The sequence below is a fragment of the Fistularia commersonii genome, chromosome 4 (genome assembly GCF_037954325.1).
Source record: "Fistularia commersonii isolate RoL2024-O1a breed Wild chromosome 4, RoL_Fcom_v1.0, whole genome shotgun sequence".
NCBI classification, from domain to species: Eukaryota; Metazoa; Chordata; class Actinopteri; order Syngnathiformes; family Fistulariidae; genus Fistularia; species Fistularia commersonii.
The window spans coordinates 11089130-11160512 of NC_141287.1; the positions used below are offsets into that span (position 1 = coordinate 11089130).

At 43.5% G+C, this 71383-nt stretch overlaps 2 protein-coding genes across 3 annotated transcripts; both read right to left on the reverse strand.

Annotated features, from left to right (window-relative positions):
* Positions 1 to 2592: 2592 nt before the first annotated feature.
* umps (uridine monophosphate synthetase) lies at positions 2593 to 9642 on the reverse strand. The gene is made up of 10 exons (XM_086144578.1): positions 9431 to 9642; positions 8341 to 8494; positions 7759 to 7883; positions 6906 to 7093; positions 6696 to 6787; positions 6118 to 6278; positions 5901 to 6018; positions 5636 to 5811; positions 5414 to 5528; positions 2593 to 3932 (listed from the first exon to the last, which is right to left on the reverse strand). Exons 1-10 carry the CDS (start codon positions 9578 to 9580, stop codon positions 3754 to 3756), a joined length of 1458 nt encoding a protein of 485 aa, XP_086000704.1. The 5' UTR covers positions 9581 to 9642; the 3' UTR covers positions 2593 to 3753.
* Positions 9643 to 12299: 2657 nt separating this feature from the next.
* On the reverse strand, positions 12300 to 48270 carry fn1a (fibronectin 1a). 2 transcript variants are annotated; one of them, XM_086145294.1, is made up of 49 exons: positions 48030 to 48269; positions 46915 to 47040; positions 46689 to 46823; positions 46271 to 46402; positions 45373 to 45510; positions 44615 to 44773; positions 42936 to 43133; positions 42638 to 42820; positions 42369 to 42545; positions 38897 to 39052; positions 38491 to 38619; positions 38239 to 38382; positions 34320 to 34441; positions 34060 to 34228; positions 33781 to 33966; positions 33422 to 33550; positions 33242 to 33331; positions 32765 to 32959; positions 31093 to 31374; positions 29364 to 29627; positions 28532 to 28626; positions 28086 to 28254; positions 27921 to 28007; positions 27290 to 27481; positions 26559 to 26831; positions 25930 to 26044; positions 25761 to 25837; positions 25591 to 25680; positions 24254 to 24520; positions 24054 to 24170; positions 23783 to 23947; positions 23538 to 23693; positions 23333 to 23446; positions 22643 to 22912; positions 21573 to 21784; positions 20544 to 20631; positions 20277 to 20459; positions 20080 to 20169; positions 18602 to 18793; positions 18433 to 18522; positions 17569 to 17674; positions 17257 to 17476; positions 16782 to 16952; positions 16564 to 16702; positions 16321 to 16479; positions 15426 to 15551; positions 14393 to 14499; positions 13798 to 13917; positions 12300 to 13352 (listed from the first exon to the last, which is right to left on the reverse strand). In XM_086145294.1, exons 1-49 carry the CDS (start codon positions 48157 to 48159, stop codon positions 13284 to 13286), a joined length of 7503 nt encoding a protein of 2500 aa, XP_086001420.1. In that variant the 5' UTR covers positions 48160 to 48269; the 3' UTR covers positions 12300 to 13283. The 2 variants fall into 2 exon arrangements, with proteins under 2 accessions (XP_086001420.1, XP_086001419.1); XM_086145293.1 differs by having other exon boundaries at positions 16321 to 16702; positions 48030 to 48270.
* Between the last annotated feature and the right edge of the window lie 23113 nt (positions 48271 to 71383).

Genomic DNA, 71383 nt, shown 5'->3' on the forward strand with positions numbered 1-71383 from the left:
CAGTGATAAACATATATATATATATATATATATGTAGTCAGTGCATGTGCTTTCGCTTTATAAAACAATTATATTGATAAATGGTTACAGTAGTGGTTGTTAACTACATCATTGCATCCCAATGACAGATGGCCCGTATCAGATAAGCACGCATGCATGTGTGTGTGTGTGTGTGTGTTTGCGCGTGTGCGCCCGCTTTAATATTTAGTTAATGTTTAAAACAACTACATTAAGCCCATCTCTCCGCCCGGCTGCAGCTTGGCTCCCCGTGACGCAGGTGCTGTTGAATTGACCTGTGTGGAAAAACACGCTTTCACAAATTAACGGAAAAACCTAGAGATTATCATCATCCCACCATCGTCCCTCCCCCTACCCCCCCCCCCCCCCCAACCGCCCCCGGTTACGCCAGAGAGTAAAAGTCAACGTGCACGGGGGGGCGGGAGGGGGGACAACTAGAGACATTACTTAAACAGGTGTCCAACTCTCCACCCATCCCCGACTTGGACACTTTCCCCGGCAGGAGACACTAAAATTACCGTCTAGTTCAAGGAACTAGGAAAAGTGACACTTCGGATTCTTTTTCTGACCTTTTTGACCCTTTTAAGGTATTTTTTGTGACTCAACCAGATGTTTATTGCATATTATTGATATTATTGTGACTAGCAGTATTAAAAGCAAGTGGGTGGTAGTAGTCGTACTAGTTAATTGATATCCCCTTACGGTTGGGTGTGTGGGCCTGCCGGCAGCTGTATGCAAAAGAGCTCTAACTGTTGAGACACACACCTGTTTTAAGTAAAAACAGCTTCTTTCCGAAACCGCCGTCAAACCTGCATCTCATGCAAAACGGCTGAAATGGTTTTTTTTCAAGGGCATGTTTATTGGAAATAGCACAGTGCGTGTCCAGACCGATGAAAAACCAAGGGGAAGTCCGGTGCCTGTCCGTACCTGCGTAACGCGAGCCGAACGAACAAAACATCATCTTCAGGTATTGTACGTGAGGCTCAACGTGAAGCAAATACGGACGTGAAAGAAAAAAAAAATCCAAAAATATTAAAGCGAAAACTGCCGTCTCCGCTTCCGGGCGACCTTTTTTTTTTCCTGAGAGGGAAAGGACGGGGAAGGGGAGGTTGGAGAAAAAAAAAAAAAGTTAGGGTACAAGTCACAAAACAAAAACGTGCACGGAATAACAGGTGTTTAGGGAGAAAGACTGAAAGAAAGAAAGACAGAAGTGGGGAAACTCACCTGGACGAAGAGGAGGATAAGGAGGTGAATGCGCAGCCGCGGCTCGAGCCCGCTTCCTCTTTTTTACGCGCTCCGAGTACCCGTTTGGGAACAGGTAATACCTTTTATACCTCCACTTGCACCCTCCCCCCTTCTCTCTCTCTTTCTCTCACTCTACCAACACCCCCCCATCTCTCTCTCTCTCGGATGGATCCTCCACAGACACCTGTCGCACGGTGGTTGCTGCTGATCCAATATTGACATAAAGGAGGAGGATGGGCGGGAGAGGATGGGGGGGGGGGGGGTTGCAGACGCATAACCAAACGCACGCGCATGCACACGCACATGCACACGCACATGTACGTCTACAACATGAATTATTCTCACTAGTTGCTCCCTTCGCCCCTCCTCCTCCTCCTCCTCCTCCGCACCAGGCAACGTGTCTGACCTTTGTGCCTCCGTTGATCTGCCTAGAGAAGACAAAAAGAGTAAAAAGAAAGAAAGAGAGAAAGAGAGAAAAAAGGAAAGAATTGCTCACACCCCCTTCTCCTCCTCCCCAGGCAGTATTTCCATGTCATCTGCCTGGCAAATGTCTGAACTCGTTCGGCAGCTTTGCACTAAAAACTATGGGCAGAGGAAACGAACCTTTTTTTTGGGTCTCGAACCGGCGACTCTGTGATGGGATGAAAAAGGGAGAAGAAAGGACCATGAAGAAGAGCTGTGAAACATAACAGAGCGCGTCATGCTTTCAGGGGAAAGATTTGGGAGGTAGGAGGTCCTCAAGCGAGGACAAAATCGACCGATCTGGTCGGTTGTTCAGACCAGCAGTGGGGACTCCAGATGACACTCTTGCATATTTAACGTGAACTTTGGGGGTTCCTCTGAGTTCCCCAGTTTTCTCCCACAGTCCAAAAACCAGATTTATCAGGGACCCAAAACTGTTCCCTCCTGTAAATGGCTGTATCGATATGGCATGTAAATGAATGAATGAATAGTCCCTATATGGGCACCCTCCATGTAAGTAAACTTAATAATGAATGAATAAAAAAAAAAACATTAGATCATATTTCTTAAAAAACAAAATTTTTATCTCAACGGACATTCCTGGATACAACCACTAGGGGTTGCTGGTGACAAAGCTGATATATCCTTTCTTTCTGGACTAACCCAAAACAACAGACTAAAATGCAATGAGGACAACTCTAAAGTATTTGGATGCTGTATGAGCAAATCCTCTGAATCACGAGATTGAATCCGTTGAAAGTGGGAAAATTGTCTCTTTGCATCTTAATCTCACAGCAGCTGGAAAATGTTTCTTTCGTGCACAGTTGGTTCCCGACGAGGAGGAAAAAAAAACAAACACAAGTCCCGCTTTGAATATTTATTTTAATTGGCAGGTAGGGAGCAATACTGAGAACCCTTGGGTCAGCTGAGTAGCTTAACCAACTCTTTAGTTCTAGAAAAATTTGCTTTAAAAAATTCAAAATATCACAAAATCAGACAATCTTCCACGTCATATCCCAGCTACAGATTTTTGGAATGGGGGCGCACAACTCACACCCCAATGTTTCCCTGTTTCACTGCATGCACCCGTGACGGTACCAGGGGACAAATGTCCCTTTTGAGCGGCATCAGTACAGAGTAAAAAGCGCTTTTGATATGCTTTATTGCCTCGGCTGTGACAGACAGTGTCTGCCCAACGGAATAAAAACTCCCGCTATTTATTTTAGTATTTAACTGAATGCGTTACGGACGGCAGACGCACAAAGGGTAGTTATATTGATGGAAAAAAAATAAAACAAAAATCCCTTGAATTGATCAGCTGCACCAGTTATTCACACACAACTACCAGCTCAGAGAACCCAAAACATGTCCCTGCGGTTTCCCTTGAAGGGAGGAGCTGAGGCAAGCGGAAAACACCTCCCCCACTGACGGAGGGACTCATCACATTACACTTGCGCATTTACAAAAAAAAAAAAAAATTAAGAAAAGCAAAAAAAAAAACTGATGGCTCAAATGGAATTATAAAATGGGATTTGAGCTCTCACAACGCACGTGCATGCATGCCTTCAGGCAGTGGTAGGTTGGACACGCATAACAAAGGGAATAGAAGATAAAGCCTAAGACAGATGGATGGACCCGAGCAAGCTGGATTTGACCAGTTTCCAGTTTGTGTATGTGGGGGGGATACATTTTTTTTGGTAGGACAGAAACACATGAGTGATTGATCTGAGGGCAAGGGGGTATATTAAAAAAAAACAACAAAAAAACACAAAGGTAAACAAAAAGCTCAAGAAATACTGGCTTGGCATCAGCCAGCTACGTTGACCCCTGTTTATTGACGTGAGCCAAGGAAAGGATGCTTCCTGGACCAGGTAGTGCCACAAACTCTAACTCCCTGTGAATCTTGAGTGTGAATCGGTGTGTGGACAGAAGAACCTGAAAGTGTTTCCCTGTGCGTGTGTGTCTGTGCACCTCCTCTATACATAAAAACACACGCAAATCTTGCTACGTGCTACTGTCTCCAACACCCTACTGGCCAGTGGCCGCCAGCCTCGCGGCGTACGCCTCCCAGCCCGACTTCCTGTACGCTTCTGCTGCCTCCAGTCTGTTGGGGGCCTCCAAGATCCCCCGTCCCACGATGATGACGTCGGAGCCCTTGATGCGGATGGCGTCTTCCGGCGTGGTGTACTGCTGGCCTAGTGCGTCTCCTGCAGAGGAGAGGGCAGCAGTCAGTGGCTTTCCTACCCTGCACTACCACCTAGTGGCCCAGATGTGTCATTACACCCAGAGGTGGAAGCCGCTTCACATTTTTTAAATGAATAGTGATTATTGATAGAAATAAAACCGGCAGGGGATCCCAATTTCCAATCGAGCAGAATTGTCAGGCTGATCCGTATTTATTTGTTAAGTTTATAATTTTTTTTTAAATATTTCACTCACTGGTTTGAGTCGAGAGCCATACCAAATATTTATGCGCATAATTTCCCATGAGTCTATGAATCACACATATGCCATAATTATCAGAATTAATTATTGTATATATTATAATAATATCTTTAAGATCTGCAAAATTTCATTACTTCTACATGCACTGAACATCTGCCAACCCCAGTGTAAAATTTTCTATGTACACTTATCTACCTGTTCTTTACTTCTGTACTTTAATTCAAAGTGCAGATTTTTTTCATAAATTTTGTCTATTTATCTGAACTGTGTCTGTGTGTGTGCTCGCAAGCAGGAGCTGTGTGTGTCTGAATGCATGAGGGACCAGCAGACAGGACACAGCCCCTAATTTTGCTGTATTGCATTTTTCAACAATAGAACATTTCTATTATATTGAAATAAAAATTAAAGACAATGGAAATTAAATTAAAAAATGTGTTATGGGAAAAAAAACATGGGTACAGGAACATTTTTTTAATGCATTACAGAATATTTTTTTGCATCGAGACTATGTGTACAGTGTAAGCAGTCATAGCTCAGTCTTTTTCAAGTCCTAAAGTTTACAACAATGGCAAACACGTTTGAGATGGTCACAATTCTTAGTGTGACATCAACGTAAAGACTGAATCAACAACCAATACTTGAGCTCTGACAAAACCGGAAAATGTAAATCTGATGGGCAAGCAATTGCCAGAGTAGTAATGGTGGCAGAGGCGGTATTTCTTTGTAGTACCAATGAACGGTAACGGTGAAAGACATCCCGATCAATATCTGAGCGTACAGAGAGGGGAGTGCAAAGTTGAACTGGGGGCAGAACCGATCGACTGGAGAAGCAAAAGCGATAATAATAACAATACATTTTATTTAAGAAGCCTTATCGATGTTGAAATTCTTCACTTTATTTTTCTCTCATTTTTATTTTACATATCTATTTCTATTTTATGTCTATAGATGTTCATCTGCTCTAGGTTGCTTCCCCTTCTGTCCTCAAATTGCCCTTGAGTGTGCAAATAAAGTGTCCCTGATTCTGATTATTGGGCTGCAAAAATACCCATTACAAGCGTTACACTTAATGGCTAACCAATGCCAATCTGCCCCCATTGGGGTGTGTGCGTGAGCATAATCCAGAATTGATCTCTTGGAAAATCAGCAAGGGGATAAAAAAATGCTATATGAGAGTTGTGTGTTTGAACGCAACACCCACTGCAAAGGATCCGAAAAATAGATGGATAAATAAATAAATCACCTCCAGCCTGCATCCGCACGCCAGGAGTCATGTGGATGAACTCGGGCCTTTTCGTGATCCTGGAGCCGCAGATGAAGCCTATTACAAAGTCCGACTCCTCCTCAGCCATCTTTACCTGCAGGTGTCAGGACGGGAGAAGGTTAGTGAATATCCATGAGAGAATTTCCATGCATGTCCATTTAAAAATAAATAAGTAAATCAGACACCCACGCACACACTCACCGTAGCCTGGGTGTAGTCACCCGTGGCGAGCGACCCCTGGGAGCTCATCTGCGCTATGAGCAAACAGCCCCGGCCCAGCGGCTTTCCCACTGAGCTCAGGCCACGGACCACGCCGGGCCCCGGCAGGGCGTGGGCGTTCACGATGTGGGACCACGAGGAGATCTGGTAGAGTCCACCTGCGGGGGGGAGGAGGGGGGTCTCAGGGAACAGATTTTCCAAAAGACGAAAAAAAAAAACAAAAACAAAACGCTGAAAACGTTTGTACCTTCGTACTGATGCTTGACAGTGTTCCCGATGTCCGCAAACTTCCGGTCCTCAAAGATGAGGAAGTTGTGCTTCTCGGCCAGGGCCTGCAGTTTCTGGCTGAGGGCCGCTGTGAAGTCCTTGAGTGTCACAAAAGTGTCGGTTTAAAACAAACAATAATTTTTGCTGTTTTTTTTTCTTTTAACAAATCGTTTCCCGACAGCAGGCTCAGCTCCTACCTGCAGAATGTCCACGTGGGTCTTGAGCGCGCACACGTAGGGACCCATCTTGTCAGCCAGCTGCAGCAGCTCCTCGCCCCTGATGACATCCGCCGACACACAGAGGTTGGACCGCTTCTCCTCCATGATCCGCAGCAGCCTGGACGCCAGAGGGTGGATGTCTGCGGCCAAGAGAGTAAAAAACAGGAAATGTCATAAGGCGGTTCTTTGCAACGTCAGCAGTTTAGAAAAGTATGCGGGAAGTGGAAGATGAAAAAAGAAACAACTTTTTTTAGGTGGATTTTAGATTCATTAATGTATTATGTAATGTATAATGAACAAGTCTAATGGTGCTGTCTTTTAGCTTGAAACATTTAAAACAATTATGTAATACACAAGCCACAATGCTGCCAGTAACCTGTACAAATGTGATTTGTATTTTTATATTTTGACCATTGATTTACATATAGCCACTTCAAGAATAATGAAAAACACACACACACATCTATGTATACATACATACATACATATCTATGTATGCATATGTATGTAACTCATGTACCCTTTGTATATTATAATAATAGCAAAAATTATTATACTTGGTAGTTTGGCTCTGGCTGCGTAGCTCAGCTCTGTGTTGGGTTCTGCACATGGCTTCTTGGTAGCAGGAATCCCACTGCCATTCTCCCCACTGAAACAGGCAAACGTTTTAATGCAGCGTCCAAAACACACACGCAAACACACCAGAGAGCTACGCGTTCAGCCAATGGGATCTCGGCCCAGCCCGTGGTGGTGCCGTCACAGCTTACATGAATGTGTTGTTCTCCAGGATGAACTCGCGGACTGCGCGGGCCATCTCGGCATCGATGCGCTTGCCGGAAAGCAGCACATTGAGCAGCTTGAACATGGAGATGATGGGATGCAGCCGGATCCCCTGGGATGCCAGCATGGGCACGCCACCCTGCTCCCTGTCCATGAGCACGATGGCGTCGGTCACCTTGGAAGGGGTAGAAGGGAAGGCTTTGTTTAGGGGAAAAAGGTCGATATAAGACACAACATAAGAACATAAGAAACTTTATTGATCCTCATAGGGGAAGTTCCTTTGTCACAGCAGCATAACAGATATAATGTCAAGAATACATATAAATAGAGACTGTTAGAAGACAGAAGATAGCAAGACATCCACAAATAAAATAGACAGCAGGGAGAACAACAACAGCGACAACATCAGGGATAAGAATGGACAACATAATGGAACAGTAAGGGTGAAAAATAGATAACCAGAGCTAGATGACAATATAAATAGAGTGAAAACAGCAATGACAAGAATAAAATAAATAAATAAAAATGAGCAGGATGCGTGCAGGCTGGGACCAACAAGGATACAAAAGACAACAGAGTGATATGCAAAAACAAAAGTCAATATCAGAATGCAACTAAATGATGTCTATCAGGTCCGTACAGGCTCCACCCAGGGTTTGCAAGAACGAGCTCAAGGTCTGTTTTGGGCCTGAAATTTCATACGAAATCCTCGTAGGCCCCGTGCGCCAAACATTGGTGGTATCTGAGAGAAACAACAACGATGCAGCGATACAAGGTTGTTTTGCGCCGCTTCACGGGAGGATCAAGCTGCTGTGGTAAGGTGAACAGTGCTGGGATCACCTTCAGGCCCTCCTTGTAGAGAACTTCAGCAGTCTCCAAGATGCTGGCCCCGCTGGTGACAGTGTCCTCAATGATCAGACACTTGTCGCCCTGGCGACAGCAGCCCTCCACCATACGCTTGGTTCCTAATCAGAGAGGAAACTCATTGGTCCCTTTCGAAAGTGAACCAAACGCAGTACCGCAAGATTTCTCCTTTCGCTTATTGGCCTTAATGCCATTGAAGGCACCAGCGTGAAGTGGTAGCACTGCTGCTGAATCACTGCCTGTTAACATGGTGTTGGTTAGCAACTGGGCTTGAATGTGTGTGTGTGTCAGAATGCTAATGTATACATAAACATAAGCTACATCCTTCAGACTGCTGTAAACTCAAGCTCCATCATTCCATGTTAGTCTACTGCTGGTTAGTAACTTGGCTTGAATGCCTGTGTGTTTGAATGGAGTTGTAAACATGAGCTACGTTCTACTAGGACAGCTCCCGATTCCGGCACTGTTGCTACATGTTTGCAGCTTTTGTGATTTTCTACGGTGACTTTCACACAAACCACTTTAAAAGAATTAGACAGGCAGGACTGAGCCACTAACCGTAGTCCTTGGCCTCCTTTCGCCTGATCAGCATAGGCAGCTCGTGTCTGGAGCTGATGATGGTTGCCAAAGGGAGCGCGGTGTAGGGTACACCGCACACTGAGTCGAACTGCAGCCCCTCGCTCTGGATCTTCTGGTAGATCAAGCTTGACACCTGCGGATATACAGGGTGGGGCAAGCGGCTGTAGTTTTTGTTGTGGCATTGTGATCTCCCTCTCCCCCATCCACTATGTCCAGCTCTTTCGAGGAGTTTCCAGGCTGGCCCGAGAGACAAACTGCCCTCCAGCATGTCCAGGGGTCTGCCCTGGGGGCCTCCTCATGGTGGAAACACCTCAACAGCAAAGCGTCCCAAACAGACTGAGATTTAACTACAGGTTCCTAAAGAATCTACTGCTGCTGCTTGTTTGCTAGCAGTGACAGATACTGGATTAAAATACAGCCAAGGACTAGCCAAGCTGACCACTTCCTCTTTCCACTCACATGGCAGGATATGATAGTAATGTTTGCTTCATGCATTGATCAAATATTTTTTTTATGATATTTCATGAATTAAAAACGAAAAAATAAGAGCATGGACTATATCTCAAATTCAACAAAATCACCTCCTATCAAAATACTTTCCTCAGTGTCACAAACGGTAGTAATGATGTTCAATACAACCAAAACAAGGCCAGTAGGGACATTTAAATTACACTGAATGACATTTTTGTTTTACAAGCTTAGAATTTGAAACTTCTACCTTAAACAAATCAAGCTGGCACATGATACATATTGTATATATAATATTAAATTCGTTTTTTGTACTTTCGTCCTTTAAACAATTACAAAGTTTGCAGACAAGGGGAGATGGTAAAACATGGGCAATTTTAAGAAAAAAAGGTCTCACTGGAAAACACTCCCACAACACGGTAGCCAATTCAAAATAACTCTTTTTGTTACTTTGATCTTTGTTTTCCGACCGATTTGCATGCACACGGTGGGCACAGATTTGCCCCCAAATGACGATCTCGCGTTCTCACAGGGGTCAAAGGTCACGCTGGATACACAAACGCGCGCGAGAGAGCTAGAGAGAGCACGTGTTTGTCGTTACCTGGTTCATCAGCGCGGGGTAGGAAACAAGAACCCGCAGGTCGATGTAAATCGGGGTCAACATGCCACTTTTCAGCTTGTACTCCCCGAATTTCACGGCGTTGACGTCGTGAAGCTTGAGGATCAACGCGTCGATGCAGACGTTCTCCATGTCGTCGCCCGCGTCGGACTGAAAGTTGCCGCTTCCGCTGCCGCCACCGGGACCGGAATGATTCGTGCCCTCCGTCTGATTAGTTGCCTAGCGGAGGCGTGGTTGACTTCCGGTTAGGTCTCTTCACAATAAAAGCATCCAGCACGATATCTGATGCCCCCATTCTTCTACAAATACGCACATTTTTACATTTTTATGACATTTTATTACGGTATGTATTTTCGCTCCACGTCGAAGAGATTTCCTCAAAAAGTACCCGCATTGTTTTATAAGCTAGATTTAGCAAGTTAATAATTAATCGAAACATCAACTTCTCAAGCGTAGTTGATTTATTTCCCTTTCTTTAAATGTAACTAATATGATTATACGATATCGTGCTTCTTTAATACACCGAGCTGAAATAGTGCTTTAAACTCATTCGATCACTTCCAGCGGAGTTTCCGGTCCGTTCCGCTTCCATGTCAAAATAAAAGCATCGGCCCGCTGCGGTCACTGGCCTTTTTTTTTTTTTTTTTTTTTTTTGCTAAATTAAACCTAAAAATCAATTGGAAAAAAAAAAAACATTTTTTCATTATTATTTCTCTACTTAAATTACTGTCATTTTTGTTGTTTTTTCATCTTTATTGTGTCTTTTAAATCTGTATTTTGTGTATATTTATGTCACTAGGGTATCCTTGAGTGTCAAGTATGGTGCTTTAAATGCATTGTTGTCAAATCTTGAAATGAGCTCAGCCATTCATTAGTTTATTAGTTGATTAGTTTATTAGTTTATTTGTTCACAAAGGCTCCTGCAATTTTGTTGTGTTGCACCTTATAATGGCAATGCAGCTATTAAACACTATTATCTGGAAAAAAAAAACGGTTGACATGGTGGTGCCTCACAGCAAGAAGTCTGGTTCGATTCTGACTGGAGGCCTTTCTAATATCTTGTCCTTCCATTGTGTCATCCCATCTTTTTGAATTGGTGGTGCTTTAAAAGGAATAGCTTGGGGTTCATTTAAGATACTTTTTATATGGAAAAGAATAAGCAAAAATTGTGGGAAATGAACCGTAATGTCACGCGATGAGATGGTTGGGCTCACAAAACAAACAATTTCGATGACCACGAGCATCATGGGGTTATTCTCTAACAATAAACTGGACTAGGGAAGAACACTGACATTCGCTACAAGAAGGGCTAGATTCTATTTTCTGAAGCGGCTGAGGTCCTTTAACATCTAAGGTAAGACACAAGTTTAGTCCCACCACCGAAGGGGTTTTCCTCATCAGTTTGTTGAGCCTGTTGACTCCACTAGTCTTGGTACTGTCCCACCAGTACGCAATCAGCAAAGAAGAGCAGCCTGGCAAACACAGACCACGAGAAGGTCCACTACAGACACCAAACAATCCCAGACTCCTCAAGGAGAACATCCTGCTCAACCCAGTCCTGTAGAGGGTATCTGTGCTGTAGGTCTGGTCCAGTTTATTGTCAATGTGGATCCCAATCCACAATCTCCACTCTGGACAGTGACTGGGACAGGTCCCCTCTGGTTTGTCTTGTAGTCCACCACCACCACTTCTTGGTCTGGCTGATGGTGAATTGAAGTGGATTCTGGTTACTCCATGCAACAAAACTCTCAGTCAGTCCTCTGGACTCCTTTTTGTCAGCATTGTTGTGGGAAATCCAACTCTGGAAGAGTCAGAAGAATAATTTAAGAGGTGTCTTGAACCGGAGTTGTAGCAGCAGCTGGAGGTGAAGAGGGTGAATAGGAATGGTTACAGGACTGTTCATTGCGGCACTCCGGCATTACATGCCACATCCTCAGACATGCCGCCAATCACTTTGACGCACTGCAGCCATTCTGTGAGGTTGTCCAAAATCCAGGCAGTGACGTCTGGATGAAGTTGCATCTCAGGTGGGTAGGTTGGACAATGTTGAAGGCACTGGAGAAGTCAAAGAAGGTGACTCTCCTGGTGCTTCCTGCGCTCTCCAGATGAGACAGGGCCTTGTGCATGCGAGGCACATGATTGGTACAGCGATGTTGTGGGAGTGAAGATGGACCCTCTGATGATGGTGGTGTCAGATGGGAGCGTGCTTCACCAAATGAAGATCATCTTGCACTCTGTGTCCAACCCGCTCCATGATGTGGACAGAAGATACAGGAGTTCTTTCAGAATCAGACTGATCGCAGCGCGATGCACCACAGAGGGCCAAAGCCATCACACTGGACAACCCCCTCACTCTTAGTCGGACACCCACTCGTGGCACTCATTAAGTGCCATAATTTCCCTCTGTACAAAAACCTGTATCAATTACTTGTTGCACAATAACCTGAAAGACAAATATAGGGATAAATAAATATACCTGTATACATTTTGTATTTACTTTTATATATTCTATTTTTTATATTCTCTTGATATTGATATTTATATTTAATATATGTATTCTGTGTTTAGGGGCATCTCTAACAAAAGAGCAATTTCCCCCTTGGGGATCAATTTTGATTCTAATATACATCCTGTTGTTTCGTTAAAAAAGTTGTTTTTCTCAAGTGAATGCACAGGAATTCCATACTGAAGACTGAATGCTGGGATCAAAATTTTAAAATCATCATTTTCTACCTTGCATATTTTAGAATTTGAAGGCACCAGGGTTAGATCTGTGTTCAGCCATGGGTTTGAGAGCCTAAAGCTTTTTGAGTTTGTAAAAAAAAGAAAAAAACACACAGAAAAGATAGGAAACATTGAAAACTTTCATTTTAATAAAAAGGTTCAGTCCACAGTAGTTCAGTTTGGCACCAAAAAATGTAATCAAAACAAAGTGTACACCCCTAAAAGCATTGAACATAATGCCTGAATAATAAAAAAAAGGGATAAATAAAAAATAATTAAAAAGTAAAAAAAAAAAAAAAATACAAACATTTCAGTCATTAAAATACATCTCACCTTGAAATAATGGTGAATATTCTTATACTTTTTTTGTGTAAAAACAGATTAACTACCTTTTTTGGTCAGTCAACTTTGGTTTTTAAAACGTGTCGGGTGCAGCAAACCCTACAGAGGCACCCAGGAAATGGGATTCTTTTTAAATTTACACGTAAAGGACAGGCCCATACTGTACAATACCTAAGGAATGCGTTATTTCACAATTTTTTTGTTCTCCAAAAGTAGCAGTGCTTACCTTTTTAAAAAAGGATTCAAATTTTTCTTTATTTCCTGAATATTAACCACAGAGAATCAGATGAGGGGGCAGGGTGAAATCAATGCTGATAAAGACCTAATACAAAAAAAAGTGGATGAAATTCTCCTGAATTCACAGACACCAAGACCGGTGATCAATGCGAGTGGAATGCATTGGGAAATGTAATTAAAAAAATAAGAAAAAAGGAAAAAGAAATCGGGAGACCCAGTGCAACAAGTCCTGCTTCTTGGTGAGTGAGCGGCATGAGTGGAGGGCCTTGGTGTGATGACACAGCAGGGATTTTGGTAGGTTTGTGTACAAAAAAAAAAAAAAATTATCCCGGTAAGGCGTCTTCTTATGAGGATTCGGTCACAGCCGGCGTAACTGCAAAGCTTCGGTGTGGAAAAGTCCTTTCGAGGCACTGAAATGCTGTGAGGGGAACACCCTTTAGGCACAGATTGGGTAACAAAATGTCTTTATTTTCCTTAGAGGCTAGAGGAGGCGTCCTTCCTGAAGCGCCGGTAACGCTTCTTCCATCCTCACCTACTCCGCGGGGTTGTGAATGTCTGCGAGCAGCTCTGGCCGCAAGCATTCAATGGGGCACTGGATGTTCTGGAAAAAAAAAAGCACAATAGTTTTACTCCTTGTATGTTCATGACAGTAAGATGTCCTTGAGTGTCAAGAAAAGTGCGTTCAAATAAAATGCATTATCATCATTATGAAAGAGAGGGTGGAAGTTCATAAGTTGGACAGGATAAAGGAGAACCAGCTTTTTGGCAGAAATGGGAAAATATAAGCAGGAGAGTGGGGATGGGATGACAACAGTGGTTGGTTTGTGGAACTGAAACTGTGGTTTTCTGTTGAAATAAGGGCGGCAAAGGTTCTGTCTTGGCAAAAAAATCTTGTGTACATTCAACTTCTGAATTTAGTTTAGTAACTGTCATTTGCATGCTGCGATAGAAATGTGCTGCATTCAAAATTCTGAATAGAAGGACCTGAAGCATTCCTAATTTTAAGTCAAATTAAAAAAAAAAAAAAAAAAAAAAATCAGACTGACCAGCTTGCGCAGGGCGTTTTCTCTGTACCGCTCAAAGACGTCAGAGCTGACGGGCTGGAGGAGGTCAGCGTCCACGTCAGCTTTTCTGCCCGGCCTCTTGCAGTTCTCGCAACGCCATCCCTGAGGAAGAGTAGGAGGGAGTGATTAACACCCAAATATGACGTTCATCATGAGCTCCGATGATGGTTAAAGGTGTTGCGGGGACACAAAAAACGAAGAAGCCAGCAAGCTTCGACCTCACTTAGTCTGTTAGCCTGAAGTTCATCTCCCTTTCATAATAGTCATATAGCAAAGCTAAGGTAATAGCGACCTTATGTATCTAAAATCTGTCTCTAAAGAGACAGATTAAAAATATTTGTTTTGCTTTACAAGTTAATGTCTTGTGACATAAATCCTAGTTTTGTTGCTGTGTTTCATTTCCGCATCAAGCCAGCTACCCTCAACTTGATAACAACACAGTTAGTCTTGAATGAATCTGTAATAGTGACTACAACTCGGTATATCTTTGAGTGAAGGTAAATAAGTAAATAAGTGGGTTGTTTACTGTGAATTTTTGGGGCTTGGTATTCTAACCCCCGGCCCTAGTCGACCCCACCTGTTGTCCTCCGTAGCAGGTGCAGGTGCAGATGGCTCCTAGGTACTCCTTCTGCCACTGGTTCCCCACCTGGTACATTTTGCCGTCGTCGTAACACGTGGACTCATCTGTTGGGACGTAATTTGTCGTTATTCAGACATTTACCACAAAAAAAAATAAAAAATTACAGCAATATCTTGACTTTTTTTTTTCCCTGACTGAGTCAGTTTAATTTTTCCTGTTAAAATGAATCAAAATCCTATAAATGCATTCCTGACCCCCGTAATTGTTATGTTTTTAAACAGGAAACATAAACTTTATAAATAGCACATACTGTACATAAAAAAATACATAATAAAAAAGAATGCGACAAAATAAACTGGTGTTGGATGAAGATGCAGATGGCAGCAGAGGAGATTGACGGAAATGTTTTTCATATCATGCTCTATCACTTATCTTACCTTTTACACTCTTAATGCTACAATGCATTGCTAAATGTAACTTGCAAACTACGCTACATTTTATTGCTAAACTTAATTTAGGGATGGAGTGAATGGCTCTTCCAATGCCTCATCTGTTGACATTCCTGCCATCTGCTGCAGAAAATCCCCCGTAAAAGTGTTGTGGCCCCTCACAGATGATGCTCTCAGTCATAGTATCCAACCAACAACAATCTCTATCTCTTCATGGACAAGTCAACAACTCGGAGACCTCACTTCTCCATGATTTTTGCTGGGCTACCAAGTGCATTCGGTTGTTTTAAATGCCACTTCACGGGTATCGGTGGCCAGGTCACTGTCAAATACTTTGAATCACAAAGTAAATAATAATAAAACAAAAAAAACCACTGAGCAGCAGATCGAATCTTCGAAAGTTTGTAAGCTGATTCATGCTTAAGTCAAAGTCCCACTGAATACTGAATGGGATATTACACACTTCATATTTAACATCATGAGGATATATCATGTGTAATTGTGTTTTCCAGAGTATGTGTCACATGGTTTAAAAATGGATTTGAAAAATGGAGACTTTTTTTTTTCCAATTTGCACTTACGAGGTTCGCACTTGAATTCGCCCTTCCCGTTGCCCAGGCACGTGCAGCTCATCATGTGCCCGTTCTCGGCCTGGCGGTCCCACTTTTCGCTGATGCGGTAGTTGTTGCCGTTGTCATGGCACCATTCTGAATAAAACAAAACAAACCAAAAAAAAAACAAACGTCAGACATCCTGCTTCTCTCTCTTTAGTGGAATGATTTGGTCCAGGCATACAAAGTTTCCCTCAGGATACATCGATTGGAGAAAGATCTCAGGCGTCTTGATACAAGTGATCGAGATCTAGCCGGAGTTAGCTTAGCATTTTGGCTGTGCGACACACATGGGCAGACGGAACAGCTGAAAAAAGGTATTTTTGAAAAAAATGTTATCAATTTTATTATTTGATAGGATATAGAATGCAAAAATATGATTTAAGCCTTTGTTGCAGAGGCTGCCCATGTTGAGATGTTAAACCTGCAGCACGTGGAACTTTTCAATTCCACGGCCTTGTTTGACTGAAGCTCAGGAATTTATAACGTGTTAAAGTATATTGTCAGATATTCAGCACATTTCCATAATTTTGTCATTTGAACACACTACAACTTTCACCAACCTAATCTGTTTTTAATTTTTTTGGTAATTTCCTGCAGGATTTAGTTTCAGATTTATATTATTTCTTGCCTTTTATTTTTAAAGACCCCCAGATTATGCATAAAATGGCGTATATATGCATAAAATGGCGTATATATGCATAAAATGGCGTATTTTTCATGTCTCGTATATATATATATATATATATATATATATATATTGGTATAGACCGATTATAAATTCCTCTGCTGTAAGAAATACATAGAATTATTTGGCATGTAATTCTATGGCGTGCTGGTGTTTTTTGTTAGCGAAGCCACTCACTGGATGAATCACACCTAAAATGCCCGCTGCCCAGGCCCAGGCAGCGGCACCACAGCTTGAAGCCTGTCTCGGACATGCGTTCCCACTCGGATCCCACCTCGTGGTAGGTGTGCGTGAAGGTGTCATAGCACGCATCCTGGACGGGGACGTCCAATGCACCTGCAGGACGGAAGGCGGGTGAGAGTTTGAGCAAAGAGCACAGACCTCTGTAACGAATCCACCTGACCTTTATGGATGCTTTACCGTAATCGCCAGCCGTTATGACTTCCTCCAGGACCTTCTCTTTAGCTCCACCCCTCATGGCCTCCACTAAAACGTTATAGGAGGCGCCGGATGTCAATCCAATTAGCTTGGCGCTGCTTGAGGTGCCGGGGAGACGCATCTGCAAGGGATCGAGACTCAATATTCCACGTTTGACGTTGTCACATCTATAACGTGTCCGAATGGATGGGGGGGCATACCTGGAAGCCTTTTTCCTCCAGGTGTGTGATGGGGTTACAAGACACCTCGTATTCGGTGGTGTGGGGGATGGGCTGCCAGGAGATGGTTGTGACAGTCTGCACCTCTTGAGGCACCTCAGTCTCGTTGTCGTTGAAACCGAATGCAAGGCCGGAAAGAGACGTGTCACTGACCTGCGATGGGAAAAAATAGCGGACACAGCGGTTCAAAATCCGGAAAAACCAAAGCTGAATAAATTCTCAGCTTCACAGATCTGGTGATTAAATAGCTGCAGCAAAGTATTTCAAAACCATCTAAAAAATATCTACTCAGCAATATTTACTTCATGTTTCTTAAAGTATATGTATTGAGTTTTTTTCTTTTTTTTCCATTGGATCCATTCACACACTCTTCAAGAGTCAATTTTAGAAGGTGATCGGGTTTGATCTTAATAAACATAGTTTCCGTAAGAGGTGAGATAACACTCCTCTGTCGCACCTTGACCAGCGGAACACGGTTTCCGTCAGGACCCGCCACGGGGATGTACACCAGGGGCTCTTTCAGAGTGGGCCTCTGGCCCTCCTTGGGCCCGCCGTGGGGGCCTTGGAGCCGGTTGTTGGGGCCGAGGCTCTGGTACTCTGTGTAGATGTGCTGCCCCTGCTGGCCGGGCCGGGTCTGGCCGTTGGTGCCGGCCAAATGGACGTGGTTGCTGTCGAAGCTGAACGCGTGAGAGGAGAATGAGCGCTCGAAGAAAGGCCTGCTTAAAAACACGTATTTTGCATCATAACTATTTCCAAAACAATTTCTCACAGCCTGTCGTTGAACGTCTCCGGAACATCCAGGTGGTCGGTGCTGGGTCGGTGAGGGACAGGAAGCTGAGGAAGCTCAGGCACAAGCATCTGATCTGTCACCGGCTCTGATTGGATGAGAGAAAACACATGTGCGATGACATGCGGAGATCCTGCAGCTGAAATACCTCACTCTTATTTACACTAGAGTGCATGAATCCTGTGTTTGCCTGTTATGAGTGCATGCATGTATGGAGGGAATAAAGATGCTGTACTGTAAATCTCTGTATGCGCTTTTTAATCAGCCATTTCAGGATTCTTGCATGTGTTTGGGAATATTTCTTCAGTTGGATATATGTCAAAGATTTTTTGACTAGGTGTGAGTATGTGCATATATGAGTCGTTGTATGTGGGATGTACCTGGTGTGATTAATGTAGTTTTTAAATTGCAGCAGTTACACTGCAATACATCCTAGCGATAAAAAAGCACACCTTCAATCCATCTACAACAGCTGAAATGAACAATTTTATCTCAATTTTAGCCAGTGGAGGGCGTCAAAGTTCAGCTCCAAAACTGGAGGAGCCATATAGAAAATGCTTAAGGTCTAACTAATTGGAATAACAACATTGCTGTTGTAGATATTTTTTGTTGTCTTTTTTCCTTTTCAAAAAGGAGCTTGATCAGAATATACACATGAAATTACTCCAATGATCGATCCAGATTGAGGGTTTAAATCTGTGGCGAGTCGCTATGCAAATAAAGTCTGTTCCTTGTTAACCGTGTTAACTTGACTAGAAAGGTGAATGTACTGTAATCGACACAGGAATAAGGTCTAAGCTGTAAATTGTTATAAACAGATGGATGATGGATGAATGATGCACTTACGCGTTCTGGCTTTTCCAACGAGGGGCGTGCTTCTCAGAGAATTCTGCAGCGCGACGATCTTAATGACGTACTCTGTCCCTGGTTTCAGACCTGTGGAAAAGGAAAACAAAAAGCGTCATGATTTCATTTTCAATCCATGTTAATCCCTTTTATTTAAAATCCTCCTCACCGTTGACGATGGCATAGCTCTGTCCGGAATGGGGTCTCGGGGTGACCTCCCGAGGGAGGCTTCCAGCCTCTTCGTAGGTCACATAGTAGCCGGTGACCCCTGGGCTCCGGGAGGGCTCCCAGGTGAAGGAGATGCTGGTGGGGTTCAGGGAAGTGAAGTGGATATTGGTGGGTGCCATGACAACCGGTTGAACTGAAAGAGACAGATAAGGAGGTTACTTTCCACTCAACCCCCACCAGAAAAAAACAAACAAACAAACAAAAAAAAAAAACATTTTTCAACAACTGTAGGGGATTATGAAAATAGCAGTGGATGTGACAAAAATATATCCCAGTAATATCTAAATATTTGTCATTTTAAATGAGAATATAAAGTGAGTAGAGAAAGAGATGAAAATTGATATATTGCCTCTGCTAACAGTTAATTACTAACTGACAGTTTCCAATAGTTTCCAAAAGTTAATGTTCCTTAAGAAAACGTATCTTCTGTTATAATGGCTGTTGTTAAAAGTTTTGGCAATAATGTTTCACACCACAGGATGTCGCTATGTTGAGTTTATGTATCAAGCTAGCAAACTTTGACTTCACCAAGCCTGTTAGCCTATGCTAGCCTACCTCTAAGTTAATCTCTTGTAATATGGACGTAACAACGTTACGTTGTTAACTGTTCTATCTGTGCAAAGAGACAAATTAAAAATATGTTTGTCTTGTTTAACAAATTGTTGTTTTCTTAGGTACTTGTTATATGAAATAAAACCAAGTTTTGTTGCTGTGTTGAGTTTCTGTATTATGCTAGCTACCTTTGACTTGACTGCTAACAACCCAATTAACCTTGAGTGAATCTTGGCTTTATTGCCATAATAACAGTAATAATGACTGCTAATTGGTATATCTTTTGTGAAGAATCTTGAAATGTAAATGGAATAAAATGGAAGATATGGAAATGGCTTTCATGATAATGTTTTGTTTTTACAAGTTGATGCCATATAATATCATGTACCTGTCATATAAAATATCATAGGTGCTCTAGGGCAGGAGGTAAAAAGTTTTTTTTTTAACTACTTATTATATCAAAAATATGTTTGAGACTGGAATATGATTATATTATATATAAACAGTATGAATGTTTGTTGTAAGTGTAGTGATAGTGGGGGAATGGTCAACGTTCAAGTAGTTTTGTATGATACCAGAAAACAAATAAGGTGCTAGACGTTGGAGGTTAAAAAAAGTCTCTCTGCCTGAGGTTCCTAACTTGGATGTTAAATTCTGATTATTCAGCAACTGAGAACAACACTATCAGCACTATCGGTCATTATCAAACTTGTAGGTTGTGACATCAGTTCATTTAATTGAATATCAATTATATAGAAGACTCAAATGTTGGTGTCCAGCTAGATGCCTGCTGTGGGCAAACTGATCAAAACCGAGGAGAGACGATAAATATCAAGGTTAGACAGATCGATGGCGATTGGTGTTTACTTGTGGCGGCGTTGAGTGGGAAAGGTGGGCTGCGTCCACGTCCTTTCAGTGTATAAAGGTTGATCTTATAGGAGGTACCAGGCTCCAGACCTGTGGATCAGACGGTTATCACAATGAGAGAACATAATGTACATGTGTGGTTTCTTGATGTGTATTACTTCTCTATATTGTCATATATTGACATAATCATATTGTACCTGTGACGGTGTATGAACGTAATTCCGGGCCGATGGTCCTCAGGGTGGGCGTTGTGTCCGGGAAGGAGGTGGGTATGACCTCAATCAAAAAGCCTGAGATGTCGTCGGTCTTCGAGCGCCAGGTGAAAGTGATGGAGGACTCGTTGGCATTAATGATGCGTACGCGGCGAGGGGGGCTGATATCTTACGTGTCGACGAAGGAAAGAGTAAACGTTGAAGAAATACAAAGAAAAAAAAAAAAATCACTTCACACAAGTCAGTACTCACTCTCCAGTGTGGTGACCTCTCCTTGGACTGGCCTGCTGGTCAGGGAATTTTTCAAGGCATAAACCTGCACGTCATATGTGGTCTCAAACTGAGAGAGAGGGGGGAAAAAAAAAGTTCAGTCACTTAAAGGATGAGCTCTACCTTTCCACCCAGTGTGCTAGCATCCGCACCGCAGTTACAATTGCCGCCTGGTATTTGATTACTATTATTTTTCTGTCGGTAAGCGGTGATTAGTGCAGTGCACGGAGCATTACACATGTGCGTCTGTTCCCATTCCAGATCGTTTTTCCAGCGTCGCTCCAAATAAAAGTCAACTTTGGCCCGTCGGGGCTCGTCGTGTCTCCTCTAAATAATCTTCCGTCCACAGATGAGATCACGCACACCTAATCTTGATAGCACCTGTTTTTTGTTTTGTATCTTTATTGTAGTCTAGCAACAGCACGTTTACGACTACTCCATAGTGTGTGTGTGTGTTACGTAGCATTTATCCTTATTCCATGTTTCCAGTAGCTTTATCTAACATTTGTTTAACTATGACACAAAACAGACCCGCTTTTCGTGGTTTGCGGGTTGTGTTAAATGTCAAAATCAAATAATAGGCTGCTTTTAGCAGTTCAGCCGCAAAACTTCTAGTTAGTGACTGAAAACTTTGTCTTCCTTAACCTAAAAGTGGTATCAACATCATCCTTGTTTTATGTCAGTTTCTTCTCCTATTATTGCATTTTTAAAAATAGTACCCTCTGTTGATTTCAGTGTATGAGTTTTTAAATCATATTTTTAAAGTTTTTTATTTATTTATTTCTATTCTATTCATTTGTGAGTATTTACAAGTAATGTAATTTTTTTTTTGACTTACTTATTTTACTATCCTTCAAAGTTAACTTCGGTATGATAAAAAAAAAAAAAAAAACGTTTTAATATTTTAAATTGATATAAAACATCCTAACAATCTGCATCCATCTCCACAAGGAAACAGGATTCTCAGCTAGAAGTTTTTTTTTTGGTCTAATTTAAAGGATTAAAACACACCAATAGTCCGGTGATGTGTGCGTTGGTGTGGTCCGGAGCCAGGTTCAGCTCCTTGGTAGGTCCGCTCTTGTTCTTGGGGTTCACCACCACCCGGTAGCCCGTGAGACCAGGCAGGCCGGTCAAGCGGTTCTCCTGGCCCGGTGCGTTCCAGCTGATGGTGAACGCTGTGGAGGTAACGTGGGAGAACTGCAGGTTCGTGGGGGGTGAGATTGCTGTATTGGGAGAGAAAAAGAGACGATTAAAGGGCGATTAGAGGCCAGAAAAAGCGTCTTTGGAACTGAGCATTCCCGGCTCCTCCTCGTTTCTTGAACAAGACACTAAACCCCAAACTGCTCCCCGGCTGCCAACCGCTCATTGTTCATCCATGATGGGTTAAATGCGGAGAAGGAATTTCCCGAAAGGGATCAATACAGTATAAGATAAAATTGATGGACTTATTCACTGATCAATTGAGAGAGTTTCTTACAAATCTTTAACTTATTATTGGTGTATATTGGTAATGGTTTATTAAGACTCAATATGATGTTGCCAAAAAAATAACCTTAAGTCTTCATTGGTTAACTTCCACAAAAAACTGCGTGAAATCTCAGCTAAGTAACGGTTTAGCTGCCATGTAATGACGAGAGTACAGTTGGAAAAGCAAACATGGGCCTTTCTAGAATATTACCAAGTAGCAGTTAGATTACTAATTTAGTTTCATTTAGTTTAGTTTCAATCGTAATGGCCCAATCGAAATAACGCCCAAGTAATGAGATCACAACGCCAGTTCGAGCTAGGCGTAAAAAACCTATACAGTTAGATCTGTACGCAGGGTGAAAGGCAAACAACTTGAAATTGCCAGTCTTCTGAATGCAGTTTAGCGCTTAGCTCATTGTATTGTGTCGTACCAGTGAGGAGATATTTCTAAATGCTTTCCAGGTATTCAAGGGACGCGTAGCCAATAGTTATCTTTTGCATTTTAACCTCATGTGGCTCAACTTATCCTTCTGTCCAAAACCCCTAGATTGACAGATTTAAGGATCTTTGTACGATTTCTAGGGGGTATTTATTTATTCAACACAAATACGTACCGGTGGCTTGTTTGCCCACCAGCGGTGTGCTGGCCGTGCCGTCATGCAGGGCGATGACCTTCACTGTGTACTCCGTGCCCGGCTGGAGACCGTAGATGATGGCCGACTCGGCGTCTCCACGCGGGGCGGGGCGCAGCTCTCGTTCGCCTTCCTCAGAGCTGGAGTACATGACCCGGTAGGATGTGACGAATCCGTCGGGACTGTCCCAGGTGATTCGCAGCGAGGTGGAGTCGATATCGGAGAAGGTCAGGTCCTTGGGCCGATCTACATCTAAATGAATGATAGTTAGCAGAGTTTAAAATAAAAAAAGTCATGAATATTTGGGGTTCCAGTTTGCGGAGAGATGCACTCTTAATAATTTTAAGGATTTTTTTGCAAAAGATTTTTTTTTTATTTTTAATAAATAATCCTTGTAAATCCTAAGGGACTTTCTGCATAATTTCAATAATTCATGCAATTTAAATGTCATTTTTCCAAATTAACGTCCAAATGATGGCTGGTTAATTTTGAGGTTAATCCAGGAAAAAATGTTTCAAATAAATTTTTAGGTGTTTTTTCCATTTGTGCTCATTCAAAATTAAAATTTCCAAAGAAAAGACAATTTTTCACGCATTCCTATGTCTTCCAGATTGTCAGACTTCCCTGAGTACAAGGTCAACCCCCACACCCCACTTTTAGAAAAATACGTACTTGTTACGGCATTCACCACCAGTGGAGAGCTCTCCCCATCTTCTCCCAGAGCGTACACACTCAAAACGTACTCCACTGTGGGCATCAGGCCGGAGAAGGTGATCTCCGTCTGGTCTGGAGAAAAGAAAAAAAAAGATCACAAGGTTACAAATGATCCTAGCTCATCGAGGAGTAGAATATCTACATATTCTCAAGTCAGCCCTACCTGGAGCCACCACCTCGGTGAAAGACGAGCCCTGTCCATTTCTGGGGACCCCGGTGACCCTGTACCCCTTGATGGGCCCCTGGGCCGGGCTCCACTTCACGGTGACGCTGTTGTCGTTCACGTTCATCACCTCCATGTCGGACGGGGACTCGACGCCTTCGGAGGAGGGAGGAAAATGAGATGGGCACGCTGCGGGAGGAGACCCGACAGACGAACTCCAATGCTATATCCGTGTGTGTGTTTACCTGTCGTGTGTGTGACGTAGATGGGAATGCTGGATGCTGGGCTGTCCCCTCTACCAGTTACGGCGTAAACGGTGATGGTGTAGTCGGTGCCGGGCTTCAGGTCGTTGATGGTGGCGGTGGACTGGGAACCCGACACGGTGAACTCCTTGGGATTGCTGTGGCCTCCTAAAAAAAACGGACATGAAAAACAAAGAAAAAAAATCAATCTGCACCCCCTGGTGTAGATTACAAACATCGCCTTTGTCACTTTTAAAAGCGGTTAGTGACTCACCTGTCACGCCGTGAGTGATTCTGTAGTAGCGGACGGTGACCGGCGGGGCGTCCCAGCGGACGGTGATGCTGGTAGGGCTGGAGTCCACCACCTCCAGGTCCGTAGGGGCGTCAGAGACTGGAGAAGGAGGTGAAAAGGAATATAAATAACAGCGGTAAAGACACCCAAGGCTTTGATGTTAAGCTGATCTGGGCCCGTACTTGTCTTCTGTGTCCCGCTGAGCGGCAGGCTCTCCTGGGAGCCGCTCACTGTGACGATGCTGACCAGGTAGTCGGTGTCCGGGGAGAGGCCGGTCAGTGTGAAGTGGTTCCTGGAGGGGGGCAACCTCTCGTCCTTGGCTCGCCCGCCGCTGGCCATCTGGTAGCGGATGCGGTAGCCCGTGAATTTGCTCTGTGGCGGCAGCCAGTGGACGGTGAAGGAGTTGGTGAAGATCTCGGAGAAACGCAGGCCCACGGGGGAGTCCAGAGCTACGAGGAGAGGATGAGGGGAAACAGCAGTGCTGAAGTAAACAGTCGAGTAAAATTATTCGTCAATACTCGAGTTCTACCTCCAAAGATGAATTAAAATGTGTGCCTTGCGGATGGAAAGTAGGTAAAAGAATTTATTGTGCTAGATTTGTTGGCTTATTATATACGCCGAAATGTCTTTCACCTAATTGTGCGACAGAATTACTCCCTCTGATCGGTCAATACAGTGCAGAGAAAAGTGATGAGGCGAGGCAGAAAGTACTGTTCCGCGCTTGTACGTGAGCTGGCAGGTGCTCGTTGCTGTTGTCCTTCTTGAACCGATACAGGGTAAAATAAATAAGCTAAATAAAATGAAAAAGGGTGATTTTTACCACACAGTAATATAAATAATAATAATAATAATAATGATGATAACAATAATATTATTTAAGGTGCCTTACTACAGATTCAAGGACAGCGGCCAAAAATATAAAAAATACAGATTTAAAATAAATGCAAAAATATAAATGTAATATATAAGAATATATAAAAATAAAAAACAGTTAAAGCGACAAAGTGGTTAATAAATAAATAAAAAACAAGATCAATAAAAGGGACAGCAGTTGGTGTCAGATGGAACGCTTTGAACAGATGTAACTGAAAGTAACACAACTTTTTGTGGAGAAGGATACCTGGGTGGACTTTGCTTTACAAAAGCAAAACTAAAAATGATGCGAGACAAAGCAACAAAAACAAAACAAAGACTTCTTTAAGTAAATCATTTTTTCCTTGTTCTTGTTCTCAATGAGTAAACCTCTTTCAAAATTGATGAAAAGCACCGGACTTTAAGTTAAAAAAACAAACAACAAATCCGTTGTCTTTTTCAGCTATAAAAGAAATTCTCTTTTTGGGCCATATATGTTCCGTTGTATGTGTGTGTGAGATACAGAAACAATACCAGTCATCAATATGAATTCTGCCAATTATACAAGACACAGCACACTGCCACTTATTAAAATCCCATATTTACAGTCCCCTTTTTTTCCTGATAACGTCCATCTCTTTTGGTGGAAGTACGCAAAATCAAGTACCTGTTTTGTGGCTCCCGACGAGAGGCGAGCTCTCCCTCTGGTCGTAGATGCACACCACAGACACAAGGTACTCGGTGTTCGGCAGCAGGTCTGTCCACGGAAGAAAAAGAAGCTCGAGGTGAGTCCTTTGTGTTTTTGCAACGGGACTGGATCATTGTTCCGCTACTCACTCCTCAGCACCACGCTGTTTTTGTCACCGCCAACGTTGGTCTCAGTCATTTCATAGTCGTCATCAATGGGGTTATACCTGGACCATAAGACAATTTCGTCTTTTTTTTTTTTTGCGCAACCTTTTAAAAGCGTATTTAAAAACAACACTGTTTCGATCTTTTCTGCTACCTGATGAGGAAGCTGTCGATGTAGGCAGGGTTTGGGACGTTCGGCGACTCCCAGGTGACCTCCATTGTGTCTGGCCCGACATTGCCGAAGCCCAGCGAGGTGGGGGCCGGCACGGCTGTCAAACGTAAAGAGCGGTTTGATAAGTCATTTATTCAGAAGCTTGTGGCGTGCACGTACATTTTATTAAAAACAAGGAGGTCTGTAAAAGTTCGGGACCAAAGGGGAAAGGGTATACCGCCGTATTTCTTTTTACCAGAGAGCCGCGGTTAATGCGCGTATGTCCATGTAAACCCAATTGAGACCCTTGACTAAAACCACATGGTCCACGCATGTGTGCACACCGGGAGCTTTAACAAAAAAAAAACGATGCTGTCACATAAAAGGCTTCAAAAGTTTGAAATCTGTCAAAAAGCTTTATTTTCACCGTCATAAAAAGCAGCATGATTTGCGACTGCCTAACTAGTAAATGGAAAAATACCCCTGCTTGGTCAGGAGATATCTTTTCAGGAATTGACTATAATCTAATTTTTATTTCTAGTGGGTTGTTTTTGCACCTTTGCTTTAAAATAAAATAAAAAAAAAGAATTGTATTTTCTAATTGAGCGGTTTGGAAGGATCTCAGCACTTACAGGTCTGCTGGGTGACTGTCGTGGGTTCGCTCTGGCCTTGCTCCGTCACCGTGATCACGCTGATGTCGTAATCGATGCCGGGCTCCAGACCGCTGACGGTGTAGTTCCCGGTTGTTTGTGACACCGTGTACTCGAAGATGGGGACGCTCTCGCCCGCCGCCGTAACCGTGATCCGATAGCCGGTGACGGCCGTGGTGTTGAACGGCGACCAGCGGAGGCTGATGGTGGTGTCGCTCACCGAGTCGAAGCTGACGTCGGTCAGCTGTGGGATTTCTGCGCACGATGAAGGCGGGGAGGAAAGACGAGACGGCGGCGACATCGAACAAACAGGAAGTGAAGTTGGAGGGAAAGGGATTCCACACAAGGGACGGGGGACACAGGAAGAAGCAACGGTCAAAGCTGGGAAAACTGCACTTCCATTACAATGTGATATTAAAACACATCACATCGATGGAAGGGACAATTGGTTTTGTGGTTTCGATCGATATTCAGCGGCATTTCACCATTGAAAATATCCAGAAACCAAAGCGTTGTCATTGCAAAAATGCCATTTTGCAGCTGTCATGTCTTCTAGTGTTGATTAGTATGGCGATACTACAGAGCAGAACCTGTTCTTGTTAATTGTTCTGGTTAGCGCATACCGCTCTGTTGCACGGACAAAATATTTTTGATCGACTATCTTAGCTTTCGAATGACGCGGGAAACACTCCGACGTCACGACCGCAACCCACCTGGCGTGATGGTGGTGGATACGGGTGCGCTCTCCATGTCGTCCTTGACCGTGACGACGCTGACGTTGTACTCCACTCCTGGACTGAGGTTCTCGAAGGTGCAGGAGTTGCTCCCGGCCTCCACAAACTCCTCAACGCTGTTCCCTTGCTGCCCTTTGGTGGGGCTGCAGGACACCCTGTAGCCGGTGATGTCTTGGGTGGAGATTTGGAAACAGGTGAGAAACTATTTAAATATTTGGTGAAACTCCACATTGATCTGCAATCTTATACTATTCATAGAAAAAAAAAATCAATAAACCAGTGGCATTATTGGGTAAATACATACAATGCTCACATTTAATTTTTTTAATATAATTTTTAAAATAAATATGAGAAATGCTTGATAATATGGAAATGATCTATATATAGACCTTATATATAGACCTTTAAACACTTGATAGCCTTAACCTTGACAATTTATTTAATTGTATATCTAATTCTCCCTCCTTCCTACTATCATCTATTACTGTTATGTTTTTGCTTGAAACTCTGGCACAACAATTTCCTTGGGGATAAATAAAGTTGTTCTCATCTCTCATCTCATCTCATCTAAAAATTCTCATTCTAAATACATTTTTTTCAGCTTTTCTACCTGGTGTGTTTCCTCCGTTCCACTGGACGGTGATTTCTCCGGTGCCCGGGTTCGACTCCAAGTTGAGGTCGGTGGGAGGAGACAGAGCTGGCGGAAGAAGAGAGGAGAGGGAATAAAAAAAGGGGCAGAAAAGAGGTGTTTAAACATCGTCGGGTTTAGACCTACGGGTGACAACCCGGCGTGTGACCGGCGTTCCCTGTTCCTCGCCGTTGATGACGGGCTGGACACTGTAGGTGTACTCCACCCCCGGAGTCAGACCAGAAACGTAAATACTTCCTGAGTCGGAGGTCACGTCTCTCGGGGCCTCGCCACCCTGGCTAGGTCGCACTGTCAACTGTCAGTAAACACACACACACACACACACACACACACACACACACACACACACACACACAGTTTAGCGTATAGGAGGTAAAGGTTAGAGGTCAAGATTTTCCCAAAAACATGGCTGCCAGCAGAACATCCGAGCCTTCCCTGAGCTCTGCAGACGTACTTTTGGAGTTATCACCCCAAAACATCTCCTGTTTGTTTATAGTTTTTAAATTTCCCAACCAGCAATTGTAAGGAAATTGCCAAAAAGTGGATAATTCCGGGTTTTCAGGCAAATGTACCTTGTATCCGACACGTGGCATGGGGCTCCACGAGATGACGATGGAGGTGTCCGTCACATCCGTGCTGAAATTCGGAGCGTTTCCCAGCGGCGGCTCTGCAACACAAGGCTTGGTGAGGCCATTTCGTGTGTCGTGAGAATACGTCAAGTTTATATTTACAAGAACAATGTCTCTATATCCTCCCAGGGCCCATAGAGCATAATATTATTTCTGAAGGTGTGTTCTCAGGCACTTCAGCCAAAAGATAATCCTAAGACTTTACAATATTACCTGTTAAATATAAATGCAGATCTATTATTATGGTATTTGGTTGAAATTTTACTTTGTTGTGATTCATTTGGATCATTACACCAAGGAAACTCTCTAAATGCATAAAATGTAGTCAGTGGAGTAAATAAAGTGAGAGTAATGTTACAATATTTCTCTCCTGAAATAAAAACAGAAACTTGGATTTAAATAGAAATACAGGACTGTCTCAGAAAATTAGAATATTGGGATAAAGTTCTTTATCTTATGTAATGCAATTACAAAAACAAAAATATCATACATTCTGGATTCATGACAAATCAACTGAAATATTGCAAGCCTTTTATTATTTTGATATTGCAGATTATGACTTACATCTTAAGAAAACTCAAAAATCCTATCTCAAAATATTAGAATATCATGTAAAAGGAATTTTTGTTTTTTTATAAAGATAAAGAACTTCATCACAACATTCTAATTTTCTGAGACAGTCCCGTATGTTTAAAACCTAATTTTTAGTGCGTGTGTTAGATGGTACAATATGAAAAAACAACAACAAAAGCATCTGCGTCACTTTTCTACTCACTGGTTGTAAACACCGCGCTCTCCCCCGGGCTCAGGACGTTGTCTTGCTCCGAGTGGATGGTGACCGTGTACGTCGTGTCCGGCCTCAGGTTGAGGAGCGTGTACTGCGAGAGCCGGCCGGGCAGCCGCTGTTGCTTGGGGCTGGAGCCCTCCACGGTGAGGAACAGACGGTAGCCCGAGATCTTGGCGCGAGGGGCGAACCACAGCACCACCGCGCTGTCGTCCGTCACGTTGCTGAAGTAGATGTCGGTCGGAGCGTCGGGCTCTGGAGGGGGAGAGAAAAGTCAAAACGGTCAATCTATGGAAAGAACTGTACGTTCTCCTTTATGTGCACCTTTTGAAAACATGGAGGACGATTTCAAGACCGATGTTTGGCGTTTCGGTCTGAAAATAACCAACAGTCATTTAACAAATTACCGTAAGTCTCTTCTGCTTTTCTGGCAAAATAATTGGTGTTTCCTTTACCATAGATGGGACTCCTCGAGATGACATGTTTATATATTGTATAGTTATTTTATTGCCTATCTGTATATTTTATATATATTGTCTATTTTATACAGTTTTATATTTGTATTGTCCAGGACTACAGATGGAAATTAGCTATGAGCTATAATCTGGTACAAACATCTCTGCCTCTGTGCTTAATGTATTTGTACACTGTCCTAATAAACTTCTAAACAAACAAACATTAACCCCACAATGCAATTGGTGTAAGAGGCATACTTCATTTATAGTTTAGACTTACAGAATAAATTATGTAGCATGAAAGACTTTTTTTGAAAGACGTTCTTGAGACGAGTGTTTAGGATCCAAGTCCCTAAAAACCCATCACGTTAATTCTATTATTATTCTATATTACTGCACATCTCTTCTGCTTCAAAACTTGAATTTATTGGTCATTTGCCATAAATCTGTTCATACATGGGACTCCTGGAAATCACGATTCCCCCTCAAAGCATTAACCTTGAAGGCATATTTCCTGTATAGCTTTAGACTTACGTCATAAACCGTGAAGCATAATTCACATAATGTAAGACGTTTTTGAGACGATTCTTTGGGATCCAAGTCCCTAAAAAACATTAATTCTATCATATTACTGCACGTCTCTTTTGCTTTACCAGCAAAACTTTGATTCATTGGCCACTTGAGTACGAGCTAATATTTGCAATAATTTTTTTTGTTGCGTTCACCGTAGATGGGACGCCTTGGGATCACCAGCCCTCCTGAATGCAATCGACTAAAAGGCGTATTTCATTTCAAGAGTTAGACTTACGTAATAAGCCATAAAGCAGATTCATGTCACTGAAGATGTTTTTGACAGCACTTTTTGCCATCTAAGTCTCAGATAACCAAGCAACGTAATATAAGACATTACTGTACATCTCTTCTCGTTTGACGGCAAAACGTGAATTCATTGGTCACCGAGTCCAAGCTAATATTTACCATAAATCAGATAAAATACTGGTGTTACTTTCACCATAGATGGGACTCCTGGAGATCATGATTTCCCCTAAATACGATCCTCTGAAAGGCATATTTCAGTCATAGATTTAGACTTGCGTAATAAGTCATGAAGTAAAATCCTCATCATTCTTGACAGGTTTATGTGCGCTCTCACCTATAAAACACATCCCTGAACGCACGCAACAAAACTTGGCCCCGCAGGGGGTGAATTACGATGTAAAAACAGACGTTACCACGGAAACGGGAGTATCGTCTGTCGTACTCACTGGTGGTTTGCTCCCCGATGAGCGGCAAACTCTCCTCCCCGTTGCGAACGGTGTAGACGCTGAAGCGGTACAGGGTCCCGGGCTGCAGCTGCGTCACTTCCACGAAGGTGTTTTGACCGATGATGGGGAGGGAACTCTCGTCCCGGGCCGAGCCCGACTCATCCACGGGGACGACGGTAACCCGGTAACCGGAGACGTCACCGGATGGGCCGCTCCACATCAGGGTGACTTTTCTATCGGTAACTTCACGGAACTGCAGATCCGTGGGGGAAGCAACTTCCTCTGTAGATGGCGGGGAAAAGGATATTTTAGTACTTAGTTTTCCATTCTTAATGTTTGTAGAGATTTAACAAGCATTAGCTGGCGCTCTTTGAAAAAACTTTTGAAAAAAAAAAAAAAAAACAAGCTTGGGCTGTCATATTTGATTTAACCTAACTGCAAGTGGACTTAAAACAAACCAAAATATAAATAAATCTACTGCCAGACAACGCAGGTTTACTCAAACCTAGCAGATTGTTTATCATTAGGTGGAAAGACCAGAAAAACAGATTCACTCATTGAGGGAAAATAAGGAACAGACAGGACTGAAACCTTGTTTGCATTTAAGATAAAACAGAGAAATAATAAGAAAATAAAGTTATGATTTAATGACTCTGGCTGCACTTGATCCAACTTGTCAACAAAGCTTCGATGATTTAAAAATCCTGTTCCCTCCTGACCTTCCGAAGTACATCCGTGAAGTTGCTGCCATTTCTGGAAAAATATCAATATAACTAATGCAAATTGACAAAACTAAGTTTTCGTTCTCCCTTTACTGTCATCCAGGCGGATCGATTAAAATAAGGGTATTTGTTCAAAACAGAATGAATGAGGTCGGCGTGAGCAAACCCGCGGGCCAACAAAATCTATCCTAGGAAATGGCTAAGTAGTAACGGGCTAAACATGCTGGTTTGGGATGACCTATTTGATCAGCAACAGGAACAATGCACAATTTTGAATACATAGGCCACTTGAAACTCTGCCTGTGATTGGATTGCCCAGGACAGGCATCACATCCACCAGGTGGAAAATGAGCCTTGGCCTCGAAAACGCTCACGGACACCCCGGCACCGGCTTTGTCCACTCACCCCGTGTATTTGTCTGCGATGCCGCGGTTCTAGGCTAGGTTTCTGTCCAAAACTAGGTCACGCATCTTTAATCCAGAACACGGGCTCTTTATAAAACAGGCGCTGACAAAACATACACGATTCCATCGTCTACGAGGTCGGGGCCAGCAGCGCGTCGGACCTGGCGAGCCCGCAGCTTTACATAACGGAGTTTAGAGCGCAGGCCCGACAGCTGCGAACCCGATGACTTCCCTTTCCATCGGGGAACTCGGGAAATATGGACACTTGAACGCAGCACGGGACGCTTTGTAGGTCAATTCTGGAGGGTGCCATAATGTTTTGGGCGCGAATGAAGTGGAGCATAGTAAGTGCATTGTTTGCATCCACCACGGACTGAACAGGCGGCCTTCCAATTGTACGGTTAGCGGTTCGATTCCCCCCTTCTGCTGAATATCCTTGGACAAGACACTGAACCCAGACTTGCACCTGATGACCTGATTAGCACCTTGAAACCTGCAAGGTGCTAAAGCGCTACATAAGTTGAGACCGTTTGCCGTTTCCTTTACCTGGCAGTGGATCTCCAGCGGTGAGGACCTGCACGAACACAGGCTCACTCTCCATACTGTCCTCCACGGCGTAGATGCTGATGTTGTGCAGCAGCCCGGGCTTGAGGTGGCTGAGGGTCACGGATTCCGCCGTGTCAGGGAGGATCAGCTCCGTGCTCTCACCCTCCAGCGATGGAGTGTAGACCACCCGGTAGCCTGTGGATAGAGAAGAGCGTGGATTTTTTTTTTTCTAAATTTAAAGAAATAATGAATGTAAAATGTTGTTGTGTTTTTTTTCTTTCATTCCGAAAACACTCCGAAGGAATTAATTGTTACAAGCTTAAGGCTAATGTTAATTTTCTTTTTTCTTTTTTTTTTTTTTACCCTTCATACAATTTTCTACTATTATTTCTTATTGTTATATTTTTCTTGTAACTCTGGCACAACAATTTTCCTTTGGGGTAAATAAAGTTGTTATTATTGTTATTCTTAACATACCAGTGATGGGAGCCTGTGGTTTTTCCCAGCTGATGACAATGGAGGTTTCGCCCACGTCGTCAATTTCAAGTTCGGCAGGAGCATCGGGAGCTGCGGGATACGTGCGGCGAGAATATGAATTCTCATGATTTTAATTGATGTTTTTTTTTCTTTTTGAAGAACATCTTTGTTTCTACTGACCGGTGGTTTGTGAGGTTGTAAGGATGAGGTTATCCTCTCCGCCCTCAGTCACCTCGTAGACATTTACAGTGTATTTCCGACCGGGGAGAAGTTCGTTGAGGTTAACTGAGGTAGCTGTGCGTGGCAAGTCTGGAAATACAAGAGTTGAATCTCAAATATTTGACTTTTCAAACAAAGTAAAACTTGTGTGGATTGAAATTTTAATGGACTAAGTTCATAGTAAATGAAGATACCACACATCACAATCCTTGAAACCTGAGACTTGTGGGAGAATAGTAAGGGAGCACTTTAAAAAAAAAAAAATTCTTTTAGTTGCTTTTTAACACTGTTTAGTAGTACGCGCGCGCTTCTGTACCAACCCAGAATAATGGGCTGCCCGGTGCCTTGGCCCTGCTCGGTGAGCTCGTACTGTATCCTGAACCCGGAGACAGTGTCCGAGGCAGAAACCCAGGAGATGACGAAGCTGCTGGAGGTGATTTCCGTCACCGACTCCGAGGTGTCAACCACCGGCGGCAGAGGCGTGGTCTCTCCCTGCGATGTGGCCACTGAAAAAAACAGAAAAGTACGGATTCCATGCTATAATTCATTTGTCTTTTTTTTTTTTTTTTTTGAGGGGGGGGGGTAGACCTCCAACTCACATGACCCGTAATTGGTCGTGAAGTCGAAGCGCGTCACGTCTCGCTGTCCAAACCGCAGCACGCTGATCAGCTGGCCCTCGTAGGTGATACCCGGCTTCAAACCAGAGATGGTGTAGGAGTTGAGGTGGCCAGGGATCATCACCTCCCTCCACGATGAGTGGGTATTTTTCTGTCAACGGGAGAAGAGAAACAACTTGATGACTCCAAGATCAACTCAGGAGTCTCATGTTTAACTAACTCTCGTTCTTTTCTTAACTCACAGCCCGCCATTTGAGGATGTACTGGGTGATGTGGGCCGACGGCGAGGGGTTCCACTGAATGGGGTGGGAGTTGGGTTGATTGCCAGACTCGGTTATGATGACCTGGACAGGACGGTGACCACCTGACAATGACAGCAAAGCAGGAAGAAGGCAAGTCTTGAATAAGCAGGATGATTTTATGTATGTATTTATATAAAAACACACACATACACACAAATATGTATTCGATTTATAATGATCCAATATGTCCTTTGCGGACACACTGCAAACATATGCATATTCCCTGTCTTGTTCAGGGAAAAGAAACAAAAAATCTAACACATCCGTGTGAGATTCCTCCCGAGATTTATTTAGCCCTGACCCGAAAAGCTTTTCGAGCCTGTCCTCCTCACCCACTTTTAAATCCTCAGTTCTTTTACAAAACAGTATGCAAAACTAAAACATAAAAGCATCTGCTGGAAGGTAGAACGAGCATTCAATTTCCCATTTCTTTTTCAATATTAGTGGGCATTTTTAATGATTTTCTTGCAGATTTTTGTGTAATTTTTCCCAATTTATGGCTGTAAAATGATTTTCCCCCCAATTTATAAAAGTGCTGAATCAAGAATAATAATTATCATTGATTATAAATGATCAATAATGAAAATAACAATGATACATAAAAAGAAAAAAATCCCAGGGACTTCACAAAAAGTAAAATAGGTATCACATCAGAGCGCGACAGGAAAACAGTTCATGATAAACAGAGAAATTGGAAATTATTTACAATAACAAAAAATGCTGCATAGCCCAAACACAGTACAAACACTTGAATTGTAAGATTAGGCTGAAAATAATGTAGCCTAAATAAATACAGTATCACAATACAATGAGATGAAAACGATTAAGGTGTGCGTGGGGGTGTTTGGGGGGGGGAGTTTCCTGACTTACAGAGCAGACAAAAATGTGATGTGTAATAGATGATAAGCCCTATTTAGTCCCGAAACATGACTTTTTGATGCTCGACTAAACTCGCACAACGTAACAATATGCAGCTGTCGTGCATCTGTCCAAACAATCTGGCTGAACATCCTGCCGCGGTTTGCTTTGTAGCAAACCGCTGCAGAAGCTCCCAGCACGTGGACGCACGTGGACGCGCACGGCGACCCTGCCCGTGCAGGTCAATATGAAAAGGCTTAGCATGTGCAGTAACAAAAGTAGATTGACACGGTTTCTGTTTTGGAAATGCATGAAAAATGAAAATGGAGATTACGATGGATCTTTAATGTAAACAAAAATCATGTGGCCAGCAGATTTGACATGAGCCTTACCGATAGGCTACTGGTAGCATCTATAAAGAATTGAGGTTTCCCAACACATAACCCCCTTTCTAAAAAAAAAAATAAAAAAAAATTGCAGACTTGTAATCAGAGTTTCTTAGCAAGTGGCTCGGTTAACCAGGGCCCATATGCAGACCTCAGCAACAATCTGGCACCGATTACGGCCTATTACAGACCCACAGGCCACTAAGGCGGGTCAAGGGATTCAGATGTGGGGGGGATGCACTTCACATTAAAAAAAAATAAAATAAAATAACGCTCGCTTGCAGTGTGTGTATGCAGCATAAACACACACAGACACAACATCCTTGATGATATGGGCAGATGCACAGTTAAGTGATAAGAGCGGATGGGAAGAGACTCCCCGACGGTAAGAAATGCCCCAAAAAGATTGAATTTCATCGCAGGTCGGGAGATATAAACACAGACTGCGGGGAAAGAAAACATCACTTTAAGCGATCTTATCGACATAGGGGTTGTCTTTCCTTTGACTTTTTCCATTTTTTTTTTTTTTACCTTTTATGGTGCGGTAAGATATCCCGTTTGGAGTCTAGACTTGGCTTCTTTTATTAAAAAAAAAAAAAAACAGTTTGTATTTTCTATATCCACGCTTAAAAGCATGGGTGTACACACACACACACACACAGTGTAAGCTCACAGCTGGTTGCCATTACAGCCACTCATGGCAGAGCTCTGGCCTACATTTTGTATCTCCCTTCAACCTGCGCACTCAAAATAAGTTATGTTCCTCTACGTAAGGCTCCGAGACGGTCTCAGTTTCCATTTACGCACTCTCGCCAGCTCCCCTCGGAGCCCCGCTGATATATTAATGCATATTTTGGGAGACTGTGAATTTATTTCATTTATTTTTTTTTTTACCTCATAATAGCAAAATGAGAGAAGCAATTTGGGGGGATTGGACCTTGGAAGCCATTGACTGGGTGGATTCCTCGCAGAAATTATGCTGGCTGAATTTCAAGTAACCAAAAGGCTCTATAATTTTTATCTGAAATGTTACATCACACCGTGATTATTATATTAATAGATGTTTAATGTGTTTTAACCTTAGCTTGAGTAATTCATTTGAATCCCTTTCGTCTACAACAAGTGGGATAGCAGGAAGATGCCCGCCATCGGTGATCTATAAAAAAAAGGGTGTTTTACAGGCTTTTAAAAAGGTGTGTGTGCGAGTGTGTGTGTGTGTGTGTGTAGGGGGTGTCTATACACACACGTGCACTGTTGTGTTCTGGACAGCTGTGGTAACAGAACTGGGGAAGTGCCACATGCTAGCAAGAACAAAGACCCAGAGCGGAGGGTGTGTGTGTGTGTGTGTGTGTGTGTGTTTGTGTGTGGGGAGGGGGTGTATTTGCAAAAGAGGAAATCACACCCCCAACGTGTCTGCCTCACATCAAAGTTGAAAGGCCCCTCTTTTTAGAAAGGTAACTTAAATAAACATTTTTTAAGTTTATTGTTTGAGCGCAGAGTGTGAAGAAAGCGAATTCTACCCGCACACACATGTAGATGTGCAGCTCAGGAGTCCAATAAGAAACTGTTTTCTGGCAAATCAAATACAAATAAATAGTTGCTTAATCACAAATCAACTAAAAATAAAGTTTACTGTTTTTGATCTGTACTCCATTTTCACTTCTTTAAAAAAAAACAAAAACAAACAACAACCCACAAGCATCTGGCTTCCCAACACAGTGGAAATTAATTTAAATCGCCGTTCTCTCCGGGTTCAGATAACTCGTGGGTATTTTGCGGCAGAATGGGAAACGCGATACCCTGGTGGAAATGCTAATATCCGTCCCGTTTCCTTCTTAAATGGAAACTCGTCTGACTCTTTGCATCTGTAGAGACTGCCGCGCTCAAGGAAGAAAAATCGCCACCGCCACATGAATTTTCAATTTTCCAATTTAAAATTCCCATCCAAAAATTTTTGGGTTAACAGTGATAGGTCATTTGTCGCCTTGACGCTATCGGAATCATGGACCTCTTAATTAATTAAGATTTTAATTAATATAATATTTTAATTTGTTTACCATCAATGTATTAAATTAAACCAATAGTCTCTATTTCACAACTTTTCTTACGGCTGCACTGCTTTCGTGCTTCTTCACTAATCATATTTCAGCCATTGTGTGAGACCCCTGCCTCGAGGCCTTCAGAATCAACAGCGCAGGCCCCTTTAGCCTAAAATAAGCCGCAATGAAGGTGTCGCTTCGACCGATCGCATATCAAGTTGGCGACTCAGCATATGCTAAGGCCTCTTCTGATTGGCTGGCCAAAGAGCTGACAAAATGCATCTGAATCTACCTATACCAGCTAAAATGTTTTTGTATAGATTTAGTAGCATTTTTTAACAAATAATGGCAGAAGGAGGAAAAGGACTCGATATGGTCAAAGCTTTACAAACAAAGGGATTTTCAAGATGGAGGGTTATTTGATTTAAATATATATCCATAAAATAATCATAAATTGACCATTTATTGTGGTTAAATGGAAACATACTGTGCGGGTAAAAGGACATTTGGTAATTCTAATCTGTTATGTATGATAATTGTCCCCAACACTAATACGCTGTATGTCAAACACCTTACCATGATAGGACTGCTGGGGTTCGCAGGTGAGCTCGCCGATGCCATTGCCAGAGCAATAGCATTTGTACATGATCCCGTGGATGACCTTATCCCAGGACTCTCCAATCTGATAGAAGGCTCTCGTCTCGGGCTCCTGGCACTGGTCTGAGAGCAGAATCACACAAAAAATGTGACTCCCCGACGGCTTGATAGCATGTGCGAAACGGTCGTTCAGTAATTAAAATGGCGTCGATTCGTAGATTCCAAACCAACCAATGGCATCACACTTCCAGCGCCCACGTCCCTGTCCAAAGCAGGTGCAGTTCATCATGTAGCCCTCCTCGTGCTGCTTAGTGAAGGTTTGGTTCACCTCATAGGTCAGACCATCCACAATACACTGGTCTGAAAACCACAAGAAAAGACTTGGGTGTTCAAAAATCCCAGATGTTTTGTGTGTGTGTGCGTGCCACAGGTGTAAAACAAGCACTGTAAAAACACAGGTGCAGGCACAGCTTTAACCAGTTGAAAGGTGAGCGATTATGCCTCGTGACCTTTCGACTCGTAGCTCAGAGAATTTGAATGCAGCCCTCTAATCATGCCACGCACACAAACATCAACGCAATTCATCACATTCCTTCTTGAAAGCCGATCTAAGTCACACGTAAACGCATGAACACACCCTTAAGCTGCGAGTAGGCGATGCAGCTCCATTCTCCGCGTCCGTTGCCGATGCAGGTACAGCGCATCATGTGACCCAGAACCTCGTGGCGTTTGTCCCACTGGTCGCCAACGCGGTACATCACCCCTTCGTTGCTCGTGCACACTTCTTCGTGGTCTGGAATGGATAAGCAAAGAGTCGTGTCAGTATTTTTATTTTAAGTTTTGGCAATCTTTGGCCAAATTTTGAATTTAATTATTGTTCAAATTTCAACAAGAATTCATCATGACTGAGAACCTCCACAGATTTTCCAAATCTACAGTTTAAAAATGTAACCGATTAATTTTAAACACGCCTTTGGTGCAATTGATCCCTAGCTGGCTGGGATGCATTGTCTTTTTAAGACCTTGATTTTTTTCAAGTTGACCTTTTCGATGTCGTTGAGTAACTGAAATACAACGTCTTCCGATTGCCGCGCTGTTTTTTTTTTTATTTTTATTTTTATTTTCGCATTTTGACATCAGTCTGATTCCAATTTCCTGATAACGCGTCCAACTGCTTTTTGTGATGTTAACCTTCGACATCTGTCGCAGACGACCCGACGACAGCATTCTGACGCTGCTCAAGCAACAGCCGCTTTATTGTCGCTGACTCGGGATGGTCAGTTTTGACATCACTCTGGCGGCCAGCAGAGAACACCTGCGTCCATAGAAAAGAGTCCCCATTGATTTGAAGACAGAGCCGTCTGTGTCATGGTCTTGGGAGTATTCAGCAGGTGTTATCCATAAATTAAAAAGAAGGGGAGCCAAATTATACAGTTGACTGTACGTGATGAAAAAAAAGGCCTCAGTAGTATCTAGATGCTATAGCACCACCCTTAAAGGTACTGCCAACTGTTAAATCAGAAAACAATGAGTCTGTTTCAACAAGAAGTGCCAGGCAAAGGAGATCCATAACGGGATTGCTTTCTTGAAGCCGGGCCTTTGGCAGAATCTGAACGGGGGCCAAAACATCTGGTTTCCTGAGACAACTAGGCTGTGCAGCATAGCTGCGGTAAAACAAAAAAGGGATGGGACGGTGTAAGATAATCAAGTACCTCTGCTGCGGCCTCAAACATGACTTGGTTGTTTATCTTGACATAACCTCTATTGTTTTCCATTGCATTGGAAACGGGACCCGCTTTCTCTTTACATAGGCTGAAAATGAATTTACGTATATTTGCATCAAATGTCGATGTGGTTGAAAATGAATTTGTGTCTTCCTGGAATTTCTTGTCTATCTTTGGACAACTGATCGCTTGTCGCACGCAAATGGTCTCCAGCAAATGTTTCTGATTGACAGGCGCAGAGAAAACAATAGCAAATGTAAATTTTGTTGCCATTAAAACAAACGACCAAAAAACAAAAAACATGGGAATCTCATTCCCGGAATCGGCCGAGACCATGTGACAGACGCCCCTAAGAAGCCGCTTCATGCCACGGGTGAGGGAGGAGGGCTAAAGACGTGTTGGAACGCCACCATTAACATCTCAACTGCCTTGTTTGTTTTGACGACCCCCGAGAACTCATTAAAGTCCCTATCACAGACCCCCTGTTGTACACAAACAGACACACAGACACACACACACACACAACCTTCTCTGACAAAGACATGAAGGCGATTTTAACCCCTGCCTAAATGTTGACAAGGTGTTTTTTTTAACAACGGGGCGTCGGCCCAAAGGTCCCAGGACTTGAGAAGGCGTTTGAGAACCTTGAAGGCATGTCAAACTCCATACAGTCCACTTTTAGTGAAACACTGGTGAAAGGACAGGTAAATAAATCTCCTCAGCTAGCCTTTTGCTAACCTTTATACACAACTGGTCCAACAAGGCACCACTGAAAAGTACTTTAAGGTTTTAAATGATAATAGAGGATGAGCTAAAATTGCTACTTGATTTTGTCAAATTCAACAAATCATCATGGTCTTGGAGAAACAGTTTACTAATTTTTTTTATTTTGGGAGCAGTTAAGGGTTCAGTGTCTCGCTCAACAACACTTCGACGCACGAGGAGGAGCTGGGAATCAAACCAGGAATGCTCGGTTCCAAAGACGATTGTTCTACGTCCTGTGCCACGCCGCCCCATTTTATGGTAGCTTCTGTAAAATTCATGCCGTTTTCAAACCATTTCTGGTCATGATTTATGAATAGAGATGACAGAGTTGGATTTACCAATCGAAAATTTGATTTGCATCTCTGCAAAAAAAAAAAAAAAATCTGACCTGATAACCTTCACATTTTCGCATGCAAAAAAAACAAAAATCAATTTTGTTACTGCAAAACAGCATACTATCGAATGCTATGATAGCATAAACATGTTATCACAGATTGGAATTAATATGTACTGAGCTATCACGCTAGCAACTCCATCAAGAGTAACATTTTATAGTTTTGCATGTTCGATGGCTAAACTCAGATTCGGGGCATTTTGGGACGGAGTCGCTCAGCTTTGTTACGTGACAACAGCTGATAATTGCAAAATCTCTCGCGAGATCAACGGACGCGCGCCGTCCGATAAGCCGCGCAGCTGTTTCCACTGTGTACCGTCCGCATTTTACAGGCCGATGCCAGACCATTTCGTCTCCCTTGTGTCTTACTTTGAAGTTTCCAGTCGGAAAAAAACAAAGTCCAAGAATCCTTTTGATGTAGCTTGCTGGGATTGAGGGCAGACACCAAAGAGGATTTGCTTTGTTTGTTTGTAAAGAGTTACAGTTCTTGTTATTTGGAAATGTATTCAAATATCGCCAAGTTAAATTGCCACCCTCCGGCAACTGGTAGACGCAATGCCCGAGTTCGTGTTCAGCGTTTTTCCTCATGCGCTTGGCATCTTTTCCACATTTAATTCAGTGATTAACGTTGACTAGCTGACACAGTTGATAATGATTTAATTACCAGCGGTTGTACAAAGACATCAAAACACATTAAATCTTTTAGGGCCCTCCCCTTGTTTGCCCAATTCATTTTACAGCCTGTTGGTGTCACAATTACCATTTCATTACTCCTTCAGAAATGTTAGTGTGATGTCAGTACCCCCCCTCCCCTGCTGTTTCACTGGCTTCAGCGCCTTTTGTGACCTAACTGACGCCACTTCAACCCCGACACATCGGTCTACGAGGCCGGCGGCAATAAACAAAGGTGCGGGACCTTTAAACAAGATGTTGTCTCTGCCGTCCTGTCTTGATAAGAAGCTTTCACGCAGATTGAGTCAAATATTTCAGACTGGGAGGAGATGCATTTTAATTGAGATCGGGAGGGTCAAATAGTTGTGCTAATGACGTAAGTTACCCCTTTGGCTAGTAAGCAGCTGGGGGGGGGGGGTGGACATTTAGTTTGCTTTCCCTTGTTTCTTTTAGACATGTACTGTAAAACAGTGCAGCTTGCCACATGAAAATCAGCGCTTCGAGACATATTTGGATTCCCTTATTTCTTTACATCTCAAATTACGTGCACTCACCGGCCATTGGACAGAAACCAAAGCGCTGTTCCGAATCATAATTTGTAGTGGTGCCGCACCATTTCATGCCATCTGAACGTCCACTTGAGGTGCATTCGGTGTAGTTTCTGCCGTTAAAAGTGAAGGGGAACTGGCACAGAGCTCCGTTGGAGTTCCCGCCTCGAGTTGCTACGATTGCTGTTCAGAGAAAGAAAAGCGGTCATTCAACTCCTGGCCGCTATTTAAAATCGGAAAAGAAAAAAATCTGAACAATTCTTGAAGCAGCTCACCATTATTTTCTGTACAGAAGGAAAATTTCTGGTCCGTGTCGAAGTCGGAGGAAGTAGAGCACCAGAGTTGTCCATCGCTGCGCCCATCAGAGGTACAAGAGTGGTAGGTCTTTCCCTGGGAGACGAAGGGGAACACGCAAGGCTCGCCTCCAGAGTTGCCACCATACACTGGGGCTGGTCCACCTGGATCAAGAAACTCTTAGTTCATACATGCTTATTTGTCAAATACGTCCATTGCTGAACACGCAATTGCAATTTAACTGTCTTGTACACTGCAAATGTGAGGACCGTGGTTTACCCCAGTGCTCACAGCTGACTCCATTGCCCAAACAGGTGCAGATCATCTGCTTGGCGCCCTGGTTCTTAATCCAGCGCTGGCCGACAAAGTACGACAGTCCCGTTTCAGTCCGACAGGGTCCTTCCTTGGGGAGCAGGGCAACGGAGGAGGGCTGGTAGACCGCTGGCTGGATGTTGGTGACCACTCGGGAGCCAGTGCCTGGAAAGTGATATGGTATTCAGATCAGCTTTTATAGGGATTATAATTACACAGAACACTTGAAAATTGTAGCAATCCAGGCAGTGAGCTCGGAGATTAACAGGAAATAACCAAATAGCCGTTCGAAACCGAGAGCTATTTTTTTCATAAAGTATTATATACGTAAATTATAAAAGTCCCAGACTCCAATAGCCTGCTCTCCTGAAAATCATAGTTGTTTTCTGTGCGTCATTCTCAGGATACATTTTACTTTATTTGGTTCCTTTTATGAGTTCTAACTTTGAGTGAAATGTTTATGCTCCATCTGCACCCACGATGGGTGGGCACAGGCGTAGAGCCTTGCAACACACATCTGTCTGATAACTTCCAATTGACTGTGGAGTGTCTGAGAGGTTCTTGTGCAATAGGATGAGATACAAAAAAAGGGCATTTACAGTGAAACAAGGGGTTCGGACTTGTGGAAAAACTTGTTGAATACTGACTGTCCTGCCAACCTGTGCAGCCAGAATTTAGCAGAGAAAAATAAATGAAAAAAAACAATAGCAGAAAAAACAATGGTCAAATTTTTGTTTTTGGCCATTTGTGTATGTTTGTTTTTTTCACACTAAAACGTCGAGTGATCAGTTGAAAGCAGTATGCTAACAAATAGCTAATACCCAACTTGAGACGTCTCAGATTATCCTAGCATGCTATCACTTTGCGAACCTCAACGGAAGTCAGGTGTGTAAGTCCAAGCAACATAGCTAACTCAAGAGAAGATTCACAAGCAAGCAATCAGGAATTTGCAGAAGGTGCACGCGATCACACAGCTAGCATAGACTGAGACCAGTTGTCTATGCTGTGAACAGTAGCATACCAACATAATCTGTAGCAAGCTGTTTGGGCCATAAACGACAGCCCCTAAAAAAACAATTTGCTAAAAATGGTGGGGTTTAGCGACAAACCTCCACCGGCGTTGCTGTGAGAATGTGAGTAATCGGCAATGCTGTAAAGTGAATTGTGTACCATTAAGATGTAGTTAAGGGCTTTAAAAATGTGCCATTTATTTTGGAAACTGCTGTAACTGTTATGAGCTGAAATTTGGAAATCTGATGTTATCCACTCTCGGCCGTTGTACCACGCAGCGAATCGGTCCTTGGTTACAAATTGCAGGGCAGAGTGTTTTCCGACTCATGGGCGTGGGTTTTTAAGACTTTGACATGAGGCCCGCTGTCTTTTTGAGCTGGCCTTGTCTCACGCCCAATAACAACTCGAAACCACTCCAAGCACATTTTTCCTGAAAAATTGTCCCGCGTCTTGATCCTCCCTGTATGCTTCACCATCTTTCTCATGAGGTCATGGCGAAGAGTTACAAAAGACAGGTCCTTCTCACTTCAACACTTGCCCCCTCTCCTGCAACATCTGTCTTCAGCCAACGCTGGGGGGCAGGGGACAAAAAAACAAAAAACAAAAGAGGAGACCAGGGTTCTGTCAGTTCTCACCCAGGCCGGTTGAGTGAAGAGAGGCATGTCGCTCACACTTCCACTCCCCGCGTCCGTTCCCGGTGCACAGACACTGGAGCAGGTTGCCTCGGGAATCCGTCTTGGTCCACGTGTCGCCGATCCGATAGGAGTTCATCGTGTCCTGGTCATTGCAGCGATCTGCAAAACAAAGGATGTAGTTTAAAAGAGATGCGCATTTGCTGTACGCTTATGCGCATAATCTGGTCGCCAGCTGTTATCGGCATCCCCGTATGTCGCCCAAAAGCCTAGCACATGACACCAAGGCCACGGGTGCCGGGGCGACGAGATTTATTATAATCGTCTGCGTCAGCCATCACCATAAATGCTCCGAGTAATGATTATATTTGCAAAACATTTCCTGAACAGCGGGTTCGAATCCTGGAGTGTACACTTAAGGCGCAGAAGACGGCAACCAGGCAGATGTGCGCACACGCTCGTGACTGGGTCAAAAATAGAAACGTATTACCGGTAATTAATTACATTTCCTGCCTGTGTGACTCACTCTCATTGAGTTAGCTTCCTCTAAAGTTCATCGGCTAACAAGTTGCCACAGTCAAAGCAAATGTAGGGATTTGGCGACATAGAGATTGTGGGAATAGGTAGCGGTCATGAGATAGCCAACGCAAACTAATGGGTACAAATGAACATAAATTGGACGAGATGTCGAATCACAAGACTTAAAAAAGAAAAACAAGGTCTCTTGATATCGGATGAATGGACGAAGAATGGTGTCTCACTTCTGGAAGTGCACGTGATGCGGCCGCTGCCCTCGCCCAGACAGGTACAGTCCACGATCATCCATCCCTGGTACGGCTTCTCCCAAGTCTCCCCAACGACATAGGAGGTCCCCGCTGAGTTGTCATAGCAACGCTCCGCTACAGGAAAGATTGTGAACAATTATTTTGATATGCTTGAAATTAAAAAAAATGTTTCACAGCCAAATTACGACTGTCTTTTGATGGTTTTTAAGTTAGAATATCATGAACGGATGATCTGGAATATTCCTTGGCATTTGTAAAGCTTGAGCCAGTAAATATTTGGCAAATATCCTGGATTTTTAAAAAAAAAATCCCAATTGATACCAGATTCTTGGAGCTAATGCAGAAATTTGGGAGTACCAAAAAAAAAAGAAAAAAAAATTCCAACCTATAAATCAGCAGATATTTGAGAAACACTTTAATACTTAAAATAAACACCAGGAAGCATTGGGTGTCAATAAATGTTTAAAAAAAAAACACACCAGGAGATGTTACACCTCCCTTAAAAAGGGAGTCAAAAATCGACTCGGGACAAGATATCAGCGTGAAAGGACATTAAAAAGTCACCTTATTTTGAACTTTCGTGTCAGATCGTGGTTTCATAACAACACAATATCAACAATTGGCAGTTGCCAGCGCACTAAATCAAATTTCTGGCATCCAGACAATGACGTCTTGCATTACCCAATACAGAGATACGAGCTGAAATAACCAAATCATTACGGCTCGATTTTTTTTTTTTTGGGGGGATGGTTACGTAATTAACAAATGGCAAAGCGCAACGTCTTAAATAAGCCTCTTAAAACAACGAATAATCTGTTTGGCTCCTTTTTCACACGGAGTCGTCTGTTATTCATTGGCTACCTGGCCGACTCACCCACGGGCTTGCAAGTCCACTCGCCCTTGCCGTTGCCCAGACAGACGCACTGCAGCATGTACCCTCCCGTCTCATGGGGTCTACTCCAGGTGTCGCCTATCTTGTAGGACGCCCCGCCCTCGTGGCAGCGATCTGTATTTTTGGCAGGAAAATAGGTCGTTTTTTTTGTGCACGCAAAAGAAGGCGACAGGAAAGAAAGAAAGAATCCCAGACTCAGACATTTCTCTCATTATTTGACCACAGGGCTAAGTGCTAACAGCTGTGCCGCTCCAGGTGTTAATCAGCTGTGGCTGCTACAGGGGGATAAGCACACTTCACTGGCATCAGTCTGGCACACCAGGAGATAGCCGGAGACACGGGAGCGAGTATGTGTGGTCTTCCACAGAGACCCCCAACCTGCGTCGTGCCAGAAACTCACTGGCAATGGTGCAGCTGATCTTGCCCCTGCTGGATCCGATGCAGGTACAGTCCCAGATCATGCCGTCTTTGGGCCTCTCGTAGGTTTCTCCGACGGTGTAGTACTGCTGGTTGATCTTGTCGTAGCACTTCTCCTCTGCACGAAGGCACAAAGAGGGGAAACTGGTAAAGACCGAAGAGGCAGGGGTAAAAGGGTACGAGTTTACCTCAAGGTGTCACAAACCTACCTTCCGGTTTGCTTTTGCACTTGATGCCAGCGACCCCGTGGCACGTACAAACCAGCGTGCTGCCCAAGTACGGGCGTTCCCATTGGTCGTTCAGGTTGTAGAACTTGCCGTTCTCTACACAGCCATCTGACCAGGAAAAATAGAAGGGGCGGGGGTGTCATTTAGTGAGAATCACGCAGCGGGAGATTTTTTTTTTTTCCCCCAAAAAAAGCACTCCTCCCCTTGTTTCCAACATTTGGTGCGGGGAAAATATGAGCTGGGGGGACTACACTTGCTCTGACAAATACTGTACCTGGTTGCCATGTCTCCCTGCTCCACTTCTAAATGGAAAAACAAACTCTGCCAAATCCAAACATAGCTCAGTATCACATCAACACAGCAGGCTTTTTTTTAAAAGGGCCCTTGTTTGAAATAAACGTTTTCTTTTTAATTGCAGGGCAGGACTTCCCCCCCTCGTCTGTGAAATTGACCGCTAAATGCGTTAAGCTGACATCAAAAGGATCCCCCACCCAGCCCACCATCAGGTGAGTCATAAATCACTCAATATCCCTTTTCTCTAGCCGACACCAACCCTGCCCGTTGTCCACATTCTCGCAGCGTTTTTGGGGCCACAGCACATCTTTATTCAATTTTTATTTATTTCTTTTCAGCTTGGAGTTTGTCCTCACTTCCACCATATGGAAGCCAGGTGGGGTGTATTTTCTCCCCTCGCCTTGCAGTATTCATCCAAAATTAAAAACACAAGAAGGGAACGGGGGTTGGACAACTTCTGTGTATATATATATTTTTTTTTTAATTTCAAGTGTTTTGTCATAAGATAATTTAGTGGGTGAGAGTGACAGAGTAGGGTTAGATGCACGCCAGAGAAAATAGATATAAATAATGCACATATACATATTAAAAATCAGGTGGATCTGCTTAACTGTGCAGGCTGGAAAAAATGCATTGTGCTTAAAAGCTTCCCCCTTCTCTTCCATTTAAAGAGCACAAACCATTTCTTACTAAGCTATTAACCTTTCCTATCAGTGATCCTTCCAGGATTAATTTAAAAAAAAAAATTAAAGTACGACGAAGTGGTTGATTGAAATAAAATAAACCGAAAAGGTCCAACTCACCCTGAGTGACGGAGGGGACCTGATGCTGCGGAGCCTGCCTCCGGTCCCTCAACGCCGCCTTGGGCGCGCAGTGCACGGCGCTCCCCAAACACACCGCAACCAGCACCCGGGCCACGATTGCGCCGGACATCCCTGCTCAATATTCGGCTCCTCGACGCGCCTTTACCGCTCTTTCTACTTTCTTTGTGCGTCTTTCGCGAAGCTGGCAACTTCGGTGCACCTCGTACCGCGTCCGCTCCGCTCTGCGGGGCCCCGGTGTGCAGGTTTGCGGTGTTGGGTTTGGTGCGGGGGGGTGTGATTTTTATCTGGGGCATGCTCTCTCTCTCTCAGCTGGAGGAGGGACCCACTACCCACGCAGGAACTCTGACGCGAAAGTGTTAGTCACAACTTCTTGAGATCTTATTGCATTATTCAGCCATGTTTTGCAGACAGGCTGCTTCAGCAGAAATGCCACCTAAGGATTCGGAATGAACACACGCACACCGTGCTCAAAATGCAAGACATCTTTCTATGGTTATTTCACCTTCTCACAAGCCTGCAGACAAGGTGCCTTCTTCTACTTGTGTGTCCACTAACTTAAATGCACCTTGCAGTTTACCTTGCAACCACTTTATTTATTTTTCTTCTCCTCCACAAGTTGCACTGAAATGATAAATAAATTGTGATCCTCGTGTCCAAACTTTGCCCTGAAAAATCTTAATTTCTCCTTTTCCTCCACTGTGCTGTAACTGAGCACGGTTTTAATGTAAATATTTCAAAAAATAAAATGTTTAAAGGTAGTTGTGTCACTCATAAGCCAAAAAAAAAATTGAAAATATTTCAAGAATCACAATTCTGAGATGTTTGGACCCCTAATGTCTATTTGATTTAAATTAAATTAGTTTTTTTTTCTGCCAACATTGGACTTGAAATCATGACTGTGGTTAGTGTGAGATTTGGTTGCAACATCTCTTGCGGCAAGATGAGGGTGACACAAGATTTTTAAGGAAAACCCCTTAGTTGGCTCAACAGCAGGGGCAGGGCATCAAACAGAGCGGTCATTTGCGGGCTATTCTGACAAAAAATACAAATAATAAAATCCAAAAAGCCTTTGTGGAAAGGCAACACCCTACTCTTCCACTTCTGTTCATGCACTAAATGATAAAATCTAGTGGTGGTGTACTTTTTTGTTTTGGTTGCCCCACCATTATTCTCTCTTTAAGCCGCTTGCTTGTAGATTATGAGGTCCTAGAGGTTTTTTTTTTTTTAAAAGCTGAAAGTATATGATCTGCAGGAATTGGGTCACATGGCGTCAGTGTCTGGACAGAATCCAGTAGCCTGAAGTTTCAAAGTCTGGAGAGCATTTCTGTAGTCCAAGGGGTTTTATCCAAGTGACCTGCCCCACTCAAATCCAGTGTTTTTTTTTTTTTTTTTCTCTCTCCATTCTCCTCCGGCTTCCTCTTTCTGGCTTCCTCATCACTGCCGTTTCCCAGTCAGTCAATTACACTTGATTATCAACGCTAGGGTGCACGATATTCACATATCCCCCAGGCTCCTCTTCCCAGATCATGCTATCTTTTGGCCTTTTGTAGGTTTTCCCCCATGGTGTAGTACTGCCGCTTGATCTTGTCATAGCAATTTGCCTCTGCAGAAAGGCAAAGGGAGGGGAAACTGGTAAAGACCGAAGAGGCAGGGGTAAAAGGGTACGATTTTACCTCAAGGTGTCACAAACCTACCTTCCGGTTTGCTTTTGCACTTGATGCCAGCGACCCCGTGGCACGTACAAACCAGCGTGCTGCCCAAGTACGGGCGTTCCCATTGGTCGTTCAGAATTCCTCCCCCTTGTTTCCTACATTTGGTGCGGGGAAAATGTGAGTCGGGGGGCACTACACTTGTATTCTCCAACAAATACTATACCTGGTTGCCATGTTTCCCTGCCCCACTCCTAAATGGAAAGACAAACTCTGCCTTCCTAAACAGGGCTTTATATCATGTCCATAAGACACAGCAGGATCTGTGTGTTTTTGTTTTTATAAAAAAAAAAAAAAAAGCCCCTAATTCCAAAATAAAACATTTTCCTTTTAATTGCAAGGCAGGACTTCACCCTTGTCTGTGAATTTGACCTCTGAATGTGTTAAGTTGACTTCAAAAGGGTTCCTCTCCACATGGTGCGCAGCATGACGTAACCCCGGGCTCCAATTCGGATCTGATCGTCTCGCCGACCGCCCACCTCCCCATCTCAGCGTTGAGCAAGATTCGCTTCGGTTCAGCAACCGTCCCGCTGTGTTTATCTCTTGGCGGGGTTCACGGGTTTTTATGCGTACATTTGGATCAGCTCAGGAGGTGCAATTCAGTCACCGAAGATCCGAAGTGCCAATAGTCGGAGGTCAGAAGTGACCGCTCAACCGAACACCTCACACAGAATACGCACAGCTTTCAATGGTGATGTATATTGGTGGATTGAATTTGCATTGATTATTACTGATTGGCGGCAAAGTGGTTGGATTCCCCGGGCGGAGGCTCCATGTCCTGCATGGCTTTCCTCCCACGGTCCAAAAGGGTTACTCGAAACCCCGAAATTGCCCAGATGTGTGAAACGGAGGGTGAATCGATTTTTGTCTTGTAGTCGACTGCTCTTGAGTGAACCCTGCCTCTCACCTAATGACAGCTGTGATAGGCTCCAGCATCCCTGCCACCCTGAGTAAGGATAGGTGCTAGATAATGAATCTCCCACTCCTATTGTTTGTTTGGGGGTGGGGCGGGGATCCCTTTTATTTCATGAAACATCTGTTTGCCGCTTTTAACGATCAGGGTTTGTGTTATAACATATTGACAGTTGCGCAGTGGTTAGCACTTTTGCCTCACGGCAAGAAGTTCCTGGTTTGACTCGGACAACGGGTCTTTCTGTGCATGCTTTGCATATTGTCCCCATTTCTGCTTGTTTACTCTGACAACCCAAAAACAGTTTGACTGGAGACCCTAAATATCACATACGTGTGAATGAGAGAGTGGTTATATGTGGCCCTGTGACTCACCTGCTTCTCGCACAATATGAGTGCAGGATGAGCGGTATAGATAATGACCGAATAGTTTGTATGAATTACTAACGTGTATTCTTTGAAGGGGAGGTTTTGTTTGTTTGAATTCAAGAAGATTCCTGGTTTGACTTTTACAGGGGGCCTTGCTGTGTGGGGTTTGCGTGTTCTCCATATGTCCGTATGGGTTTCCCCTGATATCTCCAGTTTCCTGCAATGGTCACATAAACCTGCAGGAGTAGATTAGAGAAATTGACAAAGTTGACTTAGATGGGGGGCCTTTGACCGGCAAACTGGTCCAGAATGAACCTTGCCTCTCGGCTGAGTTGACCATGACGAAAGGATAATTATCAAATCAATATTAATAGAGAACTTTCCAGAGAAGGGATAAGAGTTGGACAAAAATGAACCGAACACATTCAGTGGACTTATCCCGCAGAGAGGTACTCCATGGGGTTAGAAGCTTCCACTTGACCTCTTGCATGTTTTCGGATTTCGAGAGGGAACCGGAGAACTCCGGACTCCCTCAGGAGAACATGGAGACGCCACACTGAAAGGCCCCACTGGTGGAAATTGAACCCAGAACCTTCTCGTTGTGAAGCAATACCCTAACAGCTCTATATCGCACAACTTTAAGTTAATATTCTAATGTTGTCAAGTTAAGTTCTTAGTTTTGGTCAATTTTGGTATTTTCTACAGTTGAAGTGTAATTAGTCTCGTATGAAAACGGGCGGTCACGTGACCGAGAATGGTCACGCCCACCGGGAGGGGGTGGGGTTCCTGCCATTTGTCTCTCTGTCCGAAGCAGTCGCAGCAAAACAAGCAAGTTCATGGAAACTTACTTCACCAGCTTCCATGAACGTAACGGGGCTGGAGAAGAAACCCATAAATTTCAAGACCATTTTGGAATGAAAAGCAGATTCCATTTTCTTATTACTTATCTATTTTTATTCAGGTTTTCAAGTTCTATTTGAAAAGCCGCTGCTTGGGAATAAAGCTTATCAGCAACAGTGGTATTGATACATTTTTCGATTAATCGAACTGGACTGTTGGCATTCAGGAGTTAGTTTATCTAAGCGACGAGATGTAATGGGTGTCTGGTTATCACACGGTTACTCAGGGAGCCCTCAGGGAGCCCTCGGGGAGCGTGTTGACATGTCTTTGGGAAGAACGCCCTATTGTCTATAACGCTTAGCCCTAGATTCCTCTGAGTGATTTACAGATATGACAAATTCAGATTACGCAGCTGTTACTGAGCTTGGACGGCTGTGACATTTGACTCGCCGCAACTCATTGTCTCAAGCTTGCGAGTCTAGACGTCGAGATGATCTTGTCCAGACGGCAAGACCGTGGTGACTGCAGGTCTGTCTTTTGTAGGTTTTGTCCCGAGTACTGATGCGATCAGTGACAAGATGATCGGAAACTTTACAGATCTAGCTCTTCGTATGAGTATTCTCTTGTCTGCGGCCTCCTGGTGTCAGATGCAAGATATCCCCGATGTGATCATTCATGTTACTGGTCTATTAACACGTAGCACTGAAGCACCGGTTTTCCAGAGGTGATCCAGAGCATTGGAAAAATTCCTTTATTTTTTTCTCATAAAAAATCTTAAGACAGTGATTTGAGGAATCAAATTTAGTTCCAACCTTATATCAGTGACGAGGCATGACGAAAGATGCCATCGGCCACGCCCCTTCACAATGATGTGGCGGAAAACTCGTCGCAAGACATGAAATGAAAACGGGTTGCAAATTGGACGGATGGCCCGATCACATTTCAAAGAATACTTGATACTGTGTATTGACCGCCTTAATTTGCATTGATGATTATTATTGATCAGAAATATTGGTCCCGCTCATAGTGCTTTGTTGGGAAAACTAGCATTTATTCTAAGAGACATCCATGTTTGTCCCTTTTTGATAAAGTTATTGGAGGGCTCAGTTCTTGTAGGGGCAACCAGGAATGAGTGAGGAGGCATAGGCCAGGCCCCTTTCCACCAATATGGCCGGAACGCTCAAGTTATGAAATGGAAATGTATATTGGGATTTATAATTATTGGATAAATTATAAAAGAGCCCCAGCCAATATTCTCTGCACCCTGCTCTCTGCAAAGATATATTTTACAGATGGGTTTTATGTCCATATTGGGGTCAAAACCGATGATGTTTTAAAAAGATTTTGATTTCAAATTCCGGTGAACTCACAGTTAGAGGCCGCCGATATATTTCAATTTTCCCTCCTCGCACCGTGGTTGTCTGACCGACTCAATCCTGTTTCTCAAAAGGCATTTGTACATTTTCCAGATATCGGGCCAAGTCGCATATCTCTGGCTTGTTCCGGCTCATTGCACATGACACGTAATCTTCTTAAACCACAAGTAAAAGAAGGAAACAGTCCGAAGCAAAGTGGGCAGAAGAAATAAAACAAAGAAATGAGAAATGAAACAGATAAGGGAATTTTGTAGGGGGGGGGGGGGAACGCTGGAGGGCCCAAGTTAGGATTGGAATTACTCAAACAGGATCAAATCAAAATGAGAAACAAAAACAAGCCTTGCCGCCACATATTTATTTACTTATTTATTTCCAGAAACTCACTGCACCATGTGGTCCACTTATAATTAAAAAAAAAAAAAAAAAAAAAGAAACATCGCGTCATTTTTCCTCAATGTCATGAGCTCAACCGTTACATCATTACAACAACAGATCGATGCTTTCAGCTGGTTAACGGAGTCAAGCTGTAGTTTAAGAAAAAACGGGCAAGCTCCCACGCAGGGGGGGGGTTATCTTACGTGGGCTGCGGTACTGGAAAAGTGTGTCCAGAAGCATCGGGTGGATTTTAAAATCGTTGAACTCAGTAAGCTCTGGCTCAGATGTCCGGTTCGCCATATTTTGTTGGGACACATGTCCTGCGACCAATGCAGGTAAAGAAAGACGAGCTGTTGATCGCATTTTTTTTTTTTTTTTTTTACCCCTCTGCTTATCTTTCCACCAGCTCACAAGTGTCTATTTTCCTTTTTTTTTTTTTTTTTATTGCCCCCTTGAACCAAAACAACCTGAGCTATATATGGACATGTTTGTTCAACGGGGATGTCACACAAAGGTGAAGGGGCCGAAGGGGTCATCTGATATATTAGCCACTGACGGCGATGCTATGTACCTTTTTTGGTACCCGCTTTTAAGGGTCCTAACAATAAATTTCAGAGACGAACTTGAACTTGTGACACTGGGGTATTGAGAAGCAGATGTCAGGTGTCGTGCAAATGTGATGAAAAAATGATTGTACCGTCGTCTGACGTGATGAGCGTATGCTCAACCGGAAGGATTTTATTTTTATGCAAAGGGAGGGGAAAAGAAAAGGGAAACGGTCTAACTGTTAGGGACGAATGGGTTCGTTGTCATGGTTCTGGTAAAAACAAAACTGAGCAGGACAAAAAACAAAACTGGAAAAGCGCAGAAGAGAAATATTGCAGTCGACGGTTGAATTTCCCCAACGCCTCTGTTCCCACGTCTCCTCGAGCGGCCCGTCCCGCCCCCCTGTCTCTCTCGCTCTCCCCTCCATCCTGTTCGGTGATCTATCCGTTTCCTGTTTTCCATCTTTCAGAGGCAGCCGCCTGGTTCCGATGACACCGGGGCCTTAGCCGTCCTCTTCACCCGAGTCCTCCGCATCCTAAAACCCACATCAGGTATTGATCTGCTCAAGTCACGTGACGTCATCTGGTCCTTATGTTTACACATCTCCGAGCTCCATCTACATGGCGACGCGAAGGTCTCATGACCTCAGGGAGCTCGAGGGAATCTATCCCATAAATGTCAGGATTATAAATTCGAATCTGATTATATTCTCAGATTCCAGCCATAAATGGTTGATATGATTTCATTTGGTTGATATATGTGCTTGTGGTCCCCCCCCCCCCCCCAAGAAAAAAAAAAAATCCCTTCCATGAGCTCTAAAGACAGGTTTTCTAGCCTTGAACAGATTGCAAAGACCATAGTGGCAAACTGTGATTGCGATTTTTAGACTGTGTAAACACGATAGACTCGAGTTAACAGCGGTCGTCTCTCCACAGCTGCGTTTTAAAAAAGAATTGCGGTCCAACACCGGGACTCAACAAACGGGAATTTCAACAATGGTCTGCAGGAAGTCTGGCGGCGTCTTGCTCCGCTTCTGCAACTTCGGTTTAAACTACTTTTTTTTTTCTCTTTGGTCGCTTTGGATGGGACTATTGCCTTTTAGCGCAATTGCTCTTCGGGTATGTTTGGAAAAGATCAGTCACCACCACCTCTGTGGCAACGAACCCATCAAAAACCGAGCCTGCAGCCTCTATCTCTTTTTGTTTTCTCATCCTTGAAACTGAAAACAGTTCTGTGCTGGATGAGTGCGGGTGGTGCTGGAAAACCCCAAATGAAGGGGAGAGTGGGCGCATTTTTGGTCATTGTGCAAGTTTACTGTCTCTTGACTCCTTGTAATAACACACAGTCATTCTTGTGATTGAATGGAAATTTGACTAAAATTAATACGTCGTTGCCATTGAGTCACCCGGGAAGGTCATAGTGGTGAGTTCTGCAATTTTTTATTTTTTTTTTTCCATCTTAATCTCTCACCCCAGCTCTCCTGGAAATCTGAGTTAAATGGCATCCTGGCTTTTTCCTGCCTGACCCCCTTTCAGTCAGCACTATGGCGAGATTAACAAACAGGCCCTCACTTGACACAACAAGTAGAACTGCAATGTTGGCCCGGTGCAGTGAGATGTACTATTGGAAAGGAAAGGGGGGGGCACGGGCACAGTACCGTGAACCCAAACAAGTCACTGTTGTGATGCTGATATCATTAAAGTTTGATTGCGCGGCCGGTCAGCAGCAACATGTTGTAGGAAATTATGTGCGGGCCTACTCAATATGAAAATTCTCCTGGAGGCTTAGCTTGCTGATGTTCAGAGCCTACATAGAATAAACCAAAGCCATAGATTAGTCAGGGTTCATGAGAGAGGCGGCTGTGAGAGCAGAAGTTGATCAAGGAAAGCAAAAGTAATTGGTCAAAAGGAAATTTTTGGTTTCCCATCCTGATACCAATTCCTCATTAGGTCTGCAGATGCTTTGAGAAGTTAGGTGGTGAGGACTTTTCTTACCAAAGCTAGTCTGAAAGTAGCAGCAACCCAGTCCAATGTATTAGAAGGTCCTCACTTAGATGCTTCCTGGTTGACTTGATCAGATGACCGGGTTATGGCCGGTATGCTTGCAAGAGTTCAACTAGAACAAAGAGCACAGTCAGTCAAAGGATCAGCCGATGCTGGCAGCAGGCACATTTATTCCATTGGCCGATCTGGTCCCTGATACCAACAGATGTTTGGCCTTTATGTGACCCACATCTGTGTTGTAACTGAAAGTATCTCGGTATGGACCTACTGTTGAGGGGAGCCTGTCCCTTCCATTTACATGCCGATGAACATGATCAACGCATTACAGATCGTTTGGCTTCGTTAGCGGCGGCTTGATCGGACATTTCCGGTTTGTCTTCCAGCCCAGTCATGGCTGACGTCTGTTCTCAGTCCGTCGGTATTTGAACTGAGCGGGACAGCGCAGGCCAACTTTTGTAGTGCTGCTGAAACCGAGCTCCGCATCGTACGGGACAACATCTGGGCCCAGTCAAACCAGCCAGTTGATTGTTTGGGGCCGAAACATTACTTGGGTATACCTTGAACCAATTTCAGCTCATTAAATCTACCTGTACGTTCCATGCTAATAGCAAGTCTGGATTATTTATCTGAGCTTGGATTGGCCCGTGGAGCACTTGATGACGTAACTGAGCCATAGGTGGCTCAAACAGGCCTTCGGGCAGCGGAGAGGGATTCTCCACGACTTCTAGTGCTGCATGACATGATTTAATAAAAATAATTCTGAGTGAGCGGGCAAGAAAAAAATAATTAGCCGGCTTGAAGGAAGATTCCCCCTCCGTCTGATTTCCTTTACACAACAGTGTCAGGGTTATTTACCCTGAGAGAGAAGATCGACGAGGAGGAAGGTCACAGCTGCAGAGTCTCCTTGCAGCTGCTGCACGTTTTCATCCAACTTTGTTTAGTCAGAATGTCTCTCTGGACATGTTTAGGTGCCGTCTGTTGTCCTCCACCCCACCAGTGGCTTGCTTTTCCTAACCCCCTCAAACCTCTCCCAAAGCGATTCAGAACCATGAAATATCTTGTTCTCGGCCCAAATACCGTTAATTGGCCATTCCTCCTTTGTGTTCTCAGAACGTCCCGTAGGACTCTCTGCTCCTCAGTTCCAGCCCGCCGATCAAACAGCGTTTCTGCAGTGTGGACGGACAGAGAACAGGGGCTGGGGGGGGAGAGAAACGTGTTTTGTATCCCTCCAGCGATTGGGGAAATCAGCCATGTATGGTCTGGACACACTCGCTAGTACAGGGAAAGGGAATACAACCAATTCCAGATGCTTTGTCAATGTTTTGGGTTGTGTTGCGCTACCTATTAGTGCTTGGCAACATGGGGAAGTGAAAGAACATCGCAATATTAAGAGTCCGGATTTTCAGTATCCTGCAAATACATGTTTCGGTATTGAATTATTGAGTTTCTGAAGACTAGTTTGGTTTCACTTTGTTTGGAGAAGGGCTGTTAATGGGTTTGGAGGAATTTTCATAATCGTTAATAACAAAAAGTGTACTTGTGTGGTCACTTTTTTTTTTTTTTGCTATTAATTTCAGATAATTTCTGGGGAGTGAATCATCCCATATTTTGAGTTAATTCCCTGCTTGTTTTGGTTTTTAATGTACCGGTAATTTTGTGGAAATCTTATTTAAAATTGAATTTTTAAACAATGTTTGACATTAAAAAGGTAAGTGATTTTGAAAGGATGGCACAACAGTTTGTGTTTTAAGAAGGTCCCTGGTTTGATTCTGTCAAGGAGACTTTCTGTTTGTTGTGTCAATCTTCTCCCCATGTCTGCTTTGGCTTCCTCTGAGTTCACCAATTTCCTCCCACTGTCCAAGAACATGCAGAATTAAGTGTGTTGTAGAAGTAGGTCTGTTCGAGACCATAAACTGTCAATACTTAAATAAGCGGATCAATGCTTGCATGCTTCTGTTGCGAGAACTGTTGTATGTCTATATGATTGGGCCAGGGTGCGCTTTGTCTCTTGCCCAATGACAGCTGAAGGCGACAACCTCTTCCATGACCTGATAATGAATAATGAAGGATGTTTATGTAAAATGAAGGAATTTATTTCTTGAAAATCATGTCTTTTTTTTAATTTTTTTTTAATTTTTTTTTTAGAACAATTAAAAAGACATTGAGATGACCTATAAAGACAATTAAATCCAATAGCTGGATCCCCCTTTACAGATAAAGGGTTCATTTTCTGTGAAACTGCATTTGTGAGAGAGTCTACTTTTGGACTATTGCTTCTATCTAAACACTTTACAATAACCTGTCATGTGCTCTCCTGATAAATGATGAATGCTTTCATTGTGTAAGAGAACGCTTTTTTTTTCCCCTCCCCTTCTTCCCCTCCTGTGTGTGTACACATCACCAATCACAAACTTCTGAGGTTTGGAAATCTTCACTGAGCACTTGAAGGGCAAAAGTTGAAGGAAAACGCCCAAGTGCATCATTACTTCTGGATAGAGAGGCTGTTTCTCACATTTTCACATTTCCCATGCAGGGAAGAAAAGAAGAAGACCTGCAAGCTGAACTTTCACTCTTACGACATCTCCATCACATACTCTAACAATTCTAAGCCCAATAAAGAAAGAGAAAATAATTTTTTGGATTGCCGCACCCCCCCTGAAACTCCAGCTCTCCTCACTACTTGCTTCCCCTGAGCGACGCGCCCCTATCCCCCCAGGCTGAAGAAAGATGGAGCGATTAGGAGTTTAGACTGCACACTTGTGCCTTTTTTTTCTCAACTGGATTATATCTGGATATCCTCAAAGACCCCCCGGGACTAGACATTCATACTTGCCCCCACCCCCCACCCCCGTCCCCAAGCTTTTTTTTTTTTAAACGTAGCATAAATCATTATGCAACAGAGTGGGCCAAACGCTAGCGCTGTTACTCCTCATCCTCTCCCATGCCCCTGGGAGCAGCTACTGCAGATGTTTGTCTCTCGGTGTGTCGCCGATCTTACTTTTGTCAACGCATAGACTTTCTCGACATTCGTAAAGTGAATAAATGAGTTTCCTCAAAGTTTTAAACCTCAAAGTTATGAAATATAGGCGGATCTGTCAAACCTAAGATAAGCTAAACCAAGTTTGCAGGCGTGGCTTGAACCCAGACAGGAAGTCTACTGTAGTAGTTATTTCAACATTTTCAAATTTTTACATTTTAAAATAACTTTTCTATGGTTTGCCATATAGGCTAGCTGTTGCTCAGTCAGTAGGGTCCCTCCAGTTGGAAGGTTGGGGTTTCGAGTCCCAGTTACTCCTAGCTGCATGCTTTGTGCAACACATTGAACCAAGAGTTGCTCCCAATGGCCTGGTTAGCACCTTAGCTAGCCAGCTCTGGCACCCTCGGCATGAGTTTCTTATGTTTTTAATGGTTGAACGCGATCTAGTGAAACCACCATGTCACGAGGCCAATCTTTTAGCTATACAGAGTTGCTATATAGAGTTGTATTTCAGAGTTTAGGCTTTTGATCAATAAAGTTCATATTTGTATGAGTAAGAAAATCAGGGTTCGTAAAAGAAGGTACTGTATTTTATGAGCTTGTTAATTCCAGACCATTTACTGCAGAGACGTGCAAGAGAAAACATAAACTCCTGTGAGTCCAGGAGTGTGTAGGAGCAACATGGCCTCCATAACAGCTCCGTGGTAGCAGTATGAATCAGATGTGCAAGTGGTGAAGAGTTTGAGACGCAGACGGTGTGTCAGAAACGCATCACGGACCTTGTCCGCTTGCACTAACATGGTGCTGAGGACTCTTTCTTCTCTTTTTGACCACGAGGAAAGTGTGAGACAGACGCAGGGAAATGAGCTAATTTAACGCAAGCTGACTTTTGTTTGCGCATGTCAAATGCAGACTTGTTCCCCTGGTGCTGGCATTTGTGGCTTTCTCTTCAGGCTTTAAGGTGCTGTTGTTCCTTGTCTATAATGGTCAATAGCTTTGAACGGTCTTCTCTATCCGACTTGGTGAAGCCGTATGTGCCTGGTCGTGCACTGCGCTTCCAGGCCTCTTGCTTTTCATTCATCCCCAAAGTCCGCACAGTTGGCGAGAATGCCTTTTCTCTAGGAACAGTCTGCTTCTTGACATCAGGCAGACCTGCCCTGTCATCTGAAGAAGCTGAAGATTTGCTTCCCCCTCCCCCACAGGAATGATGAGTTTTATTGTATCAAGGTTCATTCATGCTCAACTGTAAAATACTCATACTGAAGGAGATGTCTGTCAATACAATTTGTTGCCTTTGACTACAGTCATGGCCAAAAGTTTTGAGTGACACTTACACAAAGTCTGTTCCTTCAGGGTTTTTAGGCGTTTGCCAGATGTTTCTCTGGTTGTGTCATTCTCAAAACTTTTAGCCATGACTGTACGTATTCTCTACACAAGCTCCCCCAAAAAATTAGTTACAAACGGAGCAGTACCAAGCGGCGCAAGTCTTGTATGCTCAAGCAAAAGAAGCAAGACAACATTGTGTCAGACCGCCATCGTCTAGTGGACTGCTTCTTATGTACCTCTGTCTTAGAAGCGACATTATTGCAAGCTCCTTAAGTAGCCTTATTTGGTATTCTCTGAAAGGGAACTTGGAGTGAACTCTGTGCCGCCCTCTAGTGGAGTGCTGGAAGTGATGTTTGACAAGGGACTTTTGACAAGGGACTTTTATGACTAAAAGGTTGTACGGTGGTTAGCGATTCTGCTTCATGCTCGGAAGGTTCCTGGTTCGATTCTGACACGGGAGGCCTTTCTGTGTGAAGTTTCCATGCTCTGCCTGGGTTCTTCAGTTTCCTCCCCACATTTAAGAAAACATGGGAGTGGATTCACTGAACGCCTCAAGCCCCATTGTGTCCGTCAGGATAGTTGGAATGAATTAATGAATCTTTATCTCTCGCTCTCTCCTGCGCCCCCAGCTTAAATGTAAATTTGGAAATGTAAACATGTACTTTTTACTTAATTTACATGTTTGTTTTTTTTTGTAAAGTTTTACCTATGTTGCATGAGATGATGGTGGTGGCTGCATCGTGAGATTTTTGCACCAATGCAATGTGTGTCAGCCAAAAGTATTGCAACCTCCAATCTCTCCATTGTGCAGCTAGCTAAAATCATAGTTTCACTTGACAGTGACACAGTGTCTTATCTGTTGCTTGGAAAGAAAAACATGTGGGTTTGAGCCCTATTTAATTAAAAATGCATCCGTAAACTAAGCAACTGAGCTCTGAAAGCAAACTGCCAGTAAACACTTACTCTGTTTGCTTGTTCGAGGGACGTCACACTGAAGAATTGCATTTGTTTAGTTATGAGTGTATCCAGTCGCTCTCTTTCCTAAGTCAGTTTCAGCCCGCTGCTTTTCAAATTTTTTTTTTTTTTCCCCCGTCTCCCCCAACGCGCCTCATTTGTTCCTGACCCTCCCCACCCCAGTGATGGGCTGTAAACAGACAGACAGCTGATGTCATCACAGCGGTGTTTGGTTTACGTCCCGGTGACAGATCATAATGCACCGGGGTTTGCCGGACCCCCACAGAGAACTCAAGCTGTAAGGGAGGAAGTTAGAGGAGTCATTGGGGGGGGTAATTTATGGGTGTGGCGTGTGCCATCATGTATCACAGCACTTACAACAGAACTTGTAAGCAGAAGCAAATCTTTGGAATGGAGCACAATTAATTTGTTTAACATCCAGCAGTTTCCCCAGCAGCCCTTACTACTATTTACTGACTGAAATGTCACATTCTTTTAAAGTGAAAAATATGACAAAAGTGGAAAATTTATGGACTTACTGCTTATACTCTAATTTGCAATGAAATCTGGACTCTAATTTCACTTTTGGTTTTGAATTTTACACTTAAATGAAACCAAACAAAAGTCACCTTGCATGTGTCCCCAGCTACATGGTCTTCTGAACATATAATAATTTAAGTAGTACAGTTGGAGCGCACGTTTGTCACTGTTGTCCGTGATCTGGTTCTTTCAGTCACTGCCCACAGCTCCTGACCAGAAGTGAGGGCGGGAACAGAGATCATTCAGTAAAGCAAGAGCTTTGCCTTTTGGCTCAGCTCCTGTATTGACACAACAGACCAATGTGGAGTCCACATTACTGCTGACATTGCACCGATCCACCTGTTGATCTCAGACTCTACTTTATTTCCTCCACTTGGGGCAGGATATCCTCTACCTAATTTTCCCAGCTGAGAACCATGGCCTTGGAATTGGGAAGTGACCTCAAGTTGCTTTCATACTCTGCAGCAAACCCTCACAATAAGAGATAGATATCACAGTTTAACAAAGCCAACGGAAGCACATCATCTGCAACAAAAGCAAAAACCCAATCCCGAGGCCATCAAAGCAGGTCCCACCAATGTCCTGACTGTGCCTAGAAATTCTGTCTGTCATGGATTCTGTTCATAATCTTTACAAAGGGCAGCCCTGGCAGCTTCCAACCTTCAGCAGACTTTCTGTTGGCAATGCAGACCAAGGTCTGACTCCAGTTGTACCTGTTGTATCACGGATACAAGTGGCTAAAATGAGTTCCCTTCGTAGGGTGTCTGGGCCCTCCTTTTGAGGAATGAACTTCGTGATATTTTTTTTGTTTTTCTCATTCAAAAATGCTACTTAAAGAATCTTTAATCAATTAAAAACACCCATAAATATAAACAAAATTAAAAAAAAGGTAAAAAATTGTATTGATCAATGGTCAAATATTTTCTTTGAGTGTCATTCCCAGGATTAGAGGTTTATTTGAGTTTAGCACCATAAAAATCCCCAATGTTTTTGTCCCGGGTATAATAGGGATAAAAGAACCGGATCAGCTAATAAATGTCGTGTCTGACTGAAAAATTGACACGTTTTGCAGCTCAATAGACAAAGTGCTCTTTTGAGCGCAAAGGGTTAGCATGACCTGGGGACACCAGCCTCCCTGCCCCCGTGCTGGCCCCTCATCGACCCGGAAGTATCGAACAATCGCATCTGCATATGTTTTTATGCAGGATTCTGAGCAGCGGATGGAGTTTGGTTTCCCTGTTTTCACAACAACTGGAAGAACCGTTCTAAAATTCCTCTAACTTCAGTCCCGTTAAACTCGAAGGTGAGAGCACACTTTCTGCTCTGTTCATTTGAATTAATACATCTTACAAATGGAGGACTCAAGTGTTTCCGTGGCTACCTGTAACATTTGCCAGGAATTCCAGAGTCATAACTTGGGGGACTGAAGCAGAAGGGAAGTGGGTGCAGGACCAAAAATAGAAGTGCAAGGAAACTGGTGGGGGAGAAAAAAGCAACCTCATTGACTATTGGACTGAATAATCATCCACGAAACGATGATGTCCCTCAAACGACTGTGTCGTAATCAAAAGCATATAAAAAAAGTGCCTTAGCAACATTTTTTTTTCTTTCTTTGCCACGATGTTCTTTTTTCCACTGCAAGGGGAAACCAACTGTAAAAGCTTGCAATGACTAGATGTTAAAATTCATAAATCAGCACGACCCTGGACATGGTGTTTGAGATGTCCTATTGAATGGGGTTTTGGCTTTTTATCGCAGCAGGCGGGAGACAAGGAGAGCATTTACCTCTGCATTACAACACTAGTGGTAGAAAAATTACGACAATTCACTTAATCTGACGTCTTTAGCACACAGAAGGTTTTTGAGATGTGGGATTAAGTCTGCTAAATGTATTTGAATTATTTCTATTCGATGTCTTTGCGGCGTGACTGACACAGCTTGTGTAAAGCAACAGTTTCAAGACTCTCTTTAAGACCCAACATAAAGTCATTATTCAAAATAAAAATGTATGTATTGGATATTTTTTATTTATAATCCCAATGCTGCTGTCTGCAAACTGACAAATAGGTTTTTCTCACGGTCATTCACTGCATACAGATGTGTAAGCGGCTGCTTCCATTGCCAGACAAAGCGATGTTCTAGATCTCTCCTTGAGGAACCCCCACCACCACACACTCACACACACTAAATCACTAAATCATTGTTTGGGGTGTTTATGACGAGTCATCAAAACTGCAGGGTAGGGAAAGTATTCCCTCAAAAGGCGGCATTACCTGAGAAAATACATACTGCCGCAAATTACACACACACTTAATTACAGTGCTGTTATTTCGATGGGTCAACTGTTGACTGTTAACTGCTGATACATCCTGGTAAGACTGCCATCTGTTTTGTTTTGTTTTCTTTGGTGTGTGTCCAATGTTTTTCTTTTTACTCACTAACCCTTTGCCCGGAAATTCTGGTTTCACGGTTTTGTTATGTTTTTTTTCTTTTTCATTGTTTAATATGGTTTTCGGGGGTCTCGTAATTACCTCCAGCGGAAACCCCCAGTGATGACGTTGACCTTTTATTGGAAGCACATTTTGCTCCTCGCAAAGCTGGGCACCTACACACTCCGAGAAGGCAGGGGAACCGTCGTCTGAATTTTGGGAGTTACATCATAACCTGCGTGAGTCAGTTCGGTCTGAGTGGAAACAGACGTGAATATGCCTAAACACACACTCAAACACCCACATACAAGTTCTTGTAACTTCGGTAGCACGGGAAACAAATCAATGAAATGGTTATAAGCAAAAATAAAGAGGTATCAGGAGGAAGAGGGGTTTGAGGAAGTGAAGGGTACTAGGATGTGAAGAGGAAAAACTACCTCTGGACAGATGTGCTTGGAATTAATACAGACACTGAAAAGGTCTCCCCCTATGTGGAAATTCATCTTTTGTGTGTCTGTGTGTAAAAGTAATCAGGAAAATGTGTTTTGACTGAAGACTTATAAGAAGCCACAGTTAGCATCTTTGCAGAAAATCTTGTCCAGATTGCATCCAATTCTCCATATCGCTACAACCTCCTCTTCCACACATGCTCACTTGGCAATGTAGTAGTTTTTAGCTAACTATGTAGAATTTTATCCTGCACGCTGCATCGCAGGGGTCTGGGGCCTCTCAAAGCTATCTTTGTGCAGGAGGCGGGGCTCCACCTGGATTGATTGCAGGGCCACATATCGAGATATACAACCACGCATTCGCTTATTCGCGCATTTGGGCATTTTATGGTCTCCGCTCGACCTGAGCACCCTGAGGAAGCGTGTGCAGAGATTGGGGAGAACGTCCAAACTCCACAGGGAAAGGCACCCCGTCGGAATCGAACCACTAACCACTGCTAGTTGATACCTATACTGGCAAAACGTAAACTGCGTGTTTTTCCTCTGACAATGTCAGAACACTTTAGGGCATTACTTACTGCCCATCTCAGTTTAGCATGTATTTCCAGTGTCTACAGCATGTCTGTGGAGGTTTTCGGTCATCTAGGTCACGGTGAATTTCAGTCAAAATCTACTTGTCGTGGCAACTAGACTTGAATTTCTTCACTTGAAGATGTTGCACCGCTCATCCGACAGAGTTCTGATGAGGGGTGAAAAACGAGAATCCAGAATTGCGGCATCGACTTGGATCTGGCTGAAAGATTTACTAATGATTTGATATCCAAAGATGATTAAGACCTTTTTGCATTCCTACGTGGTCATTTTTTTGGCGGGTTGGGAGCGGACTTAGATCATCTGCCGCTCCATGAGAGTAACAGTGCGTGCGTGCACGGTCAATGAAAGGCAAGGTTGAGTTTTAGGTTCCTTTCATATCTTTACAAGATTATAAGAGTCGCCGCTCCCAGGCTACCATGCTATTGACCCAAGACAGATAAATCAGGTCAGTCCTTTTGATGCTGTGCAGTGACCCCCCCTCCCCCCTTCTTTCGCCCAAATACCTTCACCGCTCCCAGAACAGAGGAGGAACTGTTTCACCTGAAACAGCTAACCAGTTCTCTTGAAGCTCCTTAATAATCTGCCTTATGATATGTCACGTAGATGGACAGGAAAATGAGAAGGGAGGAACGCAGTCCGGATGAGTCACGCTCTTTAGCGCGGCCTTTAACTTTGTATCAGGCCTGCGGCCGACAGTGACCCTGCAGAAGGCTAACTACAGGGGTAAAAAATAATCATTTCTTATCTGAGTGCTGCTAAAATGCGACCGGCCCCTGGTTAAACAAGGGTTGAAATAGTAAAATGGAGTCATTGTTTGCTCTGAGACTTATTGCAGCCAGGCATCAGGAGTTCATTTCACTGTCATCTGAAATTGTGGCGGATTTGCTTTGTCTTTGAGTCAAACCGCCTTTCCCGCTATTGTGAAATTATACATGAATAACACATGCTTTTGCTAACTGGGACCTTCTGTATCACATCTGCGCAAAAATGGATGGCATCAAAGAGAGAATGTAGATGTCCTTTTGAATGTGGATTGTTTTTTTTTAATTTATGGACAGCTCATTTTCTCATGTCTGATCACAAAGGGCACTTGAGGAATAAAACATTTAGCAGCATGTGAGGCTGCAGACTCCAGAGAAATTTTCCCACCATAGATGGACATAGTCTGCTGCTCTGGTGTGGCTCAGAGTTGGGGGAGGGGTGGGTGTTGGTGCTGTGCGACTGCTGTAGGCACTCAAATATTATCACTTTGTTTTCTGAGACAACACGCGGCCACTGTAAAATGACCCCCCCCCATTCCACACAACCCCCACCCTTTGCCCACCAACTACTGTTAAACCAAACAATTCCATCAATGATAATGTGGAAAAAAAAAAAGGAGGAAAGCAGTTATAAAATGAGAAGCCGCATATTTCAAAATCCCAACCGATTGCTGGATTATCAAAGCGGGATTTGCCCCGTATGACTGATTGTGTGCCCTTGAAATAGATTGTAAAAACACAACGGCGGCTCTGGAAAAGCGCTCCGTGGTTTCTTTCCAACGGCGCCAGAGATGCTTGAAACAGGCTTCCGGAGAAATCTTTGCAACCGAACGATTCTCTTGAGTTGCTGTTGAGTGATTTGTAAGCGGACAGAAGTTATGTTTACATACCTTTACACCTGGCTACTGTGTTGCGCTTTGGCTTTATTAAACCAAACACCATGACATTATTTACAAGCGTAGCAAACAGCTAGCTAAACGTAGTCTTCTTTTTGCATGGTCATTTTTCTTGTCGCTAGCTCTATCCGGATAACAGAAACCTACATAAAGAACAATTAACGTTTCTTTATTTGAAATGATTTAAAGCTATTCTTTGTATCAAAAGCCAGATTGGACAGCCGTCTATTTTTGTTCTTGCTCACATCGCTGCGTGAGTGATGTGATTTTGTTTGCACTTCCCTGTTTCTGCAGTTTTTACGTCTTGTTCTGAACGCATCATCTGAGCAGTCGCTGTTTTGGATAACAATTAGCATGATTGTCATATGTGGCCCTGTGATGGACTTGTGACCGGTTGAGGGTGTATGACTTCTTTTACCCGATCACAGTTGGGATAGTCTCTATCAAGCTGCAACCCCTGAGGGCAAGATAAGCTGTTTAGCTCATACAAGAATGAGTATGATAATGCGGGAAGTCATATAAATGCACAAAAATGGCTAGTTATTCTTGCAAATAGGTACCTAAAAGATAAGGACAGAGGAGAGCTTCTTTCTTTTGTAACCATTGGAACAAATTAGCAAAAGCCAAATGGTTTGTACAGTGAAAAGAAAAGTGGCGGTAGAAAATCGAGCCACTTTCAGATTCCTCCATACTCAGTGGGGCTGATGAGGATATCTGCACAGGAGTTTCTTGTGTCATGAAGTATGAAATGCCATGGCCAGTACGAGCTTTGTTTCTGCTGCCCTGGGGGCGTGGACAGAGTTCTCCCCTTTTTGCGGAGTATGTAGAGTTCTTATGTCTTGGGGGAAGCAGGCTTGATGACTGAACCCCAAGAGGGGATCGAAAGGGTTTCGGGTGCAAGGCCAAAGGGTTGGAAGTGCTACTGTTGACTCTCAGTGACCTCCGAACCAGTACCCTAAAAAGATAGCATCTGCAGAACACAGTGACAGCCAGGCAAGGGGGCTATAGAGGATCACCCACATTGTAATTATATAAAATATTTGTTCAAAAAACAGTACCTTTTGTGTTTTTCAGCGAAGTATTTTTCAAAGGCCGAGAAGCAAAGATACAAACAGATACAACAAAAATTTGTGGACTGAGTACCCACACCAAGTTAAATGTACATCTTTAAATACTTTGTGCTGTTGATGAGACTTGCCGAACGCATACAGTGCTCATCTAGTCTACAGCTTGGTGTTGAACGGGCGAACCTGTTAACACCTTCACACACATTCCGACGTTGATAGTGAGGCATCAGGACTCATTGGGGCTCTGGTATCGTACCAGAGAAGGTTCTAGAAATTTCCCGACACCCCGCTTGAAAACCCCTGCTGTCCGTGACAAAAGCCACTTCTGAAGCCGCAGGCCAGCCTTCGCCGCTTATCTTTCTGGAGCTATCAACAGCTTTTCACGCCACATCCTGGTATCCATTCACACTGATATCTCAGTCCAGGCACATTCCTGCTTTCAAGCCCACCTGAATGGGCGCTGAGTCTTTTGTCCATTCACCCCATGCTTTATTACTGGGGTACCCCAAGGCTCAATTCTGGACACCTTTTCCACCCTGTATTTCTTTGCTGGTATTTAATCACACCCCTGTGCCCCTTTTTTTTGGAGCAGACATCTGTTTGTCGTAATGAAAGAATTTCACCCATCCATTTCCCAACAGCTTATCTAGGATTGCGTTGGCAGTGTACAGGGCAGATGTCCTCCCCCACTGGCAACACACTCCATCACTCCTTGGATGAACCATGATGCATTTCCAGGCAAGATAAAATTTATTAACCTCAGCTCCGTTGCCAAGGTCTGGGTCTACAACATTGGCCTTTGGCCAAACGATATAACAATCAACCCTCCACATCATCCACCAACAAAACCAAGGCCATGAGAAATCTGTCACAATAGGTGTTCTGACTGATGATCTACTCTTCTACTCTGGCCAAATCGCTTCTGTCCCCGTGTTCCTCTGCCTGGCACAATAGAAATATTTGTGTTTATCTTCCAAGCCTTTGGCATCTGCAGTGCTATTATTTCAGGTTTCACCGCACAAGGCTGTTGCTATAATCCCCGCTTCAGTGAAATTTAGCACAAATAGTTCAGAAAAAGTAAGATTGTCACTAACCTGGTGTTGCGTTGAAGATGAAGAAACCAAAACAAATTAATACCAAGGGCATGTTTTTACCATTCCCGATTAACATAATCCTCATCAAGGTTTCCAGACAAGAATTTCCCCTCTGACACATCCGCTTTTTCCAAGCGAGAATCCCGAGCCTTCTCAAGCTTCTTATACAACGTCCCCTCTTGCACTGTTGATACTTTTTGCGAGTCCTTGAACCTTTTCAGGAACTGGGCTTTTCGGACACCATAGGAACTATGGGCCTCAGTTCCTAGATTCATTTCAGCTCTTATTCTTATGTGGGTTTCATAAGACCTTGTGCGCATAGGTTCTTGATGATTAGTTGAATCAGAATCACTTTATTTGTCTCTGAAGGCCATGGGAGGGCACATGGGGTAGCATTAACATCGGAGAAAAGATCCAGCATTTCTAAAAAATATATATATAATAGACTTTACATGTTTACAATAGCTGTACATTTGTAAACATAGATTAGGTAATACTTTATTGATCCCCATAGGGGAAATTTGTTTTGTCACAGCAGCACAACAATAACAATAAATATGAACATAAGCCTAATTAAAAGAGACAAAAGGGCGAAGATAACAACAAGGATAAAAATAGATAACAGAATGAGGACATGTATGAATGAGTGAGGTTGTGGTAGAACAGTTGCACCTCCGGACGGTCAGAGTTTTGTTCTGTCCAGACTGCTGTTCTAAAGTAGACTACGGTCTGATGGCTGTGGGCACAAAGGGGTGTGTGAAGTGTTGGGTTCTGCACCAGGGTGGGATGAGCCATTGGTTGAATGAGATGCCCATCAGCCACAGATCGTTGTGCAGCAGGTGGGAATGATTGTCAGGGATAGCTCCCAGTTCGTCCTTCACCGTCCCCGTGGCCACGGATTCAAGATCGTCCAAGTTCAGTCCCATAATTGAGCAGGGTTTCCTCACCAGCTTGTTGAGCCTATTGAGCTTGCCAGTCCTGGCAACGCCCATGGCAAAGAAGACCACGCTGACTATCATAGACTGATAGAAGGTCCAGAGGGGCCACCACAGACACCAAATGACCTTAGTCTCCCCAGGAGGAACATCCTGCTCTGACCCTTCCTGTAGAGTGCATCTGCGTTGTGTGACCAGTCCAGTTTATTGTTAATTTGAACCCCAAGGTATCCGTAGGGGTCCGCTATCTCCACCTCCTCATCCTGAATGGTGATTAATGCACGTCTCCTCTGATCCGTCCTAAAGTCCACAACCACCCCGTTAGTCTCGGAGATGTCGAGTGGGAGAAACACCAACATTTTTGCCAAAATATGTATGGTGTTAGCAAACCACCGGGGGATTTTTACTTAGCGAGGAAATAAAAACAATGAAACTGAGCTGATAGTCCAAGGTTATTATCCCCTCCATGCAGAACATGAACGCCGTGATTCTTTTTCGTCGTGAGAGTGGCACTTCAAGCTACACGTTGAAGACACTTCCATCTCTATCATGGCCTGTTATTTTCAAAACAAAACTAAAGGTTCTCAGTGGAGGAGGGTAGTTCCTGGAACCCCAATCCAAACTGACGGTCCTCTGAACTTTTCTGTCCGAAACATCCACTTGCATCACCTCTTCAACTTCAGTTTGTTTCGGCAAATTGTCCCATGATAGGCGTTCTTTCAATTATTAACTTTTATCACATCTGTTGCATCCACTTATATTTATAGCCCCTGTTCTTGACTTTAATATCACCGCCAATGAGAGAGCGGACCCACAGATGTTCTAAATGTCTGTGGTGTGAAGCCCTTGAACACATGAAATAAAGACCGGGGAGACTGTTTATAGGAAACTAGCGAGCTGCACTCAAGACGTCAGTCTCCCCAAAACCGGCTTAATGAGATTTATTTTACAGTCGGTGCACGTCTGGCCGCAAAAACCCTCATCGGCACTCAAACATAAACCCTCATGGGGGGATTCGCAGACTCTGCCCTCTTCTCGGATTTCCACTTATTTCGCACTCCTGTTTTTTCTTTACCGTCGTCTTCTTCATCTGCGGTATCGGGTCGACCCTGGTTGACCTTCAAGTCGAGACGGAGGAGAAAAGAGGGATTTGAGAAACCGGGGTCCATTTTGAAATCCCGCCG

Excerpts from the sequence above, each read along its gene's own strand:
- fn1a (XM_086145293.1), bottom strand. The coding sequence starts at position 48,159 with ATGTCCGGCGCAATCGTGGCCCGGGTGCTGGTTGCGGTGTGTTTGGGG. Across the intron at positions 29,628-31,092 it reads CATCGGGGAGCAAACCACCA|AGCCCGACGCTCCGACCGAC; the intron begins GTGAGTACGACA and ends CTCCCCCTCCAG. Across the intron at positions 20,170-20,276 it reads ACGTTCATACACCGTCACAG|GTCTGGAGCCTGGTACCTCC; the intron begins GTACAATATGAT and ends TCTGATCCACAG.
- umps (XM_086144578.1), bottom strand. The coding sequence starts at position 9,580 with ATGGAGAACGTCTGCATCGACGCGTTGATCCTCAAGCTTCACGACGTC. Across the intron at positions 7,094-7,758 it reads TCTACAAGGAGGGCCTGAAG|GTGACCGACGCCATCGTGCT; the intron begins GTGATCCCAGCA and ends ACCCCTTCCAAG. Across the intron at positions 6,788-6,905 it reads CTGGAGAACAACACATTCAT|TGGGGAGAATGGCAGTGGGA; the intron begins GTAAGCTGTGAC and ends TGCCTGTTTCAG.